Source organism: Microtus pennsylvanicus, chromosome 4 (genome assembly GCF_037038515.1).
Source record: "Microtus pennsylvanicus isolate mMicPen1 chromosome 4, mMicPen1.hap1, whole genome shotgun sequence".
Taxonomy (NCBI): domain Eukaryota; kingdom Metazoa; phylum Chordata; class Mammalia; order Rodentia; family Cricetidae; genus Microtus; species Microtus pennsylvanicus.
Genome location: NC_134582.1, coordinates 44,286,899 through 44,358,987, shown reverse-complemented (window position 1 = coordinate 44,358,987; position 72,089 = coordinate 44,286,899). Strand labels below are relative to the sequence as shown.

General features: G+C 42.6%; 1 protein-coding gene across 1 annotated transcript; it reads left to right on the top strand.

Moving 5' to 3' along the window:
• Positions 1–15,932: 15,932 nt before the first annotated feature.
• Ndfip1 (Nedd4 family interacting protein 1) lies at positions 15,933–60,789 on the top strand. The gene is made up of 8 exons (XM_075968793.1): positions 15,933–16,180; positions 38,622–38,709; positions 40,665–40,795; positions 41,651–41,738; positions 42,976–43,100; positions 47,962–48,028; positions 52,579–52,684; positions 59,856–60,789. The coding sequence occupies exons 1-7, from the start codon at positions 16,118–16,120 to the stop codon at positions 52,680–52,682; spliced, it is 666 nt and encodes a 221-aa protein (XP_075824908.1). The 5' UTR covers positions 15,933–16,117; the 3' UTR covers positions 52,683–52,684; positions 59,856–60,789.
• The last annotated feature ends 11,300 nt before the right edge of the window (positions 60,790–72,089 follow it).

The window sequence follows — 72,089 nt, the reverse complement described above, 5'->3', positions numbered from 1 at the left end:
TTCCCAATAAGCAAATTTCTTCTCCCACTCCCTTGTCTCACATTTCCATGTGAGAACTAGACACTCTCAAGGAAACCGGGGCCAAGAGCCATACAGAAATTCTGGGTTCAATACCCAGCATTGCACAAACCGGGAGTGGTGGCATAAACAGTAATCAGAGGTTCAAGGTCATCCTGGGCCACATCCTGAGTTTGAGGCCAACCTGGGTTATATGAGACCATTTTTAAGAGAGAGAGAGAGAGAGAGAGAGAGAGAGAGAGAGAGAGAGAGAGGAAGAATAAAGAAAGGAAAGAGAAAGACAAAGAAAGAGAGAAAAGAATGCTTTCTTAATTTGTGTGAGGTGGGTCTGAAAGAGAGAAAGGAGAAATACATGGGAGACTATGGAGGGAGAAAAGGGAAGGGGAAAATGATATATTAATCTCAAAAAATAGGAGACATAATTTTTAAAAAGAATAATTACTACTTCCACCTCTTTAGCATGGTGATACGTCAATCTACCATTAAGACAGGCCATTAACCCACCCGACTGGATTTAACTATTCTGAAGGGAAGAGACAATGCCGTGCCATTCTTTTGGTTGGGAGGTAACAGCTTCCCCTTAATGGGCCCTCAGTGTTACAGGGACTGCACCCCAGCCCAAGGTTTGGACTGAGACCCAAACTAGGATCTGCTCACTCTTTAGTTGGGCAGTTTTTACCTGAACATTATACACGACTGTCTGGAATGGCTCTAAAATCCACATAATAAGTATCTTAAATGAGTGGAGGAGAGAAATAGTATTTTCATGGAAGAAAACAACAACGAGGCTTATGAAGAGCATCGACTCTCAGTGAACCGGCTGCGTTCTCCACAGCAAGCCTCTGACCTCTGTTTACCCGCTCCACCCAAGTCTGCTCAGCCCGTTGGAAGCTAACTAAAACTGCCCTCCTCTGTGGCTTCTTTCACAGCCGCTTCAGCACTGATGGCCGTTCCCTCCTCTCTTGAAGTTCTGCAGAACTCTAGCAAAAACCCGTAGATGGAAAGAAGAGGTTACCCCGTTGGCTACGTTTTTATCCGCCACCTCCAGACAACCTGCAGTGACTCCTCACAGAGTAGAACGGAGCACAGTGTTGGGGAGGCCTCCTGCCGCCTCTGACCCTCACCTCGCCCTCGCTGGAGTGCTGCAAAGCATTATTGTTAGCTGTTCTGGCTGAAGAGGAGAATTGCACGCACTCTCTGTGTGGTTTAGACAGCAGCACTTCCTGTGTCTACCCGTACTACCAAAGTCTTGAAAATGCCTGCAGTGACTCCTCTGTTGTTTGTTCATTTGCTTGTTTTTTTTTTTGCCAAGGAAGCAAGTAGTACAGACCTCGTTCTGTTTAGAGGCATGTGTTCATGCTGTCATGACTTTTATGTTCCCCAGGAATGCAGCGTGCAGTTAGGACAAGAACACTCAGTAAGTACTGGGTCCATGCTACCACATCGTGTCTAAAGGCTGAAGGTGAGCTTGCTCACAAGCAGACATATCTGTTCTATCAGGCGTGCCCTGCCTCTGACCTGCTCCCAACCAAAATCACAGGTCTCTTTGGGATATTTTCTGAAAGTACTCTCTATATATACATACATACATACATATCTTTTTTTTCAGGTTTCTCTGTGTAGCTTTGGAGCCTGTCCTGGAACTCACTCTGTAGACCAGGCTGGCCTCAAACTCAGAGATCCACCTGCCTCTGCCTCCTGAGTGCTGGGATTAAAGGAGTGTGCCACCACCGCCCGGCTGAAAAACCCTATTTTCAAAAGACCACTGTACTCTTCTTTTATAGTATCATGTTAGAGGATTCTAGAGATGATCCAAGGCCTGTGCTTGCTAAGCATGTGGTTCAACATGGACCTACATGCTAGTCCTTAGAATGAAGTTTTTAAACAGAGAAAGTTGTCTGTGGCGGATAATTAAATATTTCTTTATTAAAACAGGCGGTGGTGGTTCACACCTTTAATCCCAGCACTTGGGAGGCAGAGGCAGGCGGATCTTAGTGAGTTCGAGGCCAGTCTGGTCTAGAAAGGGAGTTCCAGGACAGCCAGGACTGTTAGAGAGAGAAACCCTATTTCAAAAAACAAACAAACAAACAAAAACCCAAAATCCCTTTACTGAATGACTGAACACAACTGAACACATGAATAAAATTTTAAAAAGACTGAAAACACCTCCAAGATAAGAAGTGTCTGTAGATCTTAAGTGCTTTATGACTTTGGCAAGAAACCAACAGTCAAGTCTTTATGTCAAGACCAAGCTTGCAGGGTACAGAATCCTCCCACAGTAAACGCAGTTCTTTCCCTGTTTCCCCAGTTCTTAGAAGTACTATGGCTTAGGTGGTAGTGACTCTAAGCTCAGCATACGAAGAGTTACAGACAAAGAGGGCTAGGCTAGGGAAACTCCCTGGGTATTGTGTCTGGAAAAATCTATGTCACTTAGTGGTATTACTAGTGCCATTGCCCACTCACTGGGAGTGTGTGTGTGTGTGTGTGTGTGTGTGTGCAGGTGTTGGGGACTGAACACAGAGCCTTACGCATAATAACCCAGTACCCTCCTGCTGAACCACATCCCCAGCCCACTTGATATCATTTTGAAGAGGCAGGAAATGTACAGAGATACGCGATAGTTCTGGGGATTTTGTGCTTTGTTCCATTTAGTTCATGTTCAGGATGGAAAGGCATCGAGAGAGCCACTCCCTCCTCCTTGATGTCATCCTGCTTTAGAGAAAGCAGTTTTTGTTCAGGTTCCCAGGAAAGGGCTTTGCTGCCTGGTGAGAAACACTCTTCTCCCTACTCAAGAAGGAAGTCTCTCCTCAGGCAAGAAAGGAAGAGCCGTGCACAGTGCCCAGGCAGGCAGGGGGAGAGCTGTGTCTCCGAAAGGAGAAAGGAATGACTTTTGGGGGTTACGAGCCTCTTCTGGAAGCTGTTGTCGACTCTATTTCGATGTGTTTTCTGAACCCTGCAGAAATGCACAGATAACTAAGCACCTGGCAAGTGTCCTGAGCCGTGAGCTCAGCATTTGACCTCACCAGGCTGACGCAGACGGAACACACAGAAAAATGTAAAGTCATATTTGGTTGTATCAGGATACTAGAGAACGGCACGTATCTTCAGAACATGAAAAGCTCAGACTCAAAGAGAACAGCAGGCTTCAGTGATGTACACTAACTCAGAGCCACTTCCTGATCGTACAACCACGGGCACATGACCTGATCTCTCAGGTTCCTCATCTCTAGGAAATAAACACTCAAACTAAGTAATCAAATCATTTCTTCTTTTTCTTTCTTTTTCCGTTTTTTTTTTTGTGGGGGGGTTGAGACAGGGTTTCTCTGTAACTATGAAGCCTGTCCTGAAACTAGCTCTTGTAGACCAGGCTGGCCTCAAACTCACAGAGATCCGCCTGCCTCTGTCTCCAGTGCTGGAGATTAAAGGCGTGCACCACCACCACTGCCTGGCCTGCGTCATTTCTAAAGTCCTTTATGGGCCTTGTCCTCCTCCTATGCCTCCTAAATGATAGGCTTATAGGCCTGTACTATCACTTATATGCAATGGTCCTAATCTCCTAAAATACACACACACATACACACTGCACTCCACATGATAATTAATTCTCTGTGCTGGGATTAAAGGCGTGCACCACCACCACTGCCTGGCCTGCGTCATTTCTAAAGTCCTTTATGGGCCTTGTCCTCCTCCTATGCCTCCTAAATGATAGGCTTATAGGCCTGTACTATCACTTATATGCAATGGTCCTAATCTCCTAAAATACACACACACACACACATACACACACATACACACTGCACTCCACATGATAATTAATTTCTATACGCTCTGTTTCCTCATTCACAGAGTGAGAAAGATACAGACTCCGCTCTTTGTGTTTATCGTGAATGGTAGACAAGAAGTGTACATTGCCTAACATAGCCCCTGACATAAAATGGTCTATGCAGGTGTTACTAAAGTAGAGTTCTTAGGGCTAGAGACGCCTTTGTTAAAGCATTGAACACTAAAAACGTCGTATGGTGGGCTGTGTGGAGGGAGGGGGTCCAGTGCTCTGCAGGAGCTGTTGGGCTTTTGACCATTGTGCTCATGAATGAACACTGACTCAAGGGAGCGTCAACGTCAGAGATGGGTTAGTGTTTTAATAGCCAATAATACAGCCTCAACTCAGCTTCTGAGAACGTGTCCGTCATAGTACCATTTGTAATCGGACTCGGAGGATTTACGACTTGTTCTGTTATAATCAACCCCAGAAACACCTCGTTTCCAGGCGTTTGTGCCACCCTGTGCTACTGCTCATGTTAGCTGGCTTTCACGATAATACATACCTGAAATAATCAACTTAGGATAAGAAAATGTTGATTTTGGCTTACAGCTTTAGCGGGCTTGGCCTGCGGTTGCTTAGCTCCGTTGCCGATGAGTATGTGTCAAGGCAGTACACCATGGAGTGATTCTCCCCACCTCGTGGATGGGACTCGAGGTGAAAAAGAGGAAGAAACAAATATTCCACAATTCCCTTCGAGGACACATACCAGTGACCTAATAACTTCCATTAGGCCTCTCTACTTCTTCTTCCTCCTCCCCCCCCCCTTTTTTTTCATGAAACAGGATTTCTCTGTGTATCCCTGGCTGTCCTGGAACTCACTCTGTAGACGAGGCTGGCCTCAAACTCACAGATCTACCTGCCTCTGCCTCCGGAGTGCTGATATTAAAGGTGTGTGCCACCACGGCCAGGCAGGTGCCTAGCTTTTTAAAAATTTAATTAATTTATTTATTTTCTCTACCTTGAAAGGTTCCACTACTTTATAATACATCCTATGACAAGCCTTTAGCACATGGGCATCTGGAGGCCATTTAACTTCCAAATAATAGCACAGCCGTGTCTGCTATTCGCTGCTCACTGTAACAGAGATGTGGAATGAGGTTGTTGTTGCTCCTGTGGCAGGCCTTCGGCTATTGAGGATGTTGTCTTCTCAGGGATAATGTCAAAAAGAAAGTCCTGAGTTATTTGACCAGAGCTTCAACCCTATTTTAAAAACTAAGGTATCATTTGTAGCCTTGGAGACATCTTAAGGACACCCGTAGCAACCAGCCTACATGGCCCCAAGCTGCGGTCCAAATGTAACCAACGTGGGCTTCTTCCAGCAGGAGCCAGGCAGGTGGCTCCCCTTGTGTGTCCTAATGAGCGCATACCACTCCTCCCCTGGCACATCTCAGGGAACACAAGAGCTCCAAGCGTTAGTGATTTCCCTCGTGTAATTGTGTTTCTCATGATAATTCCCTAAACACGGTAGCAAACTACCATCCTGGGGAATGTATGTGGAACCCTTGTTTGACTCTCCGGATCAGCCTGGGAGCTTGGAAGAGCCAAGCATCCTCCCTACCCTGCTCATTTTGGTCCTTTTCCAAATTACTTGAAGTTCAGCTGTTTGCAACATTGTATCCAAAGATGGGGCTCCTCAGCCCTTCCTCCAGCCTGGACAGTTTGTTCTCCCTAGCTTCTTGGTCACTCACAGCAACTGGTAGGGTACCAGAAATAATTTACCTCATACTTTTCCAAGTTCATGACTGAAACCCCTGTAACAAAAGACAGATTAAAGGGGCAGAAGAACAAATGAAAGGTGACTAGCACACTCATGTCATGCATACATGGGGGATCCCCAAGGAATGAGGAATTTTCATAGAGGTGGCTCGGAGCTCAGTTTGAAATAATATTCTTAGGTCATTTAGCAGAGCAGTCAGTAGTGTAGAAGACGAGGTGGTTTGCATGAGAATGTCCCCCATAAGCTAGGATGTTTAAATGCTTGGTCCCTAGTTAGTAGAACTGTTTGGGAAGGACTAGGAGGTGTGGCCTTGTTGGAATAACTGTAGCATTGTTGGAGGAGGTCTGTCACTGGAGGTGGGCTTTGAAGTTCTGAAAGCCCATGCCAGGTCCAGTCTCTCTCTCTCTCTCTCTCTCCTGCCTGAGGATCAGGATGCAGAGTTCTCGGCTCCTTTCGCAGACTACATCTGCCTGTGTGCTGCTGTGCTCCCCATCATGATGGTAATGGACTAAACTTCTGAAACTGTAAGCAAACCCTCAATTAAAAGCTTTCTTTTAAAAGTTGCCTTGGTCATGTGTCTCCTCATAGCAATAAAACAGAACCTAAAGCAGTAGGTAAATAAAACAGAGCCTTAAATATTAGGTAAATTAAGAGAACAATCAGGAAACGTGAACACAAAATTTTTAGATCTAAATTGGAGCCTTCATTGATATAGTCTTTTGAGATCTAGAATCATTTTTTCCCGGCAAGGGAATGAAAACACATATACAAATAAAGATTTCATTTTGTTTAAAGGGAGCTGTATCAGTCATGTAGCAGCGTTCTTGTGTCTTTCCCCAGCATCAGGATTTATTGAAAACAATACATTAACAAGCTATGCCAATTTCATCATCTCTGAGTTTTTATCTTTAATTTCACCTGTCACTGGGTTCTTTTATTCTGTTTTGATCTTGATTTTTAGTATTGGATCTCAGTTTCTACATTCCACGTCACACCATGATATATAGATTACAGAATGGTTGAACAGGTGTTAGAGTGGCTGCAGGGTCCAAAGGAGCCTCACTGAAGGTAGCAGGAAGCTGATGTGGATGGCAAGGAAGAATTAGTGCATACTGCATGAGGTCAGCCATCAGCATGAGTTCAGTCACATACTCTTCAATCAAAGCACAGCCGGGCGGTGGTGGCGCACCCCTTTAATCCCAGCACTTGGGAGGCAGAGGCAGGCGGATCTCTGTGAGTTCGAGGCCAGCCTGGTCTACAAGAGCTAGTTCCAGGACAGGCTCCAAAACCACAGAGAAGCCCTGTCTCGAAAAAAAAAAAAATCAAAGCACAGTGGGTCTACACAGATGACAGTTCCAGCGGGCAATGGTAGGCTCAGCTGAAGTCCCGGAGACTAGGTTGGGAGTGTCTGTGACTCCCTTGACACACACACCAGATGGCACATCTGTTGTGTGGGAAGGCAATGTACCTTACTTTTCCTTTTCTATGACCCACACGAGGGTGTTCTATTACTTGTTAGTCTAGTGGTGAGCACACGGGCCTGCTTCTGACGTGGTTCTTGTCATGTCCGTGTGTGTCATGTCCACAGGTGGTGAAGCTGCATTGGCATCAGTGAGCTGTCAGTCTGCGTGTCAGGGTTTTTGTGCGGGCAGATGGTGACTGTTCACGTGCACAAACTAGGTGCAGAGTCATTCTGCTTCTCTGCTTGCACTGCTTTTAAAAATGGAGTCAGTTAGGATGAGGCCTCGTCTGGGGGCTTCTGATCTCTGCAATGAGGAGTAACTTAGAGCAAAACACAGCCAGATCTCCGCACCTATAGGTGCGATTTCTCCGTACAAAAGAGCCTTCTGCTTTCATGGCGGCTCATGTCCACCATTTCATGAAATAATCAATTTGAAGTAATGGTGAGCACCGTATGTCAGAAGCACAGAAGAATATATTTTGGGTCTTTATACAATATTTGAATTTATTGGTAAGCAATAAATTAACAAGGCATGGTGGTTTCAATGGCAGTAATTTGCCAGATAGTCCCACGTTCTTCAATAGCCCTGAATAATATGAGCACAGATTCTTTTATCCCAATATTTTTTGAAAATCTCATTATATATTATTTATTTACTTATTTATTTATTGTGCGTGTGTGTGCATGCACATGTGTACCTGTGGGCGCTTGCACTCACACCGATATACTTGCCAATATATCCTTGCATGCCAGCAGGCACCTTGCAGGAGTTGATTCTCTCCTTCTACTATGTGGGTCCCAGAGACTGAACTCAGGTCATCAGACTTGGTACGGTGCTTTTACTTGTTGAGTCATCTTGCTAAGCCCTTTTATTCCAATCTTAATTACTAATAGATCATAAATCATACTAAATTATCTATCTATATGCCTATCAATCATCTATCTATCTATCTATCTATCTATCTATCTATCTATCTATCTATCTATCTATCTGCATATAGGTTGTAAAAAGATCCCAAAGTGTTAAGGAGGCAAGGAATTTCAAAAAGGCATAAGAGGCCAAGACCTGGAAACTGCTAGGGATGTGGGAGTTTTGATACAATGATGAGCCCAACTGAGCAGCAGAAGAAGCTGGTGAAACAGTTAGCTGCTGGCCACAAGGTTAGGCGTTAGGATCAGAGTTGAGCTTCAGGAGCAAAGTGAAGCTAAAAGCAGAGCCAGGAGTGGATAAAGAAATGTACAGACAGGCCGGGCGATGGTGGCGCACGCCTTTAATCCCAGCACTCGGGAGGCAGAGGCAGGCGAATCTCTGTGAGTTTGAGACCAGCCTGGTCTACAAGAGCTAGTTTCAGGACAGGCTCCAAAGCCACAGAGAAACCCTGACTCGAAAAACCAAAAAAAAAAAAAAAAAGAAAAAAGAAAAGAAATGTACAGACAGAGGGAAGGTCCAAATGGACAGACAGCAATTTGAATAGGCTATGTCAAAGGTAGGGTCCAAGCAAAGCTGAAGCTCCTGAGGCAGTTGAGAATTCTCTGCCTGTCTGTCCCCTGATGCACACACGGGGTGGTCAGCTGACAGGTGGGTGGGTGCCATCGCCATCACAGTGCTATTTTCTCACCTCTGGATTGGGTCCAGAGGAGAGAGTCACACACGTCCCTTAATCTGGTGTGTATGAAAAGTTCTTGGGCTTGGTCTTCTGGATATTTTAATATACATATTTCCCCCTAAAATCTCATATTGCACAGATAAGTTTACAGAGAACAGGAATAAGTCATTTATTGGTCTCTGCCATGTGGGTGGTGCCAGACAGATGGTGCTGCTCACACGTCCACTCAGGTGCAGTCATCCCACACCTTCAAAATAGAGTCAACTGCTGCTCATAAAATGGAACCTCTCTGGGTAAGACACAGTTGGGGGAAAATATAGCTGTTTTATACAATATAGAATATCTTCGGGCAGGGAACAGCCTTCTCCCCACACAATCCTTACATTTTGGGCTGGGGACATTGTTTGACTGGTAATACATTTGCAGTGCAAGCCTGAAGACCTGAGTTCAATTCCCCAGCACATATGTACAGGCTGGGTATGGAGGTGTGTATCTGTAACCCCAGCACTGGCAAGGAGGGTAGGTGGAGACGGTGCATCCCTGTGCCTTAGCTGGCCAGTCAATCTAGCCAAAATAGCAACCTTTAGGTTCGGTGAAAGATTCTGTATCAAAAAGCATGGTGGGGAGCAATGGAAGAAGACACCTGAAGGAGGCAATCTCTGACCTCCATATGCCCAGGGGCAAGTTCAAGTTTGTGCATACACACACACATACACACACACACACAGTTGGTGGGTTTTACGTTTGTTTGTCTATTTGTTTTAACTCTTTGCTCTCTTTGGGGGCTGTCACCTAGCTTCCAAATAAATACACAGAGACTTATTCTTTCTTATGAATGCCTGGCCTTAGGTTGGATTATTTTTAGCCAGCTTTTCTTAAATTATCTGTCTACTTTTTGCCTCTGGACTTTTACCTTTCTCTTATTCTATATGCCTTTCATTATTTCTTACTCTGTAGCTGACCGTCACTGGCCCCTTGCGTCCTCTTTCCTTTTCCTTCCCTATCTCCTCCCTCTTCGTTTCTTCTCTCTGCATTCCAGTCCCGTCTATTTCTCTCTCCTGCCTAGCTATTGGCCATTCAGTTCTTTATTAGACCAATCAGGTGTTTAGACAGGCAAAGCAACAGAGTTTTACAGAGTTGAACAAATGCAACATAAAAGAATGCAGTGCATCTTTGTATCACTAAACAAATATTTCACAACATATACAAGTGTAACACATCTTAAACTAATATTCCATAGCACACACACCCCACATACCTGCATGTGTACCTTCAGAGAATAAAAAAAATAAAAACACAAGCATATTTTGAGGTGGCATATTTTGGTCTCTTAAAACCCCTAGCTACATAATAACTAGTAAGCCATTTTTCTAGGAGAGGGATCACTCAGAACCAGGTGTGGTGATGCATATCCATAATGTCAGCTCCTTGGAGTGGAGGCAGGAGAAATTCTGTGAGTTCAAAGTCAGCCTGGGCTATACAGTGAGTTCCAGGTCAGCCAAACTGACACAGAAAGATTAAAAACAAAACAAACCCAAGCCAAAAGAAAAAGAAAAAAAATCACTAAAAACTGACCAAACAATAGAATAAAAAGAATAAAAAGAGGAGGGTAAAGAGGAGGTAGAGAAGAAGAAGGAGGAGGGAGAGGAGAAATAATTACTCAAGCATTTTATGGGGAAAGCTCCTTTGGCTGCACAGGTTGTATTCTGTCCAAATACAGAGTTGTATGTGTCATTTGAATGCAATGTGATATCTGTCATTGGAGACGGATAGTGTATATTTGAACACTCAAATGTGGAAACTCAAATGGTCCAATTGTAGCATCATTCGTGGGATGAAGGAACACCCAAACATGGTGGGCTGGAGAGATGGGTCACTGGTTAAGAGCACTTGTTCCTTTTGTTTAGTTTTGTTTTGAGACAGGGTGTGTTTGTATAACAGCCCTGGCTGTCCTGGAACTTGCTTTGTTGACCAGGTTAGCCTTGAACTCATAGAGATCTACTTGCCTCTCTGTCTGTCGGTCTGTCTGTCGGTCTGTCTGTCTGTCTGTCTATCTGTCTGTCTCTCTCTCCCTCCTAAGTGTTGCAATATAAGTCGTAAATCACCATGCCCGGTTTGCACTTGTTCCTTCAGAGGGCCTGGATTAGATTTCCAGAAACCACATGTTGGTTCACAGCCATAGTCTATATCTCCAGTTCCAGGGGATTGGATGTGCTCTTCTGACCTCCCTGGACACCAGGCACACATGTAGTACACAGACATACATGTGAGCAAAACACTTATAAACATAAAATAAAATAGACAAACCTAAAGCCTTACCCTATTTAAGATAAGGGTTAGTTCTAGCATATTTATAATTTCCTTTTTTTGTGTGTTTGTAATTGAATACTAGTGAGCATCCATGGATAAATTTTTCCATTGGTCTTGGTCTTATCTCCTGTTTCATTCATCTCAGTGTCGTTAGCAACAATGTAATCAACCGGGCCTCTAGCTGACACTGTGTCAAACCTGTGGTGTATTTGTAACACTGATAACATCTGGTTTGGTTTTTGAGACAGGTTTTGGTTATGTAGCTAGCACTGGCTTTGGAGTGGTGTTCCTTTGCTTCAGCTCTTCAAATTCTGGGATTACAGGCCTGTGCCGCCACGCCTGTATCAATACAGCTGCACGGGGACCATTCAAACCATAACAACAGCCATGCCAGTTTGTTTAGCAATGTCCATGGCTGTGTGTGTGACCCAGTGATGACAGACTGTCTACGGTAGCCAGTTACCGGTCCACAGAGCCGGAGGTGTTTACTACTTGTCCCTTTACATAAAGGGTCGCGAAGCTCTGTGGGAAACTAAGCAATTACACTTACTCGTGACTTGGTATGCTCTCCCCTTTCCCACGATAGCAAAGCCCGTTTCTCCTTTAAAACGCTTTCTCTCCAGTCCTTATGTAATTATCCCACCCGGGCACATAATTTCCTTCACTATTTCTCAGCTCAACAGGACTGCAATTAAGTAGTACTCTGTGTGTGTATGTGTGTGTGCGTGCGTGTGTGTGTTGTTGAGTATTAAACCCTTGCTCAACTATGCAAGCATTGAGCTGTGGCCTTAGCTTCAACTTGGAATTTTTTACATCAAAAATAATCTTAAATGTGTGCTTACTAAGCTGGGCATGGTGGCACATGCTTTAATCCCAGCATTCAGGAGGCAGAGACAGGTAGATCTCTGAGAGTTCGAGGCCAGTCAAAAACAAAACAAAACAAAATCAAACAAAAAAGCATGCTTACTGTCTGCTCTATTTCATCATGAAGACCCAAAGGTTGGCTCTTCCGCGTCCTGTATTTCTTTGTATGCACTGAGCAGTGCTCGTGTTTTTAAGTCAGGAAGACCTGAGTCTTCACTTTGACCCTATCCCTCCCTAGCTGAACAAGTGCCATGAATTTCTTGAATCTTGTCATCTGCTGAGTACATTTGTTATGAGGATTAGAGAGATGGTGTGTGTTCGCTTCCAAGACACAGAAAGCGCTCTCTGACAGCATCAGTCACCAGGGGCCAACCTCTTTCCTCGGAATATGACCGACATTACTGGCCCTTAACAAACACATGGCGAGGCAGTGTAACTATAAAACGGCATGGCTGGGGGGGGGGTGTCCTGCCTGACTAGCTGCAGTGGCTAAGGCCTCAATGAGACGCTAGACTAATGAGACTTTGGAAAAATTAAACAGACACACTTTGACTATTTAGGGAACCGAGCACTGCCCGGGCTTCTGCAAGACAGAAGATCGTGCCTATTCCATTTTTATCTAGGTTCAAGGAGGAGAGCAATGCAGACCTGAGCTATGCTCCCGCTTCTCCATAATGTCTCCTTTCTCTCCTAGGATGGTTGCGTCAGCAAGTCACATAAAGAGTACTGCGCGTGGAATATTTGACTGCAGCTCTCCGGGGAAATAAGTTTCTAAGTGCAGCAATCGGAAATTAATAACGTTCTGGGGGAAGTTGTTTTGACAACATCTGGAGATGAAGCCGGGTGCAGTCTTCACCACCTTGGGTTACCCTCCCTGTTCGCTTGACATGTAGCAGGCATGGGTCCACTGGGGAAGCAACACAGCCTCTTCTTTCCTCCTGCAGTCTGCAGTAGCTGGAGGTCTCAAACAGCAGTGACTTGGGGCGCTCTGGGGGCTCCGACATGAAGGCATCTGCTCTTTCTGTCAGGGTTGGTTTGATGTTGGAAAGTCAGAGAGAAAGAAAGAGAGAGAGCGCAAACATGTTTTTAATTTTCGGTTTAGATACTCATTGAATCAAGACAAATAATCTTGATTTGTGTATTAAAAGTTTAGCGAAAGCCAGGCCGTGGTGATGCATGCTTTGATCCCCACCTGAGGAGGCAGAGGCAGGTGGATCTCTGTTGAGTTAGAGGCTAGCCTGGTCTACAGAGTGAGTTCCAGAACAGCCAGAGCTGTTATACAGAGAAACCCTGTTGGGGGTTGGTGGGTAAAAAGATAGAGCAAAATGTTACTCAAAACACCGTGATTGAGGGTAGCAAAAAAGGAGCTGGGAAGGGACATTAGAAGGGAGAGATCAATTGTCTGTGGCTATTGTTTATAGCTTGCTATTATCTGGGTGCACATGCAGGCAGTATATAGACATTAAGGGAGACATAAGAGATGAAGAGGAGCATCTCCTCCTCCAGAGTAAGCCTTCGAGAAGATGGCAGTTCCTGTAACAGCCATATGTGACAGGACAGACATATGCTTCTTTATTCCTTCTTACTTACAAATTTAGACAAAGTGACCTGATTTCTATTTTCCACTGATGATATATGCTTTTAAATTTCAAATCAGGTTTTTCCCCCTTTCTTATATAAGACCACATGGAAGGAAATTGTGTTTGTTTGGTTCGCTGTAGCAAATAACATGTAAAGTTTGTCCTTCTGGATTTGACATGCTACTCAGAGGCAGGGAGGGCTTGTCTTGCGTGCTCAAGGCACGGGCTTCAGTTCCCAGCACTGAAGAGGAAGAGGAAAAAGAAAAGAGAAAGGGAGCAAGCAGCCTAGCCGACTTCCCAGCTTAGCATGTTGCTAAGTATCTATGCTCTTAGCACATAAATACATACCCAGTGCTAATACTTAGAAATAGGGAGTTATATAGGGGCTTAGATATGGAAAGACCCTGAGTGAAAATATATGTATCTAGATATTTCATTTGAAAATTACTTTGTGTGTATGGGTGTTTTCCCTGCATGTATGTTAATGCACCATGTGCCTGCAATGCCCTTAAAGGCTAAAAACGAGAGTCTGATCTCCAGGAACTGTAGTTACAGATGTTTCTACAATGTGGGTACTGGGGATTGAACCTGGGTCCCTGAAAGAGCAGCCAGTGCTCTTAACGACCAGTGCTCTTAACCACTAAGCCATTGCTCTGTCTCTCTCTCTCTATAATATTTTATTTTATTATTTGAAGCAAGGTTTCTCTGTGTAGCTGTGGCTGTTCTGGAACTCGCTCTGTAGACCAGGCTGGCCTTGAACTTAGAGATCTGCCCGCCTCTGCTGGGGTTAAAGGAGTGAGCTACCACTGACCCAGGAATTTTTACTTGATTATAATGCACTCCTATACACGGAAATCTTAGGGTAGCTCAAAACAGCTATGTTTTTTAAAATACAACCAACACATAAAGATATATCTAAACTTCAAAATTAGAAGCTAAGATAATCCTATTATAACGAACTGCAGAGTACTAACTTGGAAAGACAACCAAAAAAGAACAGGAATCTCAACACGCTTTAAGGAGTGAAGAATTCTCCCCTATGCCTCCTGTGTTAGACGAGTTCTTAGAAGTGATTCTAGACTGCTGAATGTGATAAGAAGAAACAGTTCCTGAACTGCGTGCTATGCAGCTGATCCGTTCACTCACTGTAGAAAATGGAAGGCCAGTGTCAATCCCACTGGGGGAGAGTAAGACCACCACCGCAGTTCAAAGTCAAGTTTGAAGCAAGTTTTAATTAAATACTTGCCAGGTGGATGGACTCTCTGGCCAGGTCCATCTCTGATTTCCCAGAAAATGGCCCCCAGTCACAGTTTGCAGGGGCTTATTTTCCATCGGGTCCAATCGAGGGCAAGCATACATGATGATATATTTCCTGCCAATGAACTTCCACCCACTTGTGATCCAGCACATCCGGTGCAGGTGGGTCAAACAACTTGTTCAGGGGAGTGAAAACATGTGACCTGTTATCTCACCTAAACAACAGCCTCCAGCGTTTTCGGAACTGTCTGTCCTGGGGCAAGGGGCTTGCAAGTTAGAGGCATTTGTTTGATCTCTTAGGCCTGGTAATTAAGACTTAAAACATAACTGTCTCTCACACCTGAGAGATTCTTGTCTCCACAAAGCTTATAATTTAAACTGTGTGGTAATGGTTAAGAAAGCTGGCTTAGGGGGCTGGAGAGATGGCTCAGCGGATAAGAGCATTGCCTGCTCTTCCAAAGGTCCTGAGTTCAATTCCCAGCAACCACTCACAACCATCTGTAATGAGGTCTGGTGCCCTCTTCTGGCCTGCAGGCATACACACAGACAGAATATTGTATACATAATAAATAAATATTTAAAAAAAGAAAGAAAGAAAGCTGGCTTAATGGACTTGCATTCCACCTCTTTCTTTCAGGAGCTGAACTGAATCCTCACACACTATTTCCTCATCTGTGAACCACCGCTCACAGTAGCTCCTCCACCCAAGGGCTGAGAGCCTTTCAGTTCTGTGAGCCTAGCTCTCTCTTGTCTCGGCCACAGCACACGTTCCTGCTATCTGAATAAAATCCTTCAAGTTTGACTTTCATGCCACTTCCTCAGAGAGTTTTGTTTCAGATAATATGGATTCTGTATCAACAAAAGATCTACTAAACGGCTACATACATGAGGCTGTATTATAAATAACCCAGTATAAAATTTAGGGTCAGCATTTTTTTCTCTATAAAAGGTCAGGCAGTATACATTCTTCAGTGTTTGAAGGGGCCGTGTTACAATAAAACTTTATTAGAGGATATTTAAATAGGTATTTACATATATCCTCCAATTTACATACATCCTAAGGGTCTTGACTGGAGGGATGAGGCCCCTGCTCTATGGCTGGTTGACGTCTGAAGTCTGAGGAAGGCAGTTAGGTAGGGAACCAATAGAAACCTCAAACCTATATAGAAAAGCGACTTCGGAAACTGGCGGAGACTGGGGCGGGGGCAAGGGGCGCGGCCGGGCCTGGCGGGGCGGGGCGGGGCGCGGAGGGGGCGGGGCGGCGGCTCAGCGTCGTCGTCGTCGTCCCCGCCTCCTCCCCAGGGGCCGCGACGGAGCCTCGGCGGCGGCGCTCAGTGCCCGAGAAGAGCGTGCCAGCGCTAGCAGCGGCCATCCCCACGCCGCGGCGCGTACCTCTCGGCTTCCCGGCGACCCTCGGCCGCGGCGTCCGCGCCCCTTCAGCTCGCTCGTTCGCGCTCCTTCCCTGAGGCCCGCTGCGCCATGGCCTTGGCGTTGGCAGCGCTGGCAGCCGTGGAGCCGGCCTGCGGCACCGGGTACCAGCAGGTGAGCGGCCCTGGGCCCGCCCCGCCCTCCGCCGGCCACTCGACGCCGGGGCTTTACAGGCCGCGCCGGGCCTGGGCCGGACCATGGGGCCTGGGCCTGTCGCGGCTCGGGCCAGCCGGGCGGGGACCTCGTTAACCCTGGTTCCTAGGTCGGGCGGGTCCCGGAGGTCGAACTCGTGGCGCCCTAGGGGCTCCGACCTGGAGGCAGCCGTCCTTCCTTCTCTCAGCGTTGGTTTGATGTCATTGGAAAATCGGGGGGAGGGGATTTTCTTTTCTATTTTTTTTAAGTCAAAAAGGTAAAGGAAATGGGTTTAGAAGCAAAGATCGCAATCGCCTGTGCTACCGCCGGCGGCTGTCCGCAGCGAGGTGCGATTACTCAGGGTTTCAGAGCCTTGCTTCTGTCCAAACCCATCCCCCTCGTTCCCTTTAAGAATCGAGTCAAAAAAATGAAGCGAGAGGCGAACCCGCAGCTTTTAATCGATTTGGAAGAGGCGATGTTTGGCTGGAAGAGGCCCCAAAATGTAGGGCTACCGTGAGGCTGCAGGGCGTGTGCCCGGGTGTATTTTGCACGCTTGGAAATGACGTTTAAAGAGATTTAATAGCATATCTAGGGAGGAAATATATCCAGATGATTGGATTATTATCTGCTGTGTGAATCTGTAAATTGAGGCCCTAGGGAGAAGAGATTTTTTTCCCCTACCGGCCTGTGGGTAGGTTTCCTCGGGAAATTAAGAGACTTTGGGGGGGGGGGATGAGATAATAATCTAAACCTCATAATTGTGGGAGGTGAGCCAGAGAGTTGTTGACTGAACTGCTTCTGTTTTGTCAAATTTCAAATGTTTTCAGTATAATCTGCATACGAAAACGTCAGTCCTGCTTTTTCCGACATAAAATGGCGTGATTTAAGTGTTCTACGTTTACTACGTTGTAGAAATAAAACCAGTACGATTAAAGCGTGTTGCAGATTAACCCTGGCGCAGTCGGCTACTGGTTTGTTTTGCTGTCTTCAGCGGTGTGTTGTAATCCGCCCTCCTTCCCGCCCCCGCCCGGACTCCTGAAATGACTAGTTAAGGATTTAGCCTCTTGGTTTCATAAACACCCCAAATTGTGGCCCCGCAGTCTGTCTTTATATCTTCTCTGCCTTTATTCTGTGACCTTGGATGAGAATCCAGTGCTTTCCTGTTTTAATAAATTCGAATCACAGGCTTTTATCAACCTGTTTACAAATCCCCTGAACCTTAAGAGTGTCTATCTTTCCATCCCGACTTGGATAGGCAAACAAGCAGAAGAACTGTGGATTTTCTTTGTACTGCCATCTTACTGAGCTACGGGGTAATGCTTGTTTACGGCTAGAACATAGAAAAATTGTTAGAGTGCTAAAATAATGTTTTTGTTGGCGTCTGTGTTTAGGAACTTTTTGATTATGCAGAATTTAGGTATGTCAGAGATGGGTCATCTTTATATCATTACTCTAAAAGTAATGATTTTGCTGGGCGTGGTGGCTTGTGTCCCTAACCTGGCACTTGGGAGGCCGCGGCAGGAAAATAAGAAGTTTAAGGACTGCCAGATTAGTTGCAAGCAGCCTGAGGTACAGGAAGATCCTGCTTCAACAACAGCAAAATAAATTTGAAGAAATTTCAAGAAATAATCTTCAATAAAACTTGAAAAAATCCTCCTAAAAAAATTGTAAAATTTGAAAGCAAAGGTCGAGGCAGCACCAAATCCGTCCCCATGGATAAGCAAGGTTTACGAATGGGTCGGTATTTCTGTGGATTGGAGCTGAGTAGACGTGAAAAAGTGTGCTCAGTGTGCATGTGTGCAGATCTGTGCCAGGCACGGCGGACTCCATTTAAATCCGTCTTCATTGAACCCTGACAACGCCTTGATGACTCAAGGTTTGTTCTCATTTTATAGATGACATTTTATAGAAGTCAGGTCTCTTAGGGTCTCAGTGACATGCTCAAGTCAACAAAGCTGTCAGATTGTGATTATAAGAGAATTTATGTACTTACCTACATAAAAGGCTTAAGGCCCAAAACAGGCTGTGTCTATTAGCAGGTACATATATATACATGTATATTATGTATGCATGCATGTCTATACGGGCCATCTTTACATTCATGCAGTTCTGTGGGCTCCTAATCACACGTGGATGTGTCCATAGTCTCAGGCATGTGCATTCATGAATGTTCATATGTTGGTCTTGCATCAATGTATGTACAAAGGCACACAATTATTAGCAAAATTAGATTTTTTTTATCTCATTTTTGGTTTTAATTTTTTTTGTTTTTGTTTTGTTTTTCGAGACAGGGTTTCTCTGTGGCTTGGAGCCTGTCCTGGAACTAGCTCTGTAGACCAGGCTGGTCTGGAACTCACAGAGATCCACCTGCCTCTGCCTCCCAAGTGCTGGGATTAAAGGCGTGCGCCACCACGGCCCAGCTTAATTTTTTTTAAAAGTCAGTGCTGAGAGTAGGGCCTACAACCTAAGGCCTTACACTTTCTAGGTAAACCCTATCACTGAACTATACCTCTAGCCTCTCTTATCAACCATTGGGGGGGGGGGGTTGAGACTGGGTTTCTCTATGTAACATATCAGCTATTTTTAATGCCTGTGTGACATTTAATTGCATGACTGAGCCATAACTCAACCACCTATTGGTAGTCCCTATTGGGAGCAGTGAGACCCCAGATCCTGAATTTCTTGTAATCCCCTGATCTGAGTGCCTACAGCTGCTCTGAGCACGAGACCTTCAGGAGTTCCTGGTGGCAGGAGAGTGGTTTCTGGTGGGTTTGGCTGGGGTGTAGCTATCTCTATTAAATCTGCCCCTGAACACAATAAAGGGGCATTCTTGGGGAATTCAAGGATGACCCATGTCGCTGTCTCTGTCTGTGTGTGTCTGTGTATTTTAACCTCCAGCTCCCTTGTACGAAACTCGCAAACTGGGTGCCAGGGCACAGAGCGCAGACACGGGGCGCTAAGAATATTTTTAATTTTTTTCATTCATTGAAGTTTGTTTTCCACACACATGTAACTGTCCTTTCTAGTGTGATCAGAGACTATACATATTTAAAAGGCTTTTGAATTATGGAATGCTGGTGAATTGTCCAGGCCACTTGATAGGAACATGGCTGCTCTTTAGACTGTCACAAAAGACTGTTCCGACTTCTTTTGATCTGGTTCATCTGAGATGGTCTTCCAGCTAAGTGACTGTAATGGAAAGCGTTATGATTCATTCAGAAATGCTAACACTGCTGGCTTCCTTTGCTCTTACAAGATTTTATGAGTGTGTGCACATTTATGCACAACTTGAACTTAGGATGGACCCAGTTTCCCTGTAGTATGATTTCTCCCCCCACCCCCATTTTTACAGTTTTAAAACTGAGACTGTATCCAAATAGATGGAGCAGTGTTTCTGAAAGGTTTAACTGGGCTCATGCCCGGCTGTGGGTAGCTCAAAGAAGACATTAGTTGCATTTTCCTTACTGCAATAGATCTTTGCCTTTATTTCATGAATTTTGCTACCTCATGCCAGATATTTTAAGATATTTGGACTTGAGCTGGGAGGTGGTGGTGCATGCCTGTGATCCGAGTGCTCAGGAGATAGAGGCAGGAGGATTTCTGAGTTAGAGGCCAGTTTGCAAGTTCCAGATGGTTACACAGAGAAGGTTAAGAGCATTGCCTGCTTTTCCAAAGGTCCTGAGTAAAATAAACAAAATATACCACACTAATTTTTCATCCCCTTGCCTCTTGGTGCTAGGGATTGAACCTAGAGCTTTATACGTGGTAACTACGTGCCCTGCCCCAGAACACCGCCCACCTGAGCATTTCTAAGTACAGAATCTGCCCGCATTAAGTGTATTCATGTGTATGAAACCAACCCTGTGTCCAGTTACCATTAAACAATGTCCACCTTGCTTATTCCTGCCTGTGTCAACTAGATACCAGTGTAAATGCAACCAATTATTTATCTTTTTGTACTTGTCTTTTCATGTGACATGTCATCAGCTATGTATTTATCCCTTTGTAACTGTCTTTTTTCATGTGTCATGTTGCTATGGTTCATCCATATAGTAACTGTCAGAATTCCTTCCTTCCTTCCTTCCTTCCTTCCTTCCTTCCTTCCTTCCTTCCTTCCTTCCTTCCTTCTGTCATTTTTTTGTAGAATTTTTCTTTTTTAAAAAAATATTTATTCATGTATTTTACACCAGCATCCTCTGTCTTTATGCATATTAGAAGAAGGAATCTGACCTACTACAGATGGTTGTGAGCCATCATATGATTGCTGGGAATTAAACTCAGGACCTCTGGAAAAACAATGAAGTGCTCTTAACTGCTGAGCCATCATCTTTCAGCCCCCTTAGGTAGAATTTATTAGCTGACAAGGTTTTATTTATTCATTTGTTTGTTTGTTTAATGTGCATTGGTGTTTTTGCCATTGGTGTTAGGTCCCCTGGAACTGAAATTATAGACAGTTGTGAGCTGCCATGTGGGTGTTGGGAATTGAACCTAGGTCCTCTGGAAGAGCAGTCAGTGTTCTTAACCACTGAGCATCTCTCCAGCCTCAGAATTTCTTTCTTAAGGCTGAACAATATTTTGTTTTATGTTTGTCTATACTTTCTTGTTTGTTTGTTGGTTTTGGGATGGGGTCTCATATCAAGGCCTGACCTCCTCCCACCCCTCGACCCCCCTTCTCTGAGGCTCACCTTGAACTCCTTATCTTCCTGCTTCTATCTCCCAACAGCTGGGATCACAGGCCGATGGCACCAGGCCTACCTGTGCTACGTTTTTAAAAATAAATTCCTTTACTGGTGGACATTTGGTCTTTGTGCATAATACACTGAGAACATGGGTGTGTGCGTACCTCTTGGTCTTCACTTTCGAGTTTTATGAGTAAATACCCAGAAGTGGAATTTCTGGATGGTTTGGCAATTCTATTTTAAGTTTTCTTAGAACTACTATTCTGTTACCCATAGCAGCTACACCATCTTGAATTGTTGCCAGCATTTTACAGAGATTACAGTTTCTCCATATTCTCAACAACAGTTTCTAATTTTTCTTTTTTCTTTCTTTTTTTTTTTTTTTTTTTTTTTTAGTGCTAAGGATGGAAGCTAGGCTTTTGTTCATGGCTGGCAGTCACTATCCTCTTGAGCCATACACTAGCCTTATTCTGATTTCTTTTTCATTGCATTGACTGTATATTGTCTTTGGAAAGATGGCTATTGTAATTGTTACTTGAATCAGGCTAGCCTAGAATTTCCTATGTGTGTAGGTTGATTTAACTTTGAATTTACAGAGCTGTGACTGCCTCTGCCACCTATAGGGATTAAAGGTGTTTACCACCACACCTGGCCTGTACTTATTATTATATTTTTAGATTTATTTATTTTATGTGTATTGGTATTTTACCTACATGTATATCTGTGTGAGGGTGTCAGATGCCCAGGAACTGGAGTTAAAGACAGTTGTGAGCTGTCATGTGGGTACTGGGAATTGAACCCAGGTCCTCTGGAAGAACACCTAGTGATCTAAACTGCTGAACCTTCTCTGCAGTTCCCTGTAATTATTTCTTAATGGTATTTGTTTTTTCAGCCTTTGTTTGTTTGTTTTGAGACAGGGTCCCAGTAAGTAGTCCCGACTGTCCTAGAACTTGCTGTGTAGACCAGACTGGCCTTGGACTCAGACAGATCTGCCTGCCTCTGCCTCCTGAGTGCTGGGATTAAAAGGAGTGTATCACAATCCCTGGTTTAACTTTTTATTAGTATTTCAAATACATACAAAGTAGAATAGTATGATAAGTGTTATGGAAGCCATCACCTGTACTCAGTAAATAACTATCAGTAGCCAATCTTATTTATATTCCTGGATCAGAAGTTTTTATTTTGCATCATATAATTTCTCTTTTGTCAATACTTTTATATTTTTATGTTTGGAGAAAACAGATCTTATACTGTAGCTCAGGCTGACCTAGTACTCACAGTGTAGCTCAGACTAGCCTTGAACTTACAACAATCCTCCTGCCTTAGTCTCCAAAGTGCTAGGGTTACAGACATATACCACTATGCCTGGCTGTAAATCCTATAATTTCATTTACAAATATGTTTTATGTGAAATAGAGAAAAGTGATGTTTCAAGTGGATATTGTCACATGAGGTTAGTATCATAAGAGCTTTAAAAAAAACTTTTATTGTGGTTTTTTATTTGTGGGTGTGGATAGAGGATCTGATTTTCTCCTCTGGTGCAGCTCCTGGAGATGGAATTCAGGTTGTCAGGCTTGGTGACTAGTGCCTTTTACATGCCCAGCTATCTTGCCAGCCTTTAGAGCTCTCTTTGAATCTGTTAGAAGTATGGAAATAGGATTTGTAAATGTCGGGAAGCACAGAACTGTGACTGTCCTTTGTTTTTGAATTGGCTCACTCTTGGCAAGCCTTGTTCTCTACATCATTTTTTTGTGGCACTGGTAGATTCTTGATCCATTCTTGCTTTCTGGCTGGCTCCACTGGTCATCACTTGTTAGGGGAGATTTATTGGCTTCATCACTCTGTGCTCTGTAAACAGAACAGAACTTCCTGGTTTGGGCAGAAACCAAGACTTAATTGGCTACCCTAGGGAATCCTGTTCTAAGGACTGGTCACCACTGGTCCTGTGCATACATGTTTATTCCAAACATCAGTTATAATACACTGTACTACGTTAAGTTATAAAAATAAATATTACCACAAGAATAACTTTGTTGTTTTGTTTTGTTTTCGATTGGGTTTTATTGTGTAGCACAGACTGGCTTTGAACTTGGGACCCTTGCTGGGGTGACAAAGGCTTTAAAATAAATCCTTAAATTTCTTTATTTTTATTTATTTTTTTAAAAAAATATTTATTTATTTATTATGTATACAATATTCTGTCTGTGTGTATGCCTGCAGGCCAGAAGAGGTCCATTACAGATGGTTGTGAGCCACCATGTGGTTGCTGGGAATTGAACTCAGGACCTTTGGAAGAGCAGGCAATGCTCTTAACCTCTGAGCCATCTCTCCAGTCCAAATTTCTTTATTTTGATATTATCTTTGGATAAGTACAATTGCTTAGTGAGAACCATATTCTTGTAGAGGGCCATACCTATTTTAGATAAAGAAGTTTAATTGCAGATTAATGCTGAAAATAAGGTCAAAGATATTTCCCCCCTTGTTATTATTGCCAATAAGCTAGACAAGTGGTCAACATTTATCAGATTTATTGTGCTCTGCAAACATTTTAGTTAATCACCTCTGGTGGCTGCCAGGTAGAGGCACAGTTTCTATTATCAGTTTCAAGTGTAGTGTTACAACAAGTGTGCTATTAGCCAGTACACCCTGCCTGTAAATTAGGCTCTCACTCTGTTTTCTGAGTCCATAATTTATTTATTTATTTCTTTTCTTTTTTGTGTGTGTGTGTTTTGATTGTTTATTGAAACAGGGTCTCCTCTCTGCGGTCCTGGCTGTCCTGGAACCTAGTAGATAGACAAGGCTGGCTTCTGACTCCTAGAATCTGTCTGTTTCTGGAGTGCTGGGATTAAAGGTGTGCACCACACTGTGTGTTGATTTCTTATTCCACCAACAGTTTGGAAGTATGGCTCAGTCAGAGTGCCTGTAGCCTGAGGACCCGAGTTCTGATTGCCAGCACCCACATAAGGTGCAGGCTGTATGCAGTATGTGTGCACATACATGCTTTAACTTAAGAGTTGGGTGTGGAGACAGGAGGATGCCTAGGACTTCCTGGCCAATCAGTCAGGTCAGTGAGAGATGTTGTCTCAGAAAGTAAAATTACAGATGGAAAACGAGAGGGGAAGATACCCTCAATCCACTTTTAGCCTCTGCACATGACACCTGACTGAGCACATGTGCTCATAGACACGCACATACAACAAATGGTACTGTCAGCATGCCTTGCTCCATGGCTGAAGTCTGTGTCCGGCTCTCTTCTGTAAAAGGCGCTCTCCCCTCTTATGCTGTACTGTGTGAGAATGGTGGCACTCGCAGACTAAGTGGAAGGGGTGGAACTAACAATTGCCAGCAGAGTATTGGCATACATTATTTGCCATTTTTATATGTGTAACATTAATTTCTTCTCTATTAGTTTACTTAGTCATTTATATCTGTATAAACTCATAATTATTTGGGACTATAATTCCAGTACCACTGTGTAGTGCTGTCTTTGGCAATTGGGAAACTCTCTCAGTTGGTCCTGTGCCCTGTATCTGGTTCCCTTTGGGACACCTACATCTTTGCTTTGTTTTAGAGCACTTTCTTTTTGGACCAGTCTTATCTAGTGTATTTTTTTCAGATGATTTTAGAATGATTCATGTCCCCCAAAGGAAGCCTTCCTTCCTTTCCTTGGAGAATGATACCAGAAACCAGATCTGTGTCCTTGTCCTGGGTGTTGTTAGTTGTAGGCCTTCTAAGGTGGCAAAACCCAGGAATGCCTGTCTGTGTTGTGTGCTTGTTTCTTTAAGTGCTGAACATTGAAGCCAGGCTCTTCCACATGCTGGGTGTATACTTTGTTACTCAGTTACACCCTCAGCCTCATAAACAATATTTGTATAAATAAATTACCCAAAGCCAAGTTCACACAGTGTCTCCAACTTTAATTCAAGCATGGGGATCACACTAATTTATTCTCCTAATCTATAAACTCTCATTTCAGCAGTGAAAAATTTGACTTCTACCATATAGCATCTGTTTACATAATTCTTCAGTTTTAGTATACATATATAAAGTGGTACCAGAATTATTAACTCATATGCATATGGGAAACATTTTCCAGAAGTCAGGACAGATACACAGTTGTCAACGACTAGATTCTAGAATTAAATGGCACCTTTGCTCTCTTATGAGAAGTGGTTTCCTACAGTTTTGTTATTGTTGTTTGTTTTCTGAGACAGGGTTATTTCGTGTTGCCCTACCTGGGGAACCCAGGGCTTTGTGCATGCCAAGAATTAGAAGATACACAACAGAGAGCCTGCATTTGGTGTTCGTTAATGTGAAACTAAGAAATGCTGAAGGAATTCAGTTCCGCATAGATATATCTTTATTGTGTGTGTGTATGCGCATGCGTGCATCTAAAGGTAAGAGGACAGGCAGATTTGAAGTGGATTCTCTGAGTTCAAGGACAGCCAGGGCTGCATAAAGAAACCCTTTCTTGAAAAAAACATAACAAAGCTAGGCCTTGGTGGTGCACGCCTTTAATCCTAGCACTCGGAGGCAGAGGCAGGTGGATCCCTGTGAGTTCGAGGCTAGCCTGGTCTACAAGAGCTAGTTACAGGACAGATGTCTCCCCAAAGCTCCCTCCCTGTCTTATGTTCTCCCGAGAATAGTTTGGGGTTTTTTTTTTTTTGTATTGGGGATAGAACCTGTGGCCTTACACATGCTAGATGAGCCTTCTAAAGGAGACTTGGGAGCTGCGTGTTTTAGCTGTTCCTACAACCTTTCCTTCTTTCTGTTTAAATCTTTTTCAGCTCAGCTTATCAGTACCTGGTGTCACCAATTTCTGAGCTTTTGGGTCATGTAAAACAAGTTGCCTACTTTGTGTTCTGATTTGGATTCAGTCTTTCCTGTGTGCTGAATCAGTCCCCCATGTCAATCTCACTTATAGCTGTCAAGGTTTTGCTACTTTCTGTCTTGTTGCTTAACTTTATAGGTTTTTCTCTTTTTTTGGCTTGTTTTTTTTTCATGATTTATTTATTTTTATTTTATGTTCAGTGCTGTTTTGCCTGCATATGTGTATTTGTGAGCTGGAGTCATAGACAGTTGTGAGTTGCCATGTAGTTCCTTGGGAATTGAAGCCATATCTCCAGCCCTGATTTGTTTGTTTGTTTGTTTGTTTGTTTTGGTTAGGATCTCACTATGTAGCCCTGGTTAGCCTTAAACTCACTGTGTAGACCAGGCTATCATGGAACTTACCTGCCTCTGTCTCCCATGTTCTGATATTAAAGGTGTGTGCACCATGCCTGGTTTTGTTGTTGTTTGCTTGTTTTGTTGTTTCTTTTTTAATGAGCTTATTAAGTATAGAGCAAGCAAGAGTAAAAGAATAAATAGCAAGTGATACAAATAGCAAGACACTGTCAATTGAGGGCTTATAAACATTGACCAGAAATAACTGGGAAAACCAGTTGAGGCAGCCAGCTGGAGTTCCGGATTGAGGGACACCTAGGCAGAGCAGAGTGTTCCCTCCAGTGCGGCTCCCAAGTGAAGGAACAAATAGCAGCAGATAGATAACATCATCAAATCTGGCACTTACAACACCCAGCAGAAACCTCCATGGGAAATTGAGGCAGTCAGCTGGAATTCCAGACTGAGCTTTTGCTCCATGGATGGATTCCCATGGCGGTTTTATATTTTGGTATAAACCTCTGTTGAAAATGGTTCACCTTTTAGTCGTTCTCAAGTACACAACGTTTCTACTTGAGCTATTTTGCTGTTCCTTTCCTCCTCCTTATAGTTAGCAGGGAGGAGGACCAGCCCATCCCTGGACTCTGAAGGACATTTTGAGATACACATGCCTGATTCTGAAGGGAAGGGGATCAATCCTTTTCCAGAGCCAGCCTCTCAGTAAGTTCAACCAGCACATGATGATTTAACAATGCAATGTACGTCACAACATGGCTGTTGACTTTCAGCCTCTATATCTAATTGTGCTGTCTTGACAATAGAGAGTATTGTATTTAGTAAATATGCTAACTGGTTGTTTTTAGAAGGAAAAACAAACATTTTAGGAATTGCAATATGATAAAAATTACCAAATTTTTCTTTAGTGTACCAGAAGCATCTATTAGGTACTTATTTGTATTCAGCAGACTACAGTATGTGTTACAGATTGAATAATGGACAGTCAAGGTTTTTTTATCTTTAAAAAAAAATGTATTTAGTGTGTGTGTGCCTGGGTGCATGTGTGTAACCATGTTTACACTCCGGAGGTCAGAAGACAGCTTACAGGACTCTGTTCTGTCCTTCCATGTGGGTTCCTGCTATTGAATTTAGGTTCTAAGGCTCTTACTCTCAGAGCCATCCTCATCATCCCCATTCAGTATTGCTTACTTTTAAAGAAAAAAGGCTTAGAGATATATTTCTTGTTTCTGTTTATTAATTTTTGTTGCCATTTCTTTTTAAAATCATTAACTATATAACTACCATCTCTTCCCTTATGCTATTAATTTGATAGACAGGAAAGGAACATACTTTACTTTGTGTGTGTGTGTGTGTGTGTGTGTGTGTGTGTGTGAGAGAGAGAGAGAGAGAGAGAGAGAGAGAGAGAGAGAGAGAGAGAGAGAGAGGTGTTCCTGTTCCTAGGAAGAGTGATAATAAATCAAGCACTTGTGGTTCTATATCCTCGGGCATAGATGTTTTTATTATCTTTTTTTAAGGTTTGTTTCTCAAACAAATTTGCTTTTACACTATATGGTAACAGTGAGCCTCCCATACTCCTTTCCCTCAGTGTCTGTTTGTCTCGGGGATACTACCCACCTGTAAATCACTCCCGGAGCCATTGTCGTTGTCCCTTCCTTGGTTATAGCACTAATCCATAAGTAGCTAAAATTTCAATTACCTTTTGAAAGAAAGGAAAGAAAGGAAAATTATTGACTAGTGCAAGGAACAGAATACTGCCGCCTTCATTAAATTTTAATTAAAAAAATATCGCCAGCGGGATGCAAAAGGTGGTCCCTGATAAACCTAGGGGAGAGGAATGGAGGGTACAAGAGACGCAAGAAATGACGGTAAGACAGTATTTCTGATCAAACCGCCATTTATTATATCCTCAGAAGCTGTTATATAGCAAACGGGTGAGGGAGAAGGAGAGGGGTGTCAGGTCTGCTGGAATTCAGGCTTGTAGACATCCCTAGCTGATAAGTAAATACTGCGGCTCAGTGATCGAGGGCTAACAAAGGAAAATGCAAATTGTTTCTGAAGCCTGGTGCCTGCAGGTCTTGCTAGAAGATAAGATGCCAGGTCTATTTCCTAGACCCTGCAGAGGGGATAGAGGTAAATATTTTTCTTAACTTGTGAGCTTAAGATGACTGTAAACAAAATGCAGATCTCAAAATACAGGTCTTTGCTTCCATCATTTTGAGACAGGGCTTCATTGTGTAATGCTGGCTGGCCTGGTGTTCACTATGTAGCCTAGGTTGGCTACAAACTCACAGAGATCTGACTGACTGCCTCTACTTCCTGAAACTTCCTGAATGCTGAGATTGAAGGTGTGCACCATACACCCAGCTAATTTTTTTTGCAGTGCTGGGAATCGAACCTAGAACTTTGTATGTTAGGCAAGTGTTCTAACTTGTATATGTGAGGAGGGGAGTCCTCACACTTGTGCAGTAATCACTTCACTTCTTGAGCTGTCTTCCTCGCCCCCCGTAAACTTATCATTGTGTGAACTAATTACTTGGATTTATTACTTATGTAGATTTGCTGTGGGGGATTGTTTGTTGAGACAGGGTCTCACTGTGTAGCATCGAGACCTTGTGTTAACTATCTGAGCTTGGGCAGTTGTCCTTCTTACTATATAAACTGCTGACATGACAGCTCGTGGTGTGCTGCTTAAGGGGAAGGGTATTGTAGTTCTGAGAGAACAAGCAGAGGCATCTGGAGGAGTCCAGAGTTGAGAGAGAAAATAGTAGAACATGGCCAGCAGCCCGAACCTGGCCATGAGAGATGGGGTGGGAGAGAGAGGGGTGGTGGTAATCAGGGTTATTTGGAGAATGACTAGCTGGGGGAGGGAAGCCCATGAGTTGGAAGTTGAGGGTAGGGGAGTAGGTGAGAAGAGCTAGAATGTTAACATATTGAAAGTGTAACAGGTACTTGTGACAGTGAGGGAGAGGCCAGCAGGTGCTTTGGTATGCCAGTTGGCACCACAGCTGTCCCTTCTGCATTTGGAAATATGGGGAAATGGAGTTTTCTTTAGTGGGGATATAGGTATGTGCCAACACACTTTAAGTTTTTTTGACTATGTAATTCTATATTATATGGTTCTTAAAATCATTTAACTGTGATTTAAATGGCATAATGAGCAAAAAGGGGAGACAGACACAAAAAAATTGTCTGAAACAACACATAAAAATAAAAAAAATGAGACCAGCCTGTACTACATAGACTCTTGTCTCTCAAAATTACAATAAGGGAGCTAAAGACAGTTCAGCAGTTAAGAGACTTCCTCTCTTAAGGAGGACCTCACTCAGTTCCTAGCGCCTGTATAGCAGGTCACAACCATCTGTAACTCCAGTTCTGGAGATCCAATTCTTTCTTCTGGACTCCATGGGTACCAGGGACCCATGTGGTCCATATATGCATGCATGTGGTATATACACATATATGCAAGCAAAACTTTCACCTATTTGTATACATAAAGTAAATACAAAAAATTACAATGAGGTTTGTAATGTGTTGCACTTCTTTGGTTCCAGCACTTGGAAGGCAGAGGCAAGTGAATTGAAGGATAGGTCAACACATACCAAGCTGCAGGCCAGCCAAAAGTACATGGTGAGACCCTGTCTACAAACAAAAACTTTTAGGGGCGAGAGATGGCTCAGCAGTTAAGAGCACTGGCTGCTCTTTCTAAGGTCCTGAGTTCAATTCCCAGCAAATACATGGTGGCTCACAACCATCTGTAATGAGATCTGGTGCCCTCTTGAGGAAGAGACCTGGTCAGTTGTTCTCATCAACTTTGACCATGAAATCCAATATGGACAAGTTCAGCAGAACCGCCATTTATGGGGTGCCCATGCTTCAGTATTGCCAGGGCATAAATTTCATTTTTCATTCAGTTTTCTTTAGACCCGACACATCTTCTGTCTTTGAAATTCTAGCCCACTGAGGGCAAGTGTTAGCCTGGAAGACTTTTGGCTTCAGGTTTTACTGAAGCTAGGTGCCATTTACTTAAGTGTCTTGGTAGAGCCATCAGTTCTGGAAAGTATTTGGGCATAAGACATTGATTCCATAGGTCAGTAAGCTGATGACAAAGAACTGGCACCGTAATTGCAGCTGTTTAGTGCTTTTGCAGATGAGCAGTGACTTTGCTCAGTTTTAGCTTTTTAGGTGAGGTGAATTGGAGGTGAGTGCCTAGGATGTGCTCACCTTGTATCTCGTGTGAGTACCTAATATGGAGAACCAGGGGGGAGGGGGGGAGTTTGAAGGAAATGCAAGTTGGTGATCTCACTTGGCAGCATCTGCTCATTTTTTTTCTTTTTTCTTTTTTTCTGTCCCTGAACTAGCTCTTGTAGACCAGGCTGTCTTCGAACTCACAGAGATCCGCCTGCCTCTGCCTCTCGAGTGCTGGGATTAAAGGCGTGTGCCACCACTGCCCGGCTCTGCTCTCATTTCTAAGGACTTCTATAGATACTGCAGGTATTTTCCCTCGTAAAGCCAAGTGTTCGTCTGTTCTATTTATGCTGCCAGCCAGACAGCCACACAAGTAAGCCTTTAACCAAAAGCTCTGTGAACATGGCCTTTCTAAGAGGAAGCATTCGTCTGTTAGACACTTTTAAGTCATTGTTCTCATCACTTAATTTTCCTTTGCTTTGGCTCATTTTTAGGTTTTCATCTTGGTATTACATGTTTACATTATTTTTTTTCTGATAGTCTTGGATATTCTAAATGCTGCAGTTGTGCGATATATACACACATAACTTTAAAAATCATTACTTTATGTGTATGGATGCTTTCTCTACATAGATGTCTGTGCACCACATGTATACAGTGCCTGTAGAGGTCAGAGGTAGGCATTGTATCTCCTGGACCTTGAGTTACAGATGGCTGTGAACTGCTGTGTGGTGCTAGGGATTGAATCCCATGTCCTCTGGGAGAGCAGCCAGTGCACTTAACCACGGAGCTGTCTCTCCAGTCCCAGGAAACGATTTTTTTTATTGCAGTGATTCACTGTGCTTGTCATTTTTACCCATTCACAGGCATGTTCTGTGGTGATTTGTGTGCTATTGAGGGTGACAGATACTGACGTAACAAGGGAACAGTGATGTACAACAGTTAATTTGACGTTTATTTAAATAAAATTATACAGTACAGATTTGGCTTTTTGAAAATAGAAAACACTATTACCTTATTCTTTTGGGATTGAAAATTTATTTCCTTAAAGTTTATTCTTTTAAAAAATCTCTTTAGATTTATTTTTATGTTTACATGTATGAATGTTTTGTCTTGAATGTATGTATGTACACTCACCATGTGCATGTTTGATACTTTTGGAAGTCAGCAGAGGGTTCAGAGCCCTTGGAACTGAAGTTATGGATGGTTGTGAACCACCATGTGTCTGCAAGGAGTTGGACCCAGGTTCTCTGCAAGAGCAACAAGTGCTCTTAACCTCCAAGCCATATCTCTCCAGCCCAAGTGTATTCTTTTAAAGTATAATTAAAAAATAAGCTATTTTCCATTAGGCTGTATAACCATTATCCCCATCTAATTTTTAAACAATTTTTATTACTATGCCTGACCCTACAAGAAATTCAGACATAGCAGCAGTAAGCTACTATTCCCCCACCCCCATTATCTTAGTTACCAATAACCATTAATCTTTCTTCCTCTATGAAATCACACTTTTGGTCATTTTAATATAAATAGAAGCATGCAACAGACGGTATTTTCTTAGTGGCTTTATTCTTAGTATAATGCTCTCAAAGCTTATTTATATCACAAGCAATTTTTTTTTTGCTGAATAGTGTTTCATTGTATAGATAAACCACAGATCTTGTATCTATTTGTATGCTAAATTTTTGGCAATGCTGTACCATCAAATTTTGTGTGGACATATGTCTTAACTCTGGGCTTAACCATTTACCAATAGAAACACACTTTCTATTGCCACCAGTAGTTTGTTAGAGTTCTAGTTTTCCCCCAAGCATAAGAACTTGTTACTGGCTGGGCAGTGTTGGTGCATGCTTTTAATCCCAGCACTTGTGAGTTCGAGGACAGCCTGGTCTTCAGAGCAGTCTACAGAGCCAGTTTCAGGACAGGCTTGAAAGCTACACAGAGAAACTCTGCTTTGGAGAAAAAAAGAACTTGTTACTGTCTTTTTAGTAGGTATGAAGTATTATCTCATGGTTTTCTCTGATGACCTTAAGAGTGTTGAGCATTTCATTTTGTGTCTACTGGCCATTTGTATACTGGTCTTTGGAAAAATGTTTGATCAACTCCTGCGTGTGTGTATGTGTGGTTTGAGTGTGCATATGTGTGTGCATGTGCACTTACAGACAGGCATGTGTGGAGTCCTGAGGTTGACATCAGGATGCCTTTCTCAGTTGCTCTCCACTTTATTTTTTGAGATGGGTTTCTCACTGAGCTTGGAGCTTGACCTTGTCATTAGGGCTAGACTGACTGGCCAGCAGGCCCAAACCATCCTTCTATCTGTTTCCCCTGTTGCTAGGGTTGCATGCAGTACAGTTTATTCGTTGGGCAAACTCTAGCCTTCCTTTGTTCATTGTTAGATGAGATTGCATTTCTTACAGTTGAGGTTCTCATACCTTGTCAGAATTACTTAAAATATACCTAATATTAATAGCAAGTTAGCGGAGAACTCTTCTTGCAAGTAAAGAGTTTGGGGCTGGAAAGATAGATGCTCGGTGCATAAGAGCACTTGCTAATCTTCCAACTTTAGTTCTTAGCAACTGTGTGTGAGCACACACACACGGCATTTGCACAAACACAAGTACAAACACTTTTTTTTTTTTTAAGAAAGCAAAGAATCTGATGAGGCTACAGTGTCACAGTAGATGCATTAGATGTAGTAGAAAATGCACAGTTCTTGCTCTCTGGCTCTATCTTTTACCCCAGGCAGAGGCAGGAAGATCTCTGAGTTCAAGACCAAACGGTGTACAGAGCTAGTTGTAGGAAAGCCAAGGCTACACAAAGAAAACTTGTCTCGATAAATCAAAATAAACAAATAAAGTAAAATTAAATAGGACCCAACAACAACAAATTAAGTAGTGTGTATACTTGTAATATTAGGGATTTCTTGGCTACTTTGGCATTATTTGTCATGTATTTTTATGTGTTTGTGTGAGGTACATATTGATGTCATTTCACCTTGGGTATAAAGATTTGTGAGGTTTATTTGGTTTGGTTTTGTTGAGACTGAGTCTCACTGTGTAAACTGGACAGCCCAGAACTCAGATGTAGACCAGGGTGCGGAGCTGTGACATCCCTGCCTTTGCCTCCCAAGGGCTGGGGTTACAGGTGTGCACCACCACACCTACTTTATGCAGAAGGATTTTTTTTCCACTTTTTCCAGTCTTTAGAGCATGTAAATGCCTGGGACTACTAGTACCACTCATTGTAAGATTAAATATTGTCTCTTAGTAAGATCCAACCCTAGCTCTGCTTTACTGTTCCTCAGAACAATTCATTTTAAAACTGAAGGTGTGTGTGTGTATTATGTATGATGTGTTGTGTTTGTATGTGACTATTGCCTCTTACATGCTGTGGAGTGCCTGTGGAGGGTCCCTTCTTATTACCTTGTTTTTGAATAAGGCTCTTTTAATTTCTGCTGCTAGACACACTCTGGGCTATATGACCTAAGAGTTTCTGGGGGGAGAAAAAAGAGTTTGTGGCAACCACCTATCTCTCCAGTTCCATAAGTGTCTTTAAACTAGTTTTATTCAAAGTTGCTTCTATAAAAACTAGGTATCATTGGGTGGTGGTTGAGCATGCCTTTAATCCCAGCACTTGGAAGATGGAGACAGGCAGATCTCTGAGTTGGAAGCCCAGTCTCAAAAAACAAACCAAAAACTGTATAATTTCTGTAGTGAGCATTTCTGGCTTCTACTAATTATGCAGCCAAAGATGAACTTGGATTCCTGATTCTCTCATCTCTCAATCTCCCAAGTTTTGGGATTTATAGGCTTGTGCTGCCATCCATACCTAGCAGATTTTTTTAAAAAGATACTAATATAATTTCATGCTCCCCAGCTTGGCCTCAGTCAACTAGACTTAAGTGGTTATTTTGCCTCAGTTTCCCCAGAAGTTGGGACTACCAGTGAGTGTCATTGCACCTGCTCTTTAATGCTGTATTTATTTCTAATAGGCACAATACTTAGATTCAAAGGAAGGTGATCCCTTTATTTTAGATGTACTATATTTTATAGCCTTAACCTTAAAAACAAAACAATAGCACCTTTTTATAAATTTTTAAAGTATTTATTTGTTTATTTTCAGTTTCTTGAGTCAGGATTTTCTTTGTAGCCCCGGCTCCTAGAACTTGCTCTTTAGACTAGATTGGCCTCAAACTCAAGAGTTTCATCCCCCTGCTTCTTGTGGTTTGGAATTAAAGGTGTGTGCCACCACCACCTGGTTTAAGGTTTACTTTTTATAGACGGGTGGTGGTGGTGGTACACACACACCTTTAATCCTAGCACTTGGGAGACAGATGCAGGTGGATCTCTGAGTTTGAGGCCAACCTGGTCTACAGAGCTAGTTCAGGAACACTGGGCTATTACACAGAGAAACCTTGTCTCAACACCCCCCTCAGATTTATTTTTATAAGCTTTTGATCATTTTTATTTATGTGTCTGTATGTATATCTGGCAGGTGTGTGCAGTATGCAAGGAGGCCAGAAGAGGGCATGGTAACTCTTTAAGCTGGAGTTAAGGGTAGTTGTGAGCCATTTGACCATGAGTACTGGAAACCAAACTCTGGTCCTCTGAAGAAGAGTAAGCATTCTTAACTGCTGAGCTGGCTCGCTAGTCCTAATAGACATATTTTTAAAACTTTTTAAAAATTTTATGTGTGTGTGTGTTTAGCCAGCATATATGTTGGTGTACCACATGCATAATTAACAGATGGTTGTGAGCCACCATGTGATTGCTGGAGGTTGAACCTGGGCCCTCTGGAAGAGCAGTTAGTGCTCTTAACCTTCAAGCCATTTCTCCAGCCCCCAAGATACGTATTTTCAAAATCAAAGGTTAATAAGATCAAGTAGTATTATGACAGATTGGGATCATGCACCAAGTGGGGATATGGAAAAGAAAATCAGGACACAGTGTAAGTGTGTGACAAAGCAAAATGCTACTTGAAATTTCAGATTATTGGATTATTTTCATCTTGGTAGAGACATAGGTAGTTCTGTATTAAGCTCAACACTTTGTATGGCTCCTTTGGTGGGCAGGCAAAGTTGCTTACTATGTAGCAACTCAGGCTGGCCAGGAACTTACTTCCTTAATGTTCAGCTTCAGTCTCCCAAGTGTTGAGATTACAAGTGTGAGCCACTACACCTGGCCTTTTCTTTCATTTATGAGTAATTTTATAGTTCAATTTGTAAAACAGTGCCATAAATTTTTTAAATGTCATTATTGTTGATCACAATAAAGATAAAACTGGTTCAAAATGTAACAAAAGTGATGTAATGGGGTGAAAACTCTAGCTCCAGCAGTATTTATTAGTCTCCAGAGTCAGTCAGAGACTGTTCTTGTGTGCTCTGAGTTAAGTTCCCTCTCTTAGACCTGCCTCAAGGACCGGCTACAGCCTGGCCTGTACTGTGTAGTTAAGCTGGACCTGGGCCCACTTGGCCCAACTGATGGAAGAGTGGGAGTCTTTCCAGTGCTGACCCAGAAGTAACCTGCTTGTGCTCTCTGAGCACCAGGAGGGGATCCGTGTGGCTGGGTAGGCTGCACCAGAAAGGTTCTTGGGGACAGAGCAAGAAAATGGGCAAAACTCATCATGGACGCAAGTAAACTGTTTCCTAAAGGCTACAGTCCAGTTGTGGTCCCTGCATTTCTTTCCTTCATTGCTGAGCAGTGGCCTTGAGGCCCCAAAGTGTAAGAATGTGGGTGCTTACAGCTCTGTCGTTCAGCAGTCATTACTAAGCATATGTGGCCTTTGGAATGTGATTCCCTTTGTTCTTCTCATAGTGTTTTGTTTTAGAGCAGCTTTTCTGAGCCTAACCTTACCACCAGCAGTGTGGGAGTAATTAGGTTTCTGTGGTGGGAGGAGGCAATGAGAACAGTTGAGTGGGGGGCCATTCCAACATGTGGCGCCTCCATAGTCATAATTTTTTTTCCGCGGGGTTTCTTTTTTCTTCTTTTTAGTTGGAAATGTATGGTTCTAAAATACTGAATTTTAAGGGAGAAAAAAAAATCTTGACTGGTAATGTTTGTTTTTTTTTTTTCTCACCAAAGAGATAGCGTTTCTGAGAAGGCTGGAATTTCTCTGCTGTTATCTGTTACTGTGCTGGGGAGTGATCACATTTCACATTTCTAGGTTGCTAGGAGACAGGCAACCTATCTTACAGCTACTGGCATGGTAGACTATTTTACCTCCTGATTTTTTTGAATGTCTATGTTTCTAAGAACTGCCAGCCTTCCTTTCTGAAACCAAATTGTGTTGAAGAAACATGCTTGCTTTGACCAGACTCCAGAATTATAAAGCAGGTTAGAAATACAGATAGAGACTGCATTCTCAAATAATCTTTTTCTCCTTTCTTGTTGCTGTCGTTCTCCCTTGGTGCTGTCTTCTCTCATACAGTGATGGTTAGTCGTGAGGAGGCTAAGAATATCCTTCTAATGTTCACATACTGTTAAGATCTTGGATTGAGGAGAATCATGTTCCCAGGAGCTCTTCAAATAAGTCACTATATGATGTCCCTGGAATATTTGCTTTCCTGTAACTATTTTGCCTGTATGTTTTCTTTTCCAAGGAAAAAATTACCTTAGTTTACAGTACAATTATTTTGGGAATGACTTAAGTTTAAGATTAGATTGTTAGAGCTAAAAAATATGCCCAAGTTAGAAATGGTGGCACATGCCTATAATCCAGTATTTGATACAAGGGGATTAGGGTTCCAGGCCAGCCCAAAGGTACACAGGAAAACCCTGTTTTAAGAAAATAAAAATTAAAAAAAAAAATCAAGGCCTGGAGATGAAAGTCAGTGGTAAAATGTTTGTACTAGGTTTCATACTCTGCACTGGTTATAGAAAGTCCTGGATGGTAGATGCTGCTAAGAATATGGCCCAAGAGCCCACGTCAAATTGAATTTATAGATAAATCTATATTGTAGTAATTCGTGGATAGCGCAGGATTGGAGATTGATGCAGACTCCGCTTCTTATCAAATCCCAGGCTTCTTATCAAATCCCAGGCGCTCTTCTGTCTCAGCTTACCATGGACTTCTTTGTAAAGTGTGCTTAGGAGCTGGTGTGTCTTACAAGCACCTCAGTTAACTTCCTGTATGGTAATACTGAAAACAGGATCAGACCCTTATCAGCAGACTCCCTTTACAGTTTAATGCCAGTGTAGACCGGCTCATTAAAAAGTATAATCTATTGAGAAGTCTTCATTTCATGACAGTGACTAGGGTGGGCACTTGGCAGCAACAATAGGTAGACATTACACATTCAGTGTGGACTATTGAAATAACTGGAGGAGCTGGGGAGTTCTGGAGTTAGCTCTGATGTAAATAACTTGCTTGGGATTCTTAAAACCCAGGGTTTGATTCCCAGCACTAAAACACTACATCAGATAGTTGAGAGAAAGTACTGACAGAGGTTAGACATTTATGTTTTCATAACTGTCTCACTTACCAAATAAGATAGAAGGACTTGGTTTGTGTATTTTCAATATTTGTCCTACCAGATTGCTTTTCTAACTTTAAAGAAATTGTACAAGCAATGAAATTAGAGTCTAAATGTAAACAAGGAGAAACCCTTTATACTTTCATTACCTAAAGATAGTTCTGAATTATAGATATCTCATTCTAGATCTTCTTTCCATTATATGATTATCCTTTTACAAACAAATTGCACAATGCATATTGTTTGATAAAAATCAGACTTTTCTTCATGTAATGGTTCTATAAGTTTCTAAGTTGTCGAATTTTCTTTGAAGTTTTGATTTTTTTTCTTAGTCTATTTTTTGATAGCTGGGCATGGTGGTTCACACCTGAAATCCCAACACGTGGGAAGTAGGAGTGGGAAGGTCAGGAGTACAGGGCCTTTGTTAGCTCCTTGACAAATTTGAGGCAAGCTTGAGCTACATTTGGCTTTTTCTGTTTTCTTTTTAGATAGGCCTCATATTTTATATAGCCCAGGCTTGTCTATGACTGAGACTACAGGAATGTGTACTTGGAGTATGATTCTTTTTTTTTTTTTTTAATATTTATTTATTAAGGATTTCTGCCTCCTCCCCGCCACCGCCTCCCATTTCCCTCCCCCTCCCCTGATCAAGTCCCTCTCCCTCATCAGCTCGAAGAGCAATCAGGGTTCCCTGACCTGTGGGAAGTTGGAGTATGATTCTTATATAACTTTTTCTTTTTGTTTCATTTCCTTAAAATAACTTCCTGGGATTAGGATACTTTAAGAAGGCTTTGGAAACAAACACAATGCCAGATAGCGTTCCAGATAGGCTACTCTAGTTTTTAGGTTTGTATCTTTTGAATTTGTTTTTGTGTGTGTGTGAGTGTTAATATCTGATGTTTTTATTCAGCTGCAGAATGAAGAGGAGCCTGGGGAACCCGAGCAGACTGCAGGTGATGCTCCTCCACCATACAGCAGCATTTCTGCAGAGAATGCAGGTGGGTACTGAGGCCAGCGCTAGCACAGATCCCTCCAGTTGCAAGGGAGGAGGTCCCTTGTTTGTCTTGGCCTCCCGGCTAGCTTACACCCAAAATAACCACACAGAAACTGTTTTAAACAAAACACTGCTTCGCCATTAGCTCTAACTTCTTAGTGACTTTTTTCCAAAATGGATATTTAATTTTTCTTCTTTTGTTTTGAGAAAAGATCCCCATAGACCAGGTTGTCCTCAAATACTATGTATAGGGAGACTGACCTTGAACTCCTGGTTTTCCTGCCTCTACCTAGAAAGTTGGGGTTATAGGCATGTACCACCACACCCAAAACCTGAATACTGGGCATGATGGCTCATACCTTGGAAGGTTGAGACTAGAGACAGTTTGAATACATACTGAGTACATAGTCTCTTAAAGATTTGTTCATGTATTTTCTGTGTAGAAGTGCTCTACTTGCTTGTATGCCTGCATGATGGAAGAGGGCACTAGATCCCATTATAGATGGTTGTGAGCTGCCATGTCATCATTGGGAATCAAACTCAGGGCCTCCAGAAGGGTCAGTCAGTGCTCTTAACCACCGAGCCATCTCTCCAGTCCCCCAGGTTGAGTTTTATATTACTAGATCCTATTACAGAAGAGGAGGAGAAGGAAGAGGAGATTGTTATTTCTTTTTTGTTAATGAGGGGCATTGATGATTGACAATTTCAATAATTATTACAATAAGAATGTTGAAGTTAGCTGGTGTATTAGTTCACACTTCTAATATCAGTACCCTGGAGGTCAAGGCAGGGCAGTGGCAGTTCCAGGCCAGCTGAGGCTGCACAACAACAAATTTATGGAGAAGCTAATTCATAACTAGAGAGTAAAAGAAAGACAAACAGATTTTTTTTTTCTTTTGAAACTTGAAAAATATTTAGAAGCCAGGCGGTGGTGGCGCACACCTTTAATCCCAGCACTTGGGTAGCAGAGGCAGGTGGATCTCTGTGAGTTTGAGGCCAGCCTGGTCTACAAGAGCTAGTTCCAGGACAGCTAGGAAACCCTGCCTCAAAAAACAAAAACCAAACAAGAACAGCAAGTTTAACCTTGTAAATACATCTTTTCTGTTGTGCTGCGTATTTTGTGACAGAAGTCAGTGAGCTTGAAGTACAGTGTTCAAAAGAGGAGATGAAAGAGTTCATAGAGTTATTTTATAACCCAGTTAGTTACCTAGTAAAAACAGGAACACATGAATATTAAGCCCTTTTCTTTTTTCAAGTTGATTTTCATTTTTTTTTTTAATGAGAGGAAACTACAGTGTAGATCTTAGTGCACATGTGAAGACTTTTTAACCATTGACAGGAGATCTGGCTGTGTTTCCTAGGCAAAACTCAAGCTGTGACCCTGTAACATCCATCGCCCAAAAACCTGAGATCACAGGCACACCATACCTGGCTTGTGTAAAGTGTTAGCCTAAGTGTTTTCCATGACTATTTAAATCACCAGTTCTAGTGATCACTTAAGAGTCTGGGACAGGCAGATTGTAAGTTCAAGGGTAGCTTAGCAAAATAAAAGGTAAAAAGAGGGTTGGAGGTGGCAGCTCGATGGTAGAGTACTTGGCTACAAGTCCCTGGATTTGATCCCCAGTACCACAGAATAAACGCCTGTTAGATTCAGAGTTGGAAATAAGTATAGCAAGTGAGTTTTTAATTTATTTTTATGTATGTGTGTTTGTATGGATATATGTACTTTGAGGCAAGGTCTCACAGTGTAGCCTTGGCTGAATTGGAACTTGCTAATGTATAACAGGCTGGCCTTAAACTCACAGAGATCCACCCACTTTTGCCTCCTGAGTGTTAGGAATAAAGGTATGGACAATCTTGTTTTTAAATACATACTTAAAAATTGTTCCAAGTGTCACATTTATTTATAAATCAATGTCTTTTGCTTCAGATGGATTTTATTACTTTTTTTTTCTGCAGCGTATTTTGACTACAAAGATGAATCTGGGTTTCCAAAGCCCCCTTCTTATAACGTGGCTACAACACTGCCCAGTTATGATGAGGCTGAAAGAACCAAGACTGAAGCCACAATCCCTTTGGTTCCTGGAAGAGTAAGCAGTTTGTTTGTTTGATCTATGTTGTTTGGGGGCTGCTTAGTTGGAGTTACTTTCATTATCCATTATTGAGTTACTAGAATTGTCTTGGTTACAGCTAATTTTAAGCATATACATTTTCTTTTGGAATAATAAGCATCTTCTGAAAATGATGCACCAAACAGTGTAGCATGAATAATAAAAACCCAGAAGCAGATATTGGGGTTCAACCTGAAAATCAGAAAAGCAAAACTGCCAACCACTAGAGAGATTACCAAATCTTCAGACCAAAAGGGTGATCCTGTAGTGTTCTCCATCAACCTCAGACTCCACACTCCACTGAGTTCCTGTCTCTTCCCCACCCAGCCATAGCTCCTGTCGCCACCTCTGTAGTGCAGGGATTAAAGGCATGTGATCCCAAGTGCTGGGATTACCTTTGTATGGGCTCTGTTTCTCTTTTAGACAGGTTCAGTCTTCTGTAGCCCAAGGTGGCTTTGAACTCACAGAGATCCATCTGCTTCTTAGGAGGCAGAAACAGGCATATCTTTGAGTTTGAGGCTAGCCTGATATACAAAGAGAGTTTCGGGATAGCCCTGTCTTGAAAAACAAAAGCAAAAAAAGAAAGACGTAGGCAATCCTGTATTGGGTCTAGCAGCACTGAGGAAGCAACAAGGAAAGTTTGTCTCTTAGCCAACTTACCAAGCAGTCTTAAGCAGCCTACTCTGTCAGTGAAGGGGTATGTTTGCACCAATTACAGTAGACCTTTCACGAAAAGGAAGGTTTTTGGTTATGCATCTCACCTTTTGTGCCAGTCATTCTTTTGTCTAGAAATAATTCATCATAACCCTGTCTTACTCTTTTTCCTTCATTTAGGATGAAGATTTTGTGGGTCGGGATGATTTTGACGATGCTGACCAGCTGAGGATAGGAAATGATGGGATTTTTATGTTAACTTTTTTCAGTAAGTATACATGTAGTAGTCACTTCCTATAAGCCCAAGTGCTCTGAATGGACAGTATGTTTAAAGCAATTATGGATGCCACAGTGTTAACACATGCCGAATATCATCTTTCAGGCCTTCAGGGCCCATTGTTATTGCTGCTGCTCATACCCAGATGGCAGAGTAGGAATGCAACAGCATTGATAGGTTTTGTTCTGTAAACTTCTAATTTTTTGATAGATCAAAGTCAATCTGGGGGGCTGGAGAGATGGCTCAGTGGTTAAGAGCATTGCCTGCCCTTTCAAAGGTCCTGAGTTCAATTCCCAGCAACCACATGGTGGCTCACAACCATCTGTAAAGAGGTCTGGCGCCCTCTTCTGGCCTTCAGGCATACAGACAGAATATTGTATACATAATAAACAAACAAACAAACAAATACTTTTAAAAAAAACCCTGTCTCGAAAAACCAAAAAAAAAAAATTATTAAAAAAAAAAAACAAAGTCAATCTGACTCTGCCCCTTTTCTCTTCCTTTCCTTTCCTTTTTCCTTGTTTGTCAAGACAGGGTTTCTCAGTAGCTATGGAGCCAGTCTGAAAACAGGCTGGACTAGAACTCACAGAGTTCCGCCTGCCTCTGAGGACTAGAATTAAAGGCGTGCGCCACTACTACCCAGCTATTATTTATACACTGTTCTGCCTGCATTCCAGAATAGGGCCCCAGATCTCATTTCAAATGGTAGTGAGCCACCAAGTGGCTGCTGGGAGTTGAACTCAGGACTTCTGGAAGAACAGCCAGTGCTCGTAACCTCTGAGCCATCTCTCCAGCAGACTTTCCCCTTCTTAATGCTGTTTTATACTTTTTTATGCACCTCACTTACATGTGAGCACCTATTTTATTTACTCTGTGAAAAATAAAAAATGTAGTGCAAAAATAGTGATGCTCTGAGCTGTCAGAAGACACAGCAGGAGGATGAGTAACTTGACTCACTTATGTGAGGTGCCAGGTTGCTGTCTGAAGTGTTTCGTTTACTCACTAACCTATATGGCAGCAAAGACAGGAGCAGGTTGGTAGGCACAGAGCATGCAGCATGAGATTCACAAAGTCTTTCCTTGCTTTTGAGGGAGATCAAGGGGAGGCGGAGATGGTTTGTCAAGTGCAGGCTATCTTTTATATCCTAGGGAATGCCACATAAGTAGGGGCTGCTGCAGAAAACACTCCTGTCCCTTGGTTAACATATCTTTTCCCTCCACTCTTACAGTGGCATTCCTCTTCAACTGGATTGGGTTCTTCTTGTCTTTTTGCCTGACCACCTCAGCTGCGGGAAGGTATGGGGCCATCTCAGGATTTGGTCTTTCTCTAATTAAATGGATCCTTATTGTCAGGGTAAGTTGCATAGCAGAGAACATAGATTGTGTCAAGAGGCAGTAATTAGAATGACTTTGAATATTTGATTTTTAATTTTCAGTTATCTTGATATTTAAAGGGATAATCTGGTTTGTCTTTGTTCTGATTCCATGGTAAAGTGAGCTAAAATCAGTTGCATGTAATTCCTATCTCCTTGTTTCATGTTCAGATCTAGGAGATGATCTGTTTTATAGGTTGTTTTGATATGTATGAAGTACTAATGCGTGTGGACACCTGGAGTTTCTGTGATAGAGGGGCGGGCATTCATCATGTTAATTCTTTTTTTTTATATTTATTTATTATGTATACAATATTCTGTCTGCGTGTATGCCTGCAGGCCAGAAGAGGGTACCAGACCTCATTACAGATGGTTGTGAGCCACCATGTGGTAGCTGGGAATTGAACTCAGGACCTTTGGAAGAGCAGGCAATGCTCCTAACCGCTGAGCCATCTCTCCAGCCCCCATCATGTTAATTCTTGTGAAATTTTAATTTCATGACATTGTCTATCCTTCCCTAGTTTTTCCTTCTAGGACTGGTTATGTAGAAACATCTACTGCTCCATTAGGGAATTTTCTTTTGATAAAAGTATAGCGATGTCTTCGGTGATATGGGAGTTCCCAGTTGATATTGCGTAAAATAGTTTAAGTTCTAGGACGTATAGGCGCTTTTAAAAAGTAACTTTAAGGGCTGGAGAGATGGCACTGGCTGCTGCTCTTCCAGAGGTCCTGGGTTCAATTCCCAGCAACCACATGGTGGCTCACAACCATCTGTAATGAGATCTGGCGCCCTCTTCTGGCGTGCGGGCATACATCGAGGCACAATGTTGTAGACATAATAAATAAATCTTTAAAAGAAAAAAGTAACTTTAATTTGTTCAAAGCGACACAACTGTACAAAATGGTTTCAAAGAGGGAGCCAAGGTACACAAGATGCTTGACCTTGGGTTCTAGAAATTCTTCAGTAATCCCGGATGTGCTTCTGCTCAGTCTCTTGGCTTTCTCCAGTGTTCTCTGAATACTCCTTGATGATGTACCTGGTGATCTTGATGGAGCTGTACATGTCAGGATCAGGTACAAAGTATACTTCAAAAACCTAGATGCTGAACAAGATTCACCAGTGGGGCTGGGTGTGGTCATACACACCTTTATTCCCAGCACTTGAAAGGCAGAGGCAGGCGGATCTCTGTGAGTTCGAGACTAGCCTGGTCTACAAGAGCTCGTTTCTAGGACATGCTCCAAAACTACAAAGAAACCCTGTCTCGGAAAACAAACAAACAAACAAACAAAAAAAAACAGCAGCAGCAACAACAAAAGAAGATTCACCAATGGGTTCAATACTTTTTTTTTTTTATAAAGTATACTTTATAAAAAAACACATGGGCACACACCTTTAATCCCATCAGAGATGGATGGATCTCTATGAGTTCAAGGCCAACCTGGTTGCATAGTGAGTTCCAAGCCTGCCAGGACCATACAGGGAAATCCTGTCTACAAACAGCAAACAAGCAAAACAAGTATAGTTTGTCTTCAGGTGAGTTTGTTGCTATTGTCGACCTGGCAGAGGAAACCAGGTAATTATAAACTGGTAAACTATGGCTGGGGAAATTGTTCAGTGGGAATGAACACTTGCTTGCAAGCACAGGGATCCCAGTTTTGAGTTCCCAGCCACATAAAAAGGTGGGCATAGCTGCACATGTCTATGACTCCCAAGCATTGGAGAGTGGAAATAGGCAGATCACAGAGCTCATTGCCCAGCCATTCCAGTCAAAAAGGCGAGCTTCTGATTTAGTGAGACCTTGTCTCTGGCTTCTGTGTGTGTCCATGCACACTGGTGCATATTTGTACCGTGCATCCACACCACACACAACATACATAGCTAATCGATGTTACTTGGCCATTGTAGTTTTTCAGAGTAAGTCAAAGGACTCATTGACTATTTTAGAAATCTAAAATCCTTTGAAAATTAGGTAATTGTGGGTTTTTCCCCCTGTGTAGTTCATTTGTATTCATCTAAAAACATGGACTTTCAGAAAAACAAAGAGTCAAAACCAATGGACTTTAAGACCCTAATCCATGAGAAGTTGACATTCCTTTTTTAAATTTTAACTGTTGTTTTATTAAGAAATAAAATATTAGGAGCTGGGAATATGCCTCAGTGGAAAAGTATTTGCTGCAAAAGCTTAACATCCTGATTTTGGGTTCCTAAAACTTAAGGAAAACCTAGATTCAGTAGTAGTACCAGCGCTCCTGTGGGGAGATGACAGGCAAAGACAAGAACCCCTGGAAGGGAGCAGCCAGCCAGCGTCTGTGTGTAGCACGGGGAGACCCTGCTTTTAACAAAGTGGAAAGCCAGGATACCAAGGCATGCATGCACACATGTACAAACACATGCTTTCTACATATAAACACACACACATGGAATAGAAAGTATGTATGCACTGGAGCATACTATGTCTCTGCTTCTTAGCTGAGTTACCTCTGGTCAGAATCTGAATTTTTCAGAAACAGTTGATAAGGGTTTTTTTTGTTTGTTTCATTGTTTGTTTTGAGACAGTGTTACATTGTTTAGCCCTGGATGGACTGGTACTTGCTATGTAGACCAGACTGGCTTTTAGAGCTCACAGATCCACCTGCCTCTACCTTCTGAGTGCTGGGATCAAAGGCATGCACTACTATGCCTGACCCAAGCCGTAAGTTTTAATTGACATGCCATACAAAACAATAAATTCTGAAATCCTGTTCAAAACTTGCCTTGTTTGGGAACCATATTGGTATCACAGTGCTTGTGGTTGGTAATCTTTATTTTAAAAGTCCCAAATTGCAGTCATAGCAATGCTGGCAGTTTGGATATGCCAAAGAGAAGCCACATGCTTTTAATGAAAGGTGAAAGCTTTCACACAATAATGAAAGAAAAAAATTCCATGGGCTGGAGAGATGGCTCAGAGGGTAAGAACACTGGCTGCTCTTTCAGAGATCCCGAGTTCAATTCCCAGCAACCACATGGTGGCTCACAACCATCTGTAATGTAATGAGACCTGGTGCCTTCCTTGCCAGCAGTACATTGTATGCTTAATTTAAAAAAAAAAAAAGTTGCTTTTAAGAAAAAGAAAAAAATTCCATACTGAGGTTTCTAAGATCTTTATAGCAGCAAGATTTTTTTTAAAGAGCCATGTTTGTATAACTTATCACAGTATATTGTTAGTTCAATGGCACTTATCATTAATCTTTTATTGTGCTCAATTCATAATCAAACTTTATCAAAGGTCCACATATATGGAAAGGCTGTATGTATGCATAAGCTTTGGAGCTGTCTGCCATTTAAAGCATTTGTGAGGGTCTTGAACACTGTCTCTCATGGACAAAGAGGGAATACCACACTTTTATTCTCAGACTTTGGACACCAGGGCCTCCAAGAAAATAGACTAAGTTTACATTATTAGTTATCTTTGGAATCTAAATGAAAACCAAGGTCAGAATGGCTTAGCAAGTCAGAAAAAAATGGGGGAAGTTTTCATTCCTTACGAAAACAGTTCCCGCCAGAGATGTTCATTAGATCAAACAGCACTAGCAGGGAGAGCTGAATTTCAGCTGTACTGTAGTTCTTGCTCCCCTCGGGGTTAAAGACAGATGGTTCTGTATCACACTAAAACACAGCAGTACTTCTCAGGAGAGCATGAACTTCACATACATTCAATGCATTTACCCTGCAATGGCACATTCTGGTTCATCCCGTGATCTTAAAGCTGATAAAGACCTGCGGCTGACTACTGCCACCCAGCATCCTGAGGGACTTTGTTTCATCCTGCCTGTCACAAAGCTGGGGAAAGACTCAATTGTAAAAAGATGGTTTTGCTGAATGTATATTGGTCTTGTTCTGTCATAACGTTAATCACTTTTGTTAGAGACCATCTGTGTTCTTTTTCTCTTTTACGAGACCTTCAGTTCTAACTTGCCAAAAGAATGCCTTGTGCCAATTCCTGGCACAGGTATAGGATTACCATGAAGTACCTGATACAAAGTTCAAAATTCAAGATTAGGAACAAATTGGACTTCATTGGCAAGGAGACAGTAATGCCAACCAAATAATCACATCTAATGCTAAGTATATACAATGAAACTAGAAACATTCTTAGATGGGTACTTTGTGAAGTATTGCCAGGGTTATAAGGCATGCACCACCATGTCAGAGATTTTAAAGTTTTCTAACAAAATGAAGAGTTAAGTATGGTGGCACAAGCGTGTTATCCCAGCCCTTGGGAGGCTGAAGGAGAAGAAGCGTTACTAAATCCAGCCTGAGCTATATACCAAACAGTCCTCAACACCCTCAAAATCCATTTGTGTGTGCGTGCGCACGTGCACACTTGGAAAGTAAGGAGTCCGGAAGAGAACAGAGAACTTTACAGTTTTTTTTCCATTAGAAGACGTCATTTTTCATTTCTTGTAAACTATTTCAAATTAGAAGTAAATAGACCATATTTTTAAAAAATTATTATGGTGCTAGTAGATTGTTCAGTGGTTAAGGGCACTTGTTGCACTTTCAGGGAACTTGGGTTTGATTCTCAGCACCCCATGGTGTCTCACAACCATTCCTAACACCAGTTCTAGAGGATCTGATGCTTCCAAATTCTTCAGGCACCAAGCTTGATGCATGTAGTACACATACAACAACAGGCAAAACATGCACAGTAAATGAATGAATGAATGAACTAACTAATTAATTTAGTATGTATATGTGGTCTAAGTGACAGTTGTGTTTTGTGTGCTCCTAAATTAATAAGTGAAATTGTTCTGTTAGACTGCAATAAAGTCTCTGCCTTTTTCTTCTGCTGCTTTTTCCAGTTTTCCACCTATTTCCCTGGATACTTCGATGGCCAGTATTGGCTCTGGTGGGTGTTCTTGGTTTTAGGTAAGTGCTTTTAACTTTTTAAAGTAGAAAAACAATTATCTAATTAAAAAATGTCTTAGACAGCTAAGATTACTTTAATAAAGCCTCATCTCACTGTATTGTATTTACCATCAATTTAAAATACAATTTTTAGATTTTTTTCATTAAAGATTAGATAGTTTCCTAATGCATGCACATTAAAATAGAGTCTGTGAAGTGCTTTTCTAACCCATTTATGTGTGATACATGGGGCATACTAATGCAGTATAGTGTGGCTTTTTTCTGCTTTTGAGTTATTTCTGCAGAGGGTTTGCAGACTCAGTCCTGAGTTGATTATTAGTGTACTGTATCCAGCTGAATTAATTCCTGTATATTTGTGAGCCATCTTAAGTTAGACCTGTCAGTAGACCACCGAAGAATGCACATAACTTCTGAAATTACAGGCTTTCCAGAATTCTGTAGTTCACCCTTGCTAAAAAGACTTTATTTATATTAAAAAGAAGTTTTAAAATTATATACATACACATACATACATATACATATGTTACATGCACACATGAAGGCAGTCTGATTATTCTGTAGATTATAATGATTTATTTTCTTTTTTTATTTTAAACTATTTTCCTCCTAAATCATTAAAGCAATGAAATTAGCGTCGGGGTGAATTTTTTAATATGGGTTTGTTATCTATAAAAAAAAATGTGTGATTCAGTAAAGAAACCAATCTTTACTGCTGTGTCTACAAAGCAGTAGCCCCCGGTAGCTTTTAAAGGAGAGATGGCTCAGTGGTTAAAAGTTCATAGTATTTTTGCATATCCCAGCCAGCGGATGCAAACGTTGGTCCCTGATAAATCTATAGGAGGAAGAGGAATGGAAGAACAAAAAAGTCACGCGAAATGAAGGCAAGACAGTATTTCTGATCAAGCCATCAAGTTTATTATTTCTCAGAAGCTGTTATATAGCACAATGGCAAGGGGGAGGGGAGGTGTGTCAGGTCTGTTGGAATTCAGGCCTGGAGACTTCCCTAGCTGATGGGTAAATACTGGGGGGCCTGTGATTGTTGACTAACAAAGGAAAATGCTAATGTTTTCTAAAAGCCTGGTGCCTGCAGGTCTCACTAGGCTAATGTCCTAGGACCAGAACTTGCCTGCAAAGGTGAATATCTTACTTGTGAGCTTAAGATGGCTGTAAACAAAATACAGATCTCAAAATACAGGTCTTTGCTTCCGGCATTTGCAGAGTACCCAAGTTTGATTCCCAACACCCATGTCTGCCTGTGAGAGCACCTGCACACACCCCAACAAACAGTTACTTACGTAATTAAAGTTTATAAAAAGAAAAAATCGATTAGCACTTGACATCATTGCTCTGTCTACTGAAAGCTCAGCACTCATAACAAGACTCTTGGTTATTGCAAAAATCATTCCTTCCTTTTTAGACTTTTTTGTTTGTTTGTTTTGTTTGGGGGTTTTGTTTTGCTTTTTGTTTTTATTATTATTATTATTATTTTTTGAAACAAGGTGTCTCTATGTGGCCCTAGCTGCCCTGGAACTCAATTTGTAGACCAGGCTGGCCTTAAATTCAGAGCTCCACCTGCCTCTGCCTCCCAAGTGCTGGAATTAAAATGTGCAGCTACATCTGGCCTTCTTTGTGGGGTCGTGTATTTTTTGTTTGTTTGGTTGTTGTTGTTTTTGAGTCCCAGTGTTGGCCAGGTTGGCCTTAAACTTGCTGTGTGACTGAGGATGACCTTGAACTACTGATCTTCCTGCCTAAGCCTCTCAAGTACTGTGTTACATGTACACACCATCATGCCTGGTATTCAGATTCGTAATTTGACTGTCTCCTATTTTTGAGACAAGATCTTGCTGTGCACCCTATCGCTGGCCAGCACTCGCTGTGTAGATCAGGATGTCCTTGAACTTGATTTGATCTTTGCCTCCCAAGTGTTCACCACTGTATTTAGTTCCTGCCTTACACACCTTGAATCATCTGTTCAAGCTATTGGTGTACTGTTGCTTGTGAATCTGCCTGCTTAGCCCAACACCTACACCCAGCAGGAACTTGAGTTGAGACCTGCCTTTCTTAGCCATCAGATGAGTACATTCCTGACCCTGCATCTTAGGAAATGCAAGTGGTCCATCGTGTTGCTCCCCGCCTGAGTGGAGGCACTGAGGCGTTGTCTACTCCTGCTGAATCTAATGATTCCAGAGAGAAAGGGTGAATTTCCTCCTCCCTGGAGTTCCACAAGTTTAGTAAAAATGAGTGGCATGAGAGTAGCTCGGGAGCAATCATTTATTGGCTTGTTCTCTAAGGTGGACTCCAAGAGAAAGGCTAGGTAGGATATTGAGCTCCGTGGCCTAGAAGCTCTAATCAAAGGGGAGATAGTAAACATTTTCACATGGGTTGTTGGCAATGTAATTTGAGGATTGATTTCTGTATTAGTGTTTCATGGAAGAGAGATTAATATTGTGTTATTGATTATTCTTGCTGTGTTCTATTTCTGTAATAACAGCAAAAAGGGGGTTTTGACAAGGCATTGGTGACACATGCCTTTAATCCCAGTACTTGGGAGGCAGAGGCAGGTGGATCTCTGAATTCAAGGCTAGCCTCATCTGCAGAGTGAGTTCAAGGATAACCAAGACTACACAGAGATTCTGTTTCAAATAAAAACCAAAAAAAAAAAAAACCTCAAAACAAACATGGCTGGGGTAGGACTTTGTGTGTTTGTACCCTCTATTTGACGGGTGTGCTTGCATCCTCTCTTTGGGAGCTTCTGTAGGAATCTGTTCAGAGCACGTTCAACTTGGTGTCTGTAGTTAACCTACACTAGTAGTTTATTTGCCCCATTTTTTTATTATTGTTGCTATTATTTTGGTTCAAGACAGAACACTGTATATATAATACATAAATCTTTAAAAAAAGAGAGAGAGAAATCTTTAAAAAAAAAGTTCTTTTCATCTTTTCTCCCAATATTCTTTTTTTTGTTTTTTTTTGTTTTGGTTTTTTTTGGTTTTTCGAGATAGGGTTTCTCTGTGGTTTTGGAGCCTGTCCTGGAACTAGCTCTTGTAGACCAGGCTGGTCTCTAACTCACAAAGATCCTCCTGCCTCTGCCTCCCAAGTGCTGGGATTAAAGGCTTGCGCCACCACTGCCCGGCTAAGCTTTTCTTAGTAGTTGAAATATTTAGCAAAAATTCACCTGCATTCCCAAGTAGCACCTGTTGGTCCCTCCATTCCAATGATGGAGCTCCCATTTCAGGAGAACAAGCATATAAGCATATGCTGTATTTCTGGTTTGAAATCAAACTGAATGGTATTATTAGTCTCAACACAGATATCTTGGTTTTTAATCAAAGAAAGAGGAATAGAGGAACTTTTCACCACTGAGTTTATTTTAAAATTCTTCAGACAAATTAGGTTAATAATTGCTTGGGGCTGGGAGAGAGGAGGTGGGAGCAGGTGACTGAACAACTACTAACTAAGGTCCAGGGGTTGGGAAGGTGATGTCAAACATGCTGAAATTAGATCGTGAGCCTGGGAGCACTCGGGAGGCGGCCTGGTCTACAGAGTTACAGGAGAACTGAAGGACTGTTACATAGAGAAATCCTGTCTTGAAAAACAAAACAAGGGGCTGGGGAGATGGCTCTGCGGTTAAGAGCACTGACTGCTCTTCAGGAGGACCTGGGTTCAATTCTCAGCACTCACGTGGCAACTCGCAACTGTTTGTAACTCTAAGATCTGACACCCTCAAACAGACTGCAGGTGAAAAACTAATATATAAAAATTTAAAAAAAAATGAGATTGTGATTGTTATACAAGTCAGTCAGTAAATACATTAAAACTCGTATTGTATACAGTGAACTTTATAACATGCAAATTGTATCAGTAAAAATATTGAAATCTTGTTAGAGTGTCTCTGAAGAAGGTCAAGAGTGTTTTCATTGCAGGGGCATATCACCACCTGAGGGGCGAATATGTAAGGATGGTACTGTCAAACCGCCTGGAAGAGTAGAAAACTGGAGTTTACATAAGTGGATGCTGACATCTAGTGGACAGTATTGTGTACTGTTGGCAGAAAAAGAAATAACAAAAGATTAGAATTAAGCTGGAGAAAAGTAAAGTTGTATGTGCCTGTAATCCCAGAATACTCCAGAGATGGAGGCTAGAAAATTAGGAGTTCAAGACCAGCCTCTGTACTGAGACCATAGTCAGAAAACAAAACAACAAAACCCATTTGTAATCACTCCTTTTGATGTTAATTGTGTGGATGCTGTTTGGGGACTCAGCAGGGAGATTCTGTAGGCTTCCCAGTGAGGCTTCCACATGCAAATGTTTGGTTCCATTTTACATTCCGGAACTTTTTAGACCAATTAGATCCTATGCAAAAGAGGTGTTAACTTGAGATTATGTCTTCCCATTGAAAAGTGGACACTGTGATAGGAAAACCCCTGGAGAAGCCTGTATTAATAGGCTTCAGCAGGAAAATGACTTGTTCTTGTTACAAGGGGGTGGTTCTGGGGGACGAACTTAATGTAGGAATTAGAAGTTCATTCTTGACTTTATTTTTTATTTAGGCTTTCTCCTGTTTCTCAGAGGATTTATCAATTACGCAAAAGTTCGGAAGATGCCAGAAACTTTCTCAAATCTCCCCAGGACCAGAGTTCTCTTTATTTATTAAAGGTATTGAAGGAGGGATGGGGGCGCTGTTTTCTAGTTGCATTGTGATCATTTGCTACATTGCAGAGTTCCGCTCTGTTCTGAGTGAGACTCTGTGCCGGGTATATAAACAGTAAGGAGGGCATACAGACTCCTTGCCTTGTCGCTTTTTATCAGAGGGGTGGCGTCTGCAGAAAGCTATTGATGAGGGTGAGGGAGAAGAGAAATCTTTTGCCAGCATAAAGGCAAGAATCGTAGTAGTAATAGGGGTGCAAGTAAGGTATTGATGGTGTGATTGAGTCCATAGGCCTCCTCCCTCATCACCAACCTCACAGAGCCCCAGAATGTCCTGCAGAGAATGCTCTGGGGGAAGTTGGCAGGCACGTTTGGGGTAGGTCCTTTTCCTTGAGCTACTGACAAGCCCACTAAGGCATCTATTTATTAAAATTAGTCATTGAGCCTTTCCAGCAGCCTGTTTTCAGGACCATACCCAGATTTCATCACTCTGGTGGAGAGGAAACTCAAATCCAAGGGAAGGAGAGACCTTTCCTTTACCTGGAACAGACCTAAGTCCTGAACCATGTTTGATTCACAGTTTCCCCAGTGGCTGCCTCCCATCTTCATCCAGCAGCTACCTGAAGGGTGAGGTCGCTTGAGAAAGAATATAGCAGGCTTCTCTCTGACAAGGCAGACTGCCTTTGTGGACTTGATTCTTTGCCCCTTGGGCTGTGGGGATTTATATATTTGATAGAATAAAGCCTTAAACATCAGTCCTATTGAAGGTTCAGAAAAGGCGTGTGTAGCAGCTGTCACAAATCTTAATTGATAGTTAGGATTCAGGTTGTAGAATCATGTGGGAGAGAACTTCAGTCTCCTGAGGCAGTAGAGAACAGAAACAGACTTCAGGGTGGCTGTGGGTTCTCATTGTAAACAGTGCTGAAGTCACCGACAGGTACCCTCCAAAGCATCACTGCTAACCACAGTAACCTAGTGGGACAGGCTTAACTGCCCTGCAGGAACGTGATGATAGCTATGAATTTCCTGGAATACCTTATTTCCATCATCTTCATTTTTCATTTACAAGGACATTAGACAGGCTTGGGCTTATAGCTCAGTGTACAAGGTTTAATTCCTCCTTGAGAAGGAAAGGGAGGAATAGGAGAAGCACGGAAGGTTTGAGTATGCTGGGGAATTTTGTACTTTTTTCATCTTCTTATATAGAAGAAATAGGAACTGCCTAACACTCTGTTTTCCTGTGTTAGGGATTTTGATGGGAATCGTTATTCTATAGCTTTGATTGTAAAGTTTTTTTGTTGTTGTTTGGTTTTTTTTTTTTTTTTTGGTTTTTCGAGACAGGGTTTCTCTGTGGCTTTGGAGCCTGTCCTGGAACTAGCTCTGTAGACCAGGCTGGTCTTGAACTCACAGAGATCCCCCTGCCTCTGCCTCCCGAGTGCTGGGATTAAAGGCATGCGTCACCATCGTCCGGCTTGTTGTTTTTTTTTTAATTGATATTTATTGAGCTCTACATTTTTATCTGCTCCCCCCCTGCCTCTCACTACCCCTCTTCAATCCTCCCCCAAGGTCTCCATGCTCCCAATTTACTCTGGAGATCTTGTCTTTTTCTACTTCCCATGTAGATTATATCTATGTAAGTCTCTCTTAGGGTCCTCATTGTTGTCTAAGTTCTCTGGGATTGTGGTTTGTAGGCTGGCTTTCTTTGCTTTATGGTTAAAAACCACCTATGAGTGAGTACATGTGATAATTGTCTTTGTCTAGGTTACCTCACTCAAAATAATGTTTTCTAGCTCCATCTATTTTCCTGCAAAATTCAAGATGTCGTTATTTTTTTCTACTGCGTAGTGCTCCATTGTGTAAATATACCACATTTTTCTTATCCATTCTTCTATTGAGGGGCATTTAGGTTGTTTCCAGGTTTTGGCTATGGCAAACAAAGCTGCTGTGAGCATAGTTGAGAACATGTACTTGTGGACGATTGAGCATCCTTTGGATATATACCTAAAAGTGGTATTATTGGGTCTTGAAGGTTGTTTCCTAAATTTTTGAGAAATCGCCACACTGATATCCAAAGGGGTTGTACCAGCTTGCATTCCCACCAGCAATGCAGAAGTGTTCCCTTTACCCCACAACCTCTCCAGCATAAGTTGTCATCAGTGTTTTTGATATTGGCCATTCTTACAGGTGGAAGATAGAATCTCAGAGTTGTTTTGATTTGCATTTCTCTGATGACTAAGGATGTTGAACATTTCCTTACGTGTCTTTCAGCCGTTTTAGAGTCCTCTGTTGAGAGTCTCTATTGAGACTCTGTTTAGGTCTGTACTCCAATTTTTTTTATTGGATTATGTGATCTTTTGGTGTCCAATTTCTTGAGTTCTTTGTATATTTTGGAGATTAGATCTCTGTCTGATGTGGGGTTAGTGAAGATCTTTTCCCATTCTGTAGTCTGTCGTCTTGTTGACCATGTCCTTTGCTTTACAGAAGCTTCAGTTTCAGGAGGTCCCATTTATTAATTGTTTCTCTCAGTGTCTCTGCTGCTGGGGTTCTATTTAGGAAGTGGTTCCCTGTGCCAATGTGTTCAAGTATACTTCCCACTTTCTCTTCTATAAGGTTCAGTGTGGTTGACTTTATGTTGAGGTCTTTGATCCATTTGAACTTGAGTTTTTGCGTGGTGATAGATATGGGTCTATTTTCATTTTTTTATGTGTGGATATCCAGTTATGCCAGCACCACTTGTTAAATATGCTTTTTTCCCCCCCATTTGATATTTTTTGCTTCTTTATCAAATATCAGGTGTTCAATTGCGGATGTGTGGATTGATATCCGGGTCTTCTGTTCAGTTCCATTTGTCCTCCTGTCTGTTCTTATGCCAGTACCAGGCCGTTTTCAGTACTGAAGCTCTGTAGTAGAGTTTGAAGTCAGGGATTGTGATGCCTCCAGAAGTTCTTTTATTGTACAGGATTGTTTTGGATTTGCTTTTCCAAATGAAGTTGAGTGCCGTTCTTTTGAGGTATTTGAAGAATTTTGATGGGAGATTGTTAAATTTGAGGGATATTTCTGAGTGGTCTAGATTGAAAGTCATGAATCTGGGGCTGGAGAAATGGCTCAGTGGTTAAGAGCACTGGCTGCTCTTCCAGAGATCCTGAGTTCAATTTCCAGCAATCATATGGTGGCTCACAACTATCTGTAATGAGATCTGGCACCCTCTTCTGGTGTGCGGGCATATATGCAGGCAGAATGTTATATAATAAATAAATAAATAAATGAATGAATGAATGAATAAATCTTTAAAAGAAAGTCATGAATCCGCCGGGTTATGATTTGCAGCACCAGTCTTCAGGACCGTGCCGGTGCTGTGGGAGCTGGTCAGGAACTGGTTTGAGCAAGGCTGCTGCAGTGTGCTTTAGAGGTAGTCAGAAAAAAGGAAAAGATAATACCAGTGAATGAGAGCTCTCTGAGGGCACCAGAACAGTTTTTTGCTTTCTGCCTAGCGTCAGTGTACTGGTTAGTATGAAATCACTCAAATAGGCCCAGAGAGTCTAGAGCGTCAGGTGAAGGGGATGGATTGGAAAGCAGTGCTTTTAGTTTTAATTGCTTCCTTACCAATTAGCTCTCAGAGAATTCTTAGGAGGGAAATGGTTAGGGTCTGTAGGTATGAGTGATCTTTGCTTATTGAAAAGACTAAAACCTCTGTCCAGATCCACATGTAGAACACTTGTTTTCTTTAGTTGACAGACAATTTGGTTAGAAGTTACAGTAAAACCATCATGTGAAGTATTATGGCATTACTCCATTGCATCTGACTTTCTTTTGTGGTGATATCCTTCATTAGAAGCTAGCTGTAGGCTTACCTGTGCCAGAAAGACCACAGGTACAGAATTTCAGAAGTAACTCTATGGTAGAAAGTAACACACCTTTCATTCTGGATTCAGTTTGGTGCTTACAGAGGCTGTTAGAACAGAGACTTTTCTTACTGTGCTGTGTTGTGCTGGGAGTCTCTGAATTTGAGGTCAGCCTGGTCTACATAGTTCCAGGACAGCCAGGGCTTTGTAGAGAGACTCTGTCTAAAAACATAAACCAAAAGGAAGAGAGACTTCTAGGCTATCCAGTATATAGGACAAACAAAAATAACTATAAAGACTGAACCCATGGGGGCTGGAGCAATGGCTCTGCAGTTAAAAGCACTTGCTCTTCCAGAGGACCGGGTTTTGGTTGCCAGCTGTCCTGGAACTCTGTACTTCAGACTGGCCTCAAACTCAGATATTCACCTGCCTCTGCCTCCCAAGTGCTGAGATAAAAGGTATATGCCACCATATATGGCACACCAGAGCATGTGCACAGTGCACAGGGAAGAAGCACAGTGCATTGCACCCCCTTTTTTTTTAAAGCTGCATTAACCCTTTATACTTTTGAACTTGGAAAACTTCTCTTTTTGAGAATTTCATGCAGGAGTACTGTCTTTTCATCTTCACCTCTTCCAACTATTCCTGCATATCACAGCTCTATCAAATTATTATTACACATGTATGTTATATACACACACAAAACTTGCTGAGGCCATTTAGTATTCCTCCAATTTTTCAAACTTCTGTGGTTTTTTTTTTAGGGGGTGTTTTTTTGTTTGTTTGTTTGTTTTTGGTTGGTTTGTTTTGCTTTTGTGTTTCTCAAGACAGGGTTTCTCTGTGTAGCCCTGGCTATGCTGGAACTCACTCTGTAGACCATACTGGCCTTGAACCCACGAAGATCAACCTGCCTCTGCCCCCGAGTGCTGAATTAAAGGTGTGCACCAACAACAACCAGCAGTATTTTTGGTTTTGGTTTTTTAAGGCATTGTCTACATAGATGACTCAGACTGTCCTTAAACAACTCCTTCCTCAACTTGAGTATCACTGTGATCACAGCATGCCACCACCCACTGTATTAGCTGCTTTACTGTTCCACTGTGTCAAAACACCCAACAAGCAGCTTGAAGGAGGAGCTTACTGTGGCTCCCAGTTTGAGAAGATAGTGGTAGGGAAGGCATGGCAGTGTGGCCATGAGCCAACTGGTCACATGGCATCTGCATTTGAGAAGCGAGGATGATGCTGATGTTCAGCTCTCGCTCCTTTCTTCAGTCTGGATCCTCCAGCAGGATGTTATGTGACTCTGAGACCTGTTAAAGCTGTTTATAAAGCAGCAGGGACTAACTGGTGGGAAAGTTACCTGTATTCCAGTGTGTCCTGCAGTTGGACTTGGTGGTCATTGACTCTTGGTTTTCATCTGCTCATCAAAACTGATGAAGGGGGAATGACTTGAGTTTGTTAGGCCTCGGTAGAATGGCCTCCAGGCAGGAGCCATCTGTTCCTTTCTGTTTGTGCTCACATTTCCAGTCTGAGTCCTCCGGTGTCGATGGTGAGTTGTAGTCTGTCACTTTGTCTTCTTGGTGTGAAAGGCAATCCATACCAGTGATCTACCAGACAGGAATGAATCTGGAGTTGTGGCAGATGTTGGCAGTTTCCCTGACTATTTGAATCTTCTTTGCATGTTGGCGCCTTTTAAGCTTATACAGTCTAAGGAAAAACAAAACAAAAGGAACAGCAAGGTTTTGTGTGGTTTTTACCACACTCTAGAGAGATGGGAAAGGGGACACTAAAGACTCATATCATAGATGATCCCATCCGTTGTCATGCAGCATTGGGTGCCAAAAAGTAGTTCCTTATACTTGTTAAAGTAATTGGTATGTGTGTGCCTAGTGCTCTTTCTTTGGGCATTACAATGAGGAGTTACTCAACTTTTTTCCCCACACCACCTCCACAAGAACTAAACCAGTGTATTTGTACAGGGCTGGGACTGTGATCAGTGACACATCTCTGAGTTCAGTTCCCAGCCCAGGAGAGGAGGGCAGGGACACACATAGACACAGACATCATCTTGAAAGTATACATTTCAGGTGCTGGAGAGATAGCTCAGTGGTTAAGGGCACTGCCTGTTCTTCCAGATGACCTGGGTTCAATTCCCAGCAACCACATGGCAGCTCACAACTGCTTGTAATTCTAGTTCCAAGGGATTTGACACCTTCACACCAATGCACATAAAATAAAGTTAAATACATTTTTAAAAATTTTAAAAAAGAAAGTATACATGCCTGTCATATTAGTTTTTAAAAGTTGATTAGGAATTGCATATTGTGATCCAGCTACCCTCACTCCCCCTGACGACTGACAGCGGAACTTTCTCGTGGTCTGTAATTGACAAGGATGTTTGTGTTCTTTCTGGCTGTTGGGTCTCCACAGAAGGAATAGAGGTATAAAAGGTTGCTGGGCAAAATAAAGGTTCCTGTTCTTCCACCTGAAAAGAAGCCTCCGTGTGTCAATCCCGGCACCCCCCCCCACCAGTCTTAGCTATCCAGGCTGTGCTGGCTGCAGCAGCATATATTCTGAAAAACAGGCTTCCCGCACACATTGGTTTGAAGTTTTCTGCAGCATATTTGTAGGCTAGGACAGGTGAGTTTACTATGCTCATTTTTTTAACTTTGCCACAGTTTACAGAGTGACATCATTGGTATCCTCACTGGAATTCACTGTGTGAGAGCTGACAGAATCATCAAGTGAATGATGGATTAGGAGATGGTCCTGTTCTAGTCTATCCTAAGGAGAATAACTGTAGGATGAAGAACCACTGCTTCCATTTTGTGCTTTTTTTTAAGAACAGAAGAGAAAAGAGTGAGAAACTCCTGATCTCTCTCTCTTTTTTTTTTTTAAGAGAAAACATCCTGGGGCTGGAGAGTTGGCTCAGCAGTTAAGAGCACTTGCTGCTCTTCCAGAGGACCAGGGTTCAATTCTCAGCACCCACATGGTGGTCAAAACCATCTTTAACTGCAGTGTCCTTTTCTGAACTTGGAAGCACTGCACACATGTGGTGCACAGATGGACATGCAAACAAAACACCCATACACATAAAATAAAATTCGCTCTTTAGAGAGAATGTATCAGTTATTTATAGTGTGGGGGGGCACTTGATGTTAAGAACTGAAAGTTGACTGTTTATTGGCTACTATGATGTCCATGTATAGTAATCTTCAAATTATGTTGAAATATACCACAAATGTCTCAAAACATCTTGTCTTCTGTGACTACATCCTGCTTCTAGTCAAAATAGCAGGCTCACTAGAGATTGACTATTCAATGTCCTTCTTTGGCAGATGGTTTCTGGCAAAGGCCTTCCTGCACTGATGAAGTCCCTTGAGAAGCGCGTGCACCTGCAGGAAGTGAATCACCACCAGAATGGAGGAACAGTCACCTGCTTTAAAAAATAAAAGTACTGTTGAAAAAGATCATTTCTCTCTCTTTGTTCCTAGGTGTAAAATGTTAATAGTTAATGCAGAATTCTGTAATCATCGAATCATTAGTGGTTAATGTTTGAAAAAGCTCTTGCAATCAAGTCTGTGATGTATTATTAATAATGCCTTATATATTGTTTGTAGTCATTTTAAATAGCATGAGCCATGCCCCTGTAGTCAGTAGGGGGCAATCTTGCTTTATTCATTCTCCATTTCAAAGCAGATTTGAAATTACAGATTAGTGTAAGCTATGCATAAAGCTGGCTGTTTGAAAGGGGGTTTTCTCAAAAGTCAAAACTTTGGTTATGACTGCATTTCTGCACATAATCCATATTTCCTGTTCAAATTAATCTAGAAATATGTTAAATTGTACTCTGTGTGAACACCTGGAAGCAAAACCATAGTGCAAAAGTCATTGTAGTGTTAAAAAGATGTTCTCAATTGGTACATAAGCATTAATTTTTCATAGTCTCTACTCAGAAATTACCTTTTCATTCTGTAGTTCTGTGTACAAAGGAATTCTAAAGGCATTTGTTGTTGTATAAAATGGAAAGGGCAAAGGCAGATTCAGATGAAATACAAAACATTATTCTGGAAACGGGCTAGAATCCCAGAGGGTCAGGAACCAAGAATTAGCTTGGAACTTTTGAGAGGATCCCTAACATTCTGTACTCCTTGCTTTTACAACTGTTATAACTGTAGAATGATGTGCTTGCTGCCCAAGTGCTAGCTCACTTTGGTTGCTATATTAAACTGTAAATACAATAGAACATTAATAAATGTCTCTTGTGTAGCACCTTTTACTGTAATCAGCGTTTAATTTTGGAGTTTAAAGTTCTTGACTGTGACTGCATTTTCTAATCTTATACAATAATCCAGAATATATTCTAAAAATTAAAACTTTGTGTCTTAATTATGGTTTTATTGCTGTGGAAAAAATATATATCACAGCCAAGCCAGGAGTGGTGCATGCATGCCTTTAATCTCAACTCTCAGGAGGCAGAGGCAGTCAGATCTCTGAGTTCCAGGACAGCCAGTCTTACACAGAGAAACCTTATCTCAAAAACTGCTTGGGGAAGAAAGTGTTTATTTCAGTTTATAGTTCCACAACACAGTCCACCACTGAGGGAAGTCAGGGTAAGAACTCAAGGCAGGGACCTGCAGGAGGGAACTGGAGCAGAGGCCATGGAAAAGTGCTGCTTGCTGGTTTATCTTCCATGGCTCCCAGGACCTCCTGTCCACAGTGAACTGGGCCCTCCCAAACCTATTGTCAGTTAAGAAAATACACACAGCCAGTCTGGAGGTGGGTTCCTTCTTGGGTCAAGCTGTCATAAGACTGGCCAACACACAATGATTTCAATTCTGCACACAGTTCATGTTTGTACACTCACAAAAGTACAAGTCTCCCCTTTCATGTCTCACTCTGTACGTTCCCACAAACATTGCCCCTACAAAAGACATTAGACCAAAGTAGAAGGAGCATGGCGAGCCTGCAGAGGCTGCTGTGGGACTCGCAGTCGGCTTCCTTCTGGTGCCACCACCATAGAAAGCCTGCGTGGATCACTGACTGCCTTCCTCAGTTTAACACAGCCTATGACTTCAGGAATGAATGAACGGGAAAGGGTCCTGATGCCTCCACATTTTTATTGCTATTTAAAGACAAGTGGTAGTCATATTAGCCATTTTTTTGCACCATATTCTACTTAGATGAAATATAAAGAAAAATATGCCACAAAGTTTCAAACTACCTTGTAAACCAGCACTAGCATGTATGGTAGTTATAAAAGTGCTCATTTGTCTGCTGCCTGGGAAAAACCTAGGAAGTCTTTGGGGTATTAGTATATAATACATAGAAACATTAAATTGTTTGAAACTAAACAAACATCAGAGCCTCCTGGAATTGCTTTGTTATGTATGTGTGTATGTTGTATTATTTTACTTTATTTGTTTATTGGGTTTTTGGAGACAGGGTTTCTCTGTGTGTAACAGCCCTAGCTGTCTTGGGACTCACTCTGTAGACCAGGCTGGTCTTGAACTCACAGAGATCCGCCTGCCTCTGCCTCCTGAGCACTGGGATTAAAGGCATGCGCCACTGCCGGTCGGTTTTTTTTATTTTTTGAGACAGGTGCTCACTAATGTAACTTTAGCTGGCCTGAAATCTAATGTAGACCAAGTTGACCTTGAACTTACATCAGCCCTCAAAGCCTTTGCCTTCCAAGTGCTGTCTTACAGATGTGTGTCACTGCACCCTGCCTAGATTGACACGTCAATAGTCGCAACTAGATTATTGGTTATTATGGTGTATTCTTGTTCTGTTTTGTTTGAGCCCATGCTGCCATTGACTTCTTTTATTTTTTAAATATTTATTTATTTATTTATTTATACATTATTTTGTCTGTATGCCTGAAGGCCAGAAGAGGGCGCCAGACCTCTTTTCAGATGGTTGTGAGCCACCATGTGGTTGCTGGGAATTGAACTCAGGACCTTTGGAAGAGCAGGCAATGCTCTTAACCACTGAGCCATCTCTCCAGCCCCCTGCCATTGACTTCTCGTCCCTCCTGCCCAAGCCTCGTGGTATCGTCTACCACCACGCTCAGCTGTGTAGTCTTGTTTAAAGATGATAGCCTCTGAAATCCCCCTCCATCAGATTATACCAGTCAGACATTTTTTATGACCTCTTGTGTCTTAATTCCTGAATGAAAACAATCTGGATATGGAAATGCAGCAGAGAACTATTAAAATTGTCATGCAGAGCAGTAAAATATGATAAAGGGTAGAGGTTTTAATAAATTACTTTGGAAGAAGATAGGAAGGAAACACAACTTGCTGAAGGTTTAGAATAAATTGGCTTGGATCAACACCACCACGCTCTGTGTCTATAATTGCCATTTGAAGTAGGCAGGCTTATGCTTAGAGCATTGTGTACTTGTCACTCCTTTTTCTGGAAAGCACTAGAATGTTTGGTAATAAACGGCATTGATAAATTGAAGAAATAGTAAACACAGGATTGGAGAGATGGCTCAGCGGTTAAGAGCACCAGCTGCTATTCCAGAGCACCTGGGTTCAAACCCCAGCACCCACATGGCAGCTCCTAACTGTAACTCCTGTTCCACGGGTTCTGACACCCTCACACAGACATATCTGATGACATACATAAAACCAGTGTACATAAAAATAAATTTTTAAAAGAAGAAATAGTGGCCGGGCAGTGGTGACACACACCTTTAATCCCAGCACTCAGGAGACAGAGGCAAGCGGATCTCTGTGAGTTCAAGACCAGCCTGGTCTACAGAGTGAGTCCCAAGACAGCTAGGGCCAACCTGGTCTACAAGAGCTAGTTCCAGGACAGGCACCAAAGCTACAGAGAAACCCTGTCTTGGAAAAAAAAAAAATAGTGAACACAGAGCTGGTAAGATATAGCTTAATAATTTGTCCCCTCTGCTGGTGTCCAATTGGTCTGTTTTCAGCTACTTGGAAGATAATTGCTTTCCAGTAAAGATGACTTGGGGAATAATGTAAAAATATATAGATGTAAATAAAAAATAGATGTAACATGATGCAAAATGTGAAATGTGTTTCCATAGATGATTAGGGTGTGTTGTGGTGATGGTTAGTTTTAGTTTGTCTATTTTGGAGGCTATCTAGTATCTGCATCTACTGCACTTGGTAAAATGAGTTGGCCGGGATCGTTTACCAGACCAGGACTGAAGGATCAGTTTGAGTGTGTACCCGTGTACTGTTGGACAGTAGTTCTCACTAAAGTCACCCACGTGACCTCCTTAGCTGCAGGAGGGCTCTGGGTAGTCACAGGTTGCTAGGGGAAAACCCCTCTGAAAAAAAACCCACCAGGAATTTCCAAAGGGAAAAGGAAATTTAGCTTGAAGGGAAAAGATTATGAACCTGATATTTTACCATCCTCATTCTTTGTTGAAGGTTGGTTTACTTATTTGTAGATGTGTGTGTGTCCCTATGAGCGAATGTGCCAGTGTGGAGGTGCCCGTGGAAGCCAGAAGAGCTGGGGTGCTGGTGATTGTGAACTGCTGGGATTTGAACTCAGGTCCTCTTTGTTGAGCAGCAAACACTCTCCAGCCCTGCTTTTGTTTTGAGACAGAGTTGCATTTTCCCTGCTTGGCTAGAATTCACTCTGTCTGTAGCCTAAGGTGGCCTCAATCTCAACAGCATCTTCCTGCCTTGGACCTGCAGGATTACAGGCATTTGCCAGCACAGCCGCCTCACCCATTCCTGCAAGAGGCTGTTCTATACCACCCACAGCCTCCTGGCTGTGACAGAGCTGCTGTCCCTGCTGGTAAGATTTTAAGCACTCCATCTACTGCATAATGTTCTCATTTAGTTTCATATTTTGAAGCAGGATCTCATCTTGTAACCCAGGTTATGTACATCAGGCTGGCCTTGAGCTCATAGTTTTGCCTGTCTCAATAAAATCTTGGGACAATTATCACATGTACTCACTCATAAGTGGTTTTTAAACATAAAGCAAAGAAAACCAGCCCACAAATCACAATCCCAGAGAACCTAGACAACAATAAGGACCTAAGAGAGACCATACATAGGTCTAATCTACATGGGAAGTAGAAAAAGACAAGATCTGAGTAAATTGGGAGCATGGGAACCTCTGGAGAGGATTGAAGGGGAGGGGAGAGGTAGGGAGGGGCACAGAGAAAAATATAGAGAAATATAGAGCTAAATAAAAATGAAAAAATAATAAAAACAAATAAATTCTTGTACCCCCACACTCGGCCTTATTGCAGTGTTTTAATCCCCTCGTGCACACTTGTCAAAGTTGGCCACTTGAGGGGTAAGTGTATTATTACTCAGAGGTTCCAGTTTAATTTGATCCCAATCCTTACTTAAAAGGACTGTTTTGTTTTCTTCATTTTCCAAAAAGCATTGTCTTCTAATTTGGAGGTTTAATCCTAAATTCATCAGTTGGCAAGGCAGTGGAGATGGGGTGTAGAGTCCATGTGAAGGATGCACAGGGACCTGGGCATATCCCCAGCACAGTCCCCACTTCCCCCTCCAGCAGCAGAAAGTCAGATGAGGCCGGAGAGATGGCTCAGTGGGTTTAGCATTTGCTGTGCAAGTTTGAGGGCCTGAGTTCAAGTCCTCAGGATCCAGGTTAAGTGAGTGTCTGCCCCTGTATTCTGTAGGAAGATGGGTGGATACAGGAGCATCCTTCGATGCTCTATGAGCCAATTAGCTTGTCATTCTCAATGGGAAAATACAAGAGACCCTGACTCGAAATAAAGTACGAACTGAGGTCCTCTGACCTCCAGATAATCATGTTTCCTATTGCATACATGTACCAGCACACACGTACACACACACATTTTTAAAACAGAAACTAGTAATTTCAGTGTAAATCTTTGCAAGGTTTTTTTCTTTTCTTTTTTGGTTTTTCAAGACAGGGCTTCTCTGTGTTGCTAGTGTTGTGTCGCTGTTGGAGCCAGTCCCGGAACTAGCTCTTGTAGACCAGGCTGGTCTTGAACTCACAGAGATCCGCCTGCCTCTGTCTCTAGAGTGTTGGGATTAAAGACGTATGCCACCACCACCCGTCATTAAGGTTTGTTTTTGTTTATTGGCTTTTGAGGTAGCCTCACCACTTTATTCTGACCGGCCCAAAACTTGCCTCAATCTCAAGAGATCCACCTGCCTTTGCTTTCCAAGTACTGGAATTAAAGGCAGGTACTTGCACGCCTCGCTTTTTACTGTTTTTAATTATGTGCACGTGTGTTGCTCTGTGGGTATGCGTGTGCGAGTGAGTGAGTATAGGTGCCCATGGAGGTGCAGTCACAGGCAGTTGTGAGCTGCCCAGCTCTGCTAAGAACAGCATGTCCTGTTAAACCAGATCTCTTAGCCTGAGTGCAGAGTATTGTGAAGAGGAAGGGGAGCCATGTATCTGTGCAGATGCTCAGAGGTTGAAGGTTGACATGGGAGTTGTGGGACATCCCCACCACCCAGCTTGCTTTGTGTATCGTTCATCCTTCTCCAAAAGCAATTAATTAAAATCACTTATGGGTTGGGGTGCAGCTCAGCGGTAGAGCATGTGCTTAGTATTTACCAAGCCTGGCGACCGCCACTCAGCATCGCGAGCATAACCCTGTCATTTATGTGGGAAATGAAAAGATATTCCCATCTGTTCGTGATCATGCGCTGATAGATTCCCAAACTGAGGAGAGTGGCTTCCTTGAAATCTGAGAAGACATGTCCTGGAGGCTCAGGAAGAAGGCAGTGTTCCTTGTTTTTTCTTCAGTTGTCTGGTGTATTAGTTAATTTTATCACTGGGAAGAAGGATTTCCTTTGGTTAGGGGCTTAAGAAGGGAGACAGTCTGAGCAACATGGAGGGGAAGGCATGGTGGGAGCTGCTGTATCCATGGCACTGAGCAGGAAGCGGAGAACAGGGAGCCAGTGCCCCCCTGCTTTCCGCCTTTGCCTTGTGTGCAGTCCCAGGCTGTCCAGGGTGCCTGCCACTCTCCTTCAGAATAAGTCTTCCCGCACAGGAACCTGATCTGGAAGCAGCCTTCTAGGCCAAGTCCAAAGGTGTGTCCCTAGGGGATTCTAAATCAGCTGGTGGCCGTGAAGATCTGGAGAACGATACCGCCTGGGGGCGGGGGGAGATAATAGAACAAAATCTAAATGCAATCTTTTTTTTAAAAAAAGAAAAATTCCCTGGGCGGTGGTGGCACTTTAATCCCAGCACTTGGGAGGCTGAGCTTGAGGCCAGCCTGGTCTACAAGAGTTAGTTCCAGGACAGGTACCAAAGCCACACAGAGAAACCCTATCTCGAAAAACTAAACTGGTTAGGAAGTACTGTGTGCTGGACAGTGGTGGCACACGCCTTAATCTCAGTGCTTGGGGGGCCATGGCAGGTGGTCCTGTGAGTTCAAGGCCATCCTGGAGCTGGGACTGTAAAACAGAAACCCTGCCTGGGGTGGGGGCTGGCAGGGAAGGAAGTGTTGCTTTGCCTTGCACACTTAGGCCTTGCACAATTCAAGCCAGACAGGGCCCCAGAGATGAGGGGGGCAGTTAACATGAACTCGCCTCCCTAACCAAGACACTCTCCAACTGATACGGGCTTGTTTTCTCCAGTGGAGTCTCACAGGGTATATTAACCACCCTTATGCCTGATGCCCAGCATTAGATGGTCGACACAGAATAAACTCACTGGCATTTTTTTAGACCGTATGTCCTATACTGCTTCTTAATTTTTTTTTACTAGTCTTTTGCTTGTATATTATGGTTTCCGGTTTTTGTTTTTTTGTGGGTTTGGTTTGGGGTGTTTATGTGTGTTTGCCTCTGTGTATATTTCCATGTGTGTATGTGTCTCATGCTTTTTGTTTGTTCTGGGTTTTTGTTTGTTTGCCTGTTGGTCTTATAAAGAAAGAGAAAGAAGGGTATAGAGTTTGGGGAGAAGGTTCTGGAAGGACTTGGGGGAGGGGATATACTGTTCAGAATATATTGTATAAAAAGTTTTTTCCCAAAATAAATCACAGTATCATGTGCACAGAAGAGAGAGAGAGAGAAGAAACAAAGAAAGAGAAAGAAAGAAAAAGAAAGAAATTAAGAGAAAGAAGGAAAGAGAGAGAGGAGAGAGAGAGAGAGAGAGAGAGAGAGAGAGAGAGAGAGAGAGAGAGAGAGAGAGAGAGAGAGAGAGAGAGAGATGCTGCTTTGGTGGATCTCTGTGAGTTAGAGACCAGCCGGAGCTACAAACACAGCAGACCCTGTCTCAGCCTGGCCTGAATGGAGCCTTGCAGCTTGTGGTTGTGTTTGCGTTTGTAACCCTACTAGGAACCCCTTCCTCTATGTGCGACAGACTCCCAGAGCCAAGTAGAGAGCACTCATTTCCGCAGCCAGCCCATCTCCCTGGCAGTGCATCCGCTCTCATCACTGGCCTCCTTGGAGGAAGCATCTCACCTTATTTGCACATGTACACACAGGAGGATACAAAATAGATGTAATGAATAAAAACAAAATCATGGTAGATCCTCCTATGTTTAGAAGGGTAAGGACTCAGAAGCCTCTGCAAGACCTCAGCATTCCGGAGATGTGGAAGGACGCATGTTGGTGACAGTACGTCCAACAGATGCCCTGCCTGCTGCCTCAGCCTGTGCTTTCTTTGACGGCACCTTCCGTGAGTGTTGTCCTAGGTCATCTCGCACGGGGGGGGGGGGGGGGGGGGGGGGGGAGTAGAGTGGGAGGTGGCGAATGACTGGAGCTCCCGGCAAACTCTTTGGGTCAGCTTATTCCCACTGCTTCTGTGTGAGAAGTGTATGTGTGAGCATGGGTGCATAGGTGGAGGCCAGAGGACTTGAGGGAGTTGGCTCTATCTCTGTCTTGGGATCCAGGGACTAAACTCGGGTCACTATGTTTACCTGCTGAACCATTCTCGTCTTTATCCAGAATTCTTACATCAGGAAACAAAATCGCTGTCTAGATCCTAAGCTGTTTTCAAATGTTTGTTGACTCTGGAAGGATTTTACTGATGGGCCATTCTGATGTTCTCATTGACTACTTCCACTAAGGGAGAGTAGATGGGAGATCCTGGCAAGGAGGGTAACCTAGGAAAGCCAGATGCGGGCAGTGATAAAGGGAAGGACTGGGAGTGGGAAGTGGGTTGGGGGGCAGGTGAACACCTTTCTTTGTCCCACCGTGGTCGTCCTGACCCGCTGTGTATCCTGCCAGCCAATCGCACAAGCTCCCTGACCTCTGTAAAAGGAAGTCAGCGTAAGTTAAAGACTAAGGATTTTTAAAAAGTTCTTTTCTTGGATCGTTTTCCTTTACACATGCGGCTGTCTCAAGAAGTGACTGGATCCCTACTCAAAGGTTCTCCTTCGCTGCCCCTGCAGTACTTTTGTGAGAGAATGTGATGAATTAAATTCACCAGACTGCAGTTTAAAGTTAAATAAACACAACAAAACAAAAAAAAACCCCAAAAGTCTAATGTGTTTTATGGTGGCATTTTTACCCACTCTTTGCTAGAAGCACATTGGCTGTTTTTACAGGCAGTCTGATCTTTGAGATGGAGACACAGAAGGGCTCAGGACAGACGTTGCACTTGGACAGATGACCGAGCTTGGGCCTGGGCGCTAACCTCAGTCATGTCCTCACTGGCTGCTTGTCCTCCTGTCTCTCTCTCAGCATCACCTCAAACTGGCAGCAATTCTTTTTTTCTTAATTCATTTCCATATTTTTTAAATTCATATTGTTTTGTTTATACAGTGATTAGGAACTATTTTGTGAACTAAAGCCATTTGCTTGCTTAAAACAGCATCTCACACTGTGTATCCCAAGCCTTTTCAACTTACTCTCTTGCCTAAGTCATGGCTCAAACTGAGTAATCTTCCTGCTTCAGCCTCCCTGGTGCTGGAATTACAAGCATAAGCCACCAGGCCTTGCTGTACACGGTTTCTTGTAGCACGGTCTGGGTCTCTATTTGATAAGTACTAACTCTGTGCTAGTGTGAGTTTGAGACACTGGAAATCAGCCCCAGGGCCTTGCTTGTCACCAGACAGGTATTCTCAGGAGCTGTACCTCCAACCCAGTAAACATCAGTGTTTACAATGAACACAAAGTTCCTCTGCCTTACTTGATGCAATGGTCAGTCCCAGCTGTTGGTAAGATCAGATGGGAAATGGTCTCTGGAGATGCCTGGGGGGGGAGGAGTACATTGATGAGGCTAATGAGATGGAAGATTCCTCCACTGTGGGCAGCCCCATTCCCTAGGGCACCGTCCTGGACTGTATAAAGGGGAGGAGGCGAGCTGAACAGAGGCGTTTCCCCGTGCTCTTCTTGCTGTGACTGATGCATCAACCTTCCCAGCTATGGTGGACTGTACCTTGGACTGTGAGCCCAAATAAACCCTTAGGTGGCTTTACTCAGGATTCTTTTTTTTTTTATAAAGTTTATTTAGTTATTTAGTATACATGTGTGCCTGCAGGCCAGAAGAGGGCACCAGATCTCATTATAGATGGTTGTAGGCCATCATGTGGTGGCTGGGAATTGAACTCAGGACCTCTGGAAGAGCAGTCAGTGCTCTTAACCACTGAGCCATCTCTCCAGCCCCCTCAGGATTCTTTATGGCAGCAACAGAAAAGTAACAAAGACTTTGCTGCTGGAAGTGTTTCCTCCTCCCAAGCTGTGGCCATCATCTGCTCATTTATTTTTTTGTCTAGAAGTTCTTCAGAAGAGGGACAGGTGGCTGTTCACTGGAAAGGCTACCCCAGAGGGGACCTAGAAGGATGCAGAGGGAAACAGCTGGGACTGTGGGCCTAGGCCTTCGAACTAGCTGCAGAAGGAAGTTGTTGGCCTAGGGCTCCACCTCGCCACCCCTGCCGGCTCAATTGCTCATCCTGCCTACGCTTTGGTGTTCCTGTCTGTGTATTCCTGTCTTTGGTGTTCCTGTCTGTGTGTTAATATGTTTCCTCTTGGGATGTTTTTATTTAGTTATTTTTCTTTTGAGACAGGGTCTCATGCAGCCCAGGCTGGCTTCAGACTCACTATATAGCAGAGGATAACCTTGAAATTTTGATTTTCCTGTCTCCACTTTTGCTCTCAGATTACAGGCACATAATACCACACTGGGTTTGTGAGGTCCTGGGCATTGAACCTGGGATGGTTGTGTGCTGAACCAACTGAGCTCCGTCCTCAACCCAGGGCTGTTTTTCGTTCTAAATAAAGGTAGTTTATGTAGCAACTGGAGAAATGGCTCAGCAATCAAGAGCATTTGCTGGTCTTGCAGAGGACCACAGTTCAGTTTCAGGCACCCTTGTCATATGGCTCACATCCCGTGACTCCAGCTCCAGGGGTTCCAGCATCTTCTCTGACCTCCATGGGCTTCTGTACATACATGCATATATTCATACACATACACATATTTGGGGGAAGAAAACTTAAAAATAAGAAGACAAAGTAATAGCCAGGCAGTGGCAGCACACGCCTTTGATCCCAGCACTCGGGAGGTAGAGGCCAGCCTGCTGTGTGGAGCTAGCTCCAGAACAGCCAAGGCTACACAGAGAAACCACTGGGGGGGGGGCGGGGAGATACACAACAAAAACAAACAAAAAAGATAAAGCAGGTTAAGGTGCCCTGTTCACAGTGTTGCTCTTGGCAGGGCTACAGTCAGCTCCAGCATCCAATCCAGAGACAGGACACTGGAAGTCGGAACCTGTCCACAGTTTCATGCCCCCACCCCCTCCCTCTCCTCATCCCTGCAGTCCCGAAGGTTGTCATTAGGCTGTCCCTGATTAATCAAGCCATTCCTTCCTCCCACGTTCCTGCAGCCCGATGAGAGCACACAGCACACTGCTTCCCTAGGAACCATGTACAGCATTTATGTCGGAACTAATGTGCACGTTCACTTGATCCTTGATGATTACTAGAAAGGGGATTATTTTGCATTCTTCACCACCAAGCAAGCAAAGCCTCACTCCCCCAGCAAATAATTTTCAACACTTAATCCCATCAAAACACTATGAATTTGATAGGCACTCATACCCCTTAAGCCATTTGTATTTTTACATGACAAGACTGGTCATAGATGATCTTGGTTAGGTTTCGGTCCTCAACCTTACAGTGTACAAGAGACCCAGTTTCTCTGTTGATGAGAAATTCACACCAAATGACTTCATGTGAAGCTTTAAACCCTTGGTAAATATGTGAAGACTGTCACAGATGCTTGCCGTGGTAACAGGTGGCTTTTATTATTTACTATGTTCTCAGCTCACTATGTTTCGTTCTTCCTGGGCCTTCTTTCCTTTAGACATCTCAGTGTTCAAACCCAGGACCCGGAGCAAGTGCTCCACCACTGAACTGTACTCCTAGCCTTGTCTGGGTCACTCCTATGGTGCTACTCTTTTCTTTTTTTGTTTTTTTTTTTTTTGAGACAGGGTTTCACTGTAGTTTTAGAGCTTGTTCTGGAATTAGCTCTTGTAGACCAGGCTGGCCTCGAACTCACAGAGACCTGCCTGCCTCTGCCTCGGGAGGCAGTGGGATTAAGGCATGTACCACTACAGCCTGGCTATGCTTTTCTTTTTTTAATTTTTAAATTTTTTTGTCGTCATTGTATGGTTGAATGTATAT

Bases quoted from the DNA above. Each gene is read 5' to 3' on its own strand.
- Ndfip1 (XM_075968793.1), top strand. From the start codon at position 16,118: ATGGCCTTGGCGTTGGCAGCGCTGGCAGCCGTGGAGCCGGCCTGCGGC. The intron at 40,796-41,650 runs GTAAGCAGTTTG...TCCTTCATTTAG, and splicing joins TCCCTTTGGTTCCTGGAAGA to GATGAAGATTTTGTGGGTCG. The intron at 48,029-52,578 runs GTAAGTGCTTTT...TTTTTTATTTAG, and splicing joins GTGGGTGTTCTTGGTTTTAG to GCTTTCTCCTGTTTCTCAGA.